Source organism: Musa acuminata, chromosome BXJ2-10, assembly GCF_036884655.1.
Source record: "Musa acuminata AAA Group cultivar baxijiao chromosome BXJ2-10, Cavendish_Baxijiao_AAA, whole genome shotgun sequence".
In the NCBI taxonomy this organism is placed as follows: domain Eukaryota; kingdom Viridiplantae; phylum Streptophyta; class Magnoliopsida; order Zingiberales; family Musaceae; genus Musa; species Musa acuminata.
This window is the reverse complement of record NC_088347.1, coordinates 12,364,300-12,436,388: the sequence shown is the minus strand read 5'-3', so window position 1 is coordinate 12,436,388 and position 72,089 is coordinate 12,364,300. Positions and strand designations below refer to the sequence as shown.

Here is a 72,089-nt window from a genome sequence, read left to right as displayed (position 1 = left end):
CAAGTTGAGCTTATGATATCTTAACATAATGAAAGACATTTATCAAGTATTCATGAGACATTTATCAAGTATTCATGAGACATTTATCAAGCATCTACAATGCAATACATTTTACATATTTATCAAGCATTCATGAGACATTTATCAAGCATCTACAAAATGCAATACACATTGTTTCAAATGTCAAGTTGTCATTAATTTACCATATTTCTCTCCCTTTGTCATCAACAAAAAGGAGAATGATTCAATAATGCAAGTGTGGTAAAAATTCAAGCAAGTTTCACAATGAATATATCCAAGCAATAAATGAAGGCAAGCAAAATTTTGCATGATAATTTCTCTTTGAATAAGCTAACATTTTTACTTAAGGGCTTATTGGTTCTTCTTTAGTTATGCAAGTCTCTTTCTTCTTTTGTCATAAGGACAAGAAAAGGAAGAAGGGTAAGGAAAGAATCCATGAAGACCCAAATTCATGAAAGAATTCGAACCAAGTCAAATTCAAAACAATAAATGAGTTTTATTAAATCATGCTTCAACTTTAACAATGAAAAGGATCAAGAGTATCAAACATAAATCAAATCCGTTATAAACTCAATCAAATCGCCATTCTTGCAAGTCATCATTATACACTAAAAATTCATAAAACTTCTTCTTTCATGAGAATAGTAAGGAAGAGTTCATGAGAAAAAAAAAATCCATGAATAAAACTTCATAAAATCCGTTTCTCAATAAGAATTCATAATAGTGAAATCCGTGAAAGATGCAATTACCAATAAGTTCAATGGGTGAAGGGACTAAATGTATCAAACATCATTACGTGATGGAGCAAGGGTATGGAGTTAACTTGATATGACATAAATTCATGAAAGCTCCATTTATGAAACACATAAAGATGGTCCGAAAAAGAAATACAATAATTCATGCATTCAGACAATTTAACATACCTATCTCTCATATAATGAAATTAAATTATTCTTCATTTAAAGGATTTATAAAGATATCGGCCAATTGATGTTTCATATCAATGAATTCTAAGATTACATTATGATTATTAACATGATCTCGGATAAAGTGATGCCTGATGTCAATATGTTTGGTTCTAGAGTGTTGAATATGATTTTTTGTTAAACATATTGCACTAGAGTTATTATATTTTATAAGAATATTTTTAAAATATATTTTATAATCTTCTAATGTATTTTTCATCCATACGACTTGTGCATAACATGCACTAGCTAGTATATATTCGGCTTCGGTCGCAGATAATGCAATCGAGCTTTGTTTCTTGGAAAACCAAGAGACAAGTGCATGACCTAAGAATTGACATGTTCTGAAAGTGCTTTTTCTATCTAATCTACATCCACCAAAATTTGCATCAGAATAAGCAATTAATTCAAAGGTTTTAGATTTTGGGTTCCATAATCCTAGATTAGTAGTTCCTTTAAGATATCTAAAGATTCTTTTAATTGCTTTAAGATGAGATAGCTTAGGATTAGATTGAAACCTAGCATAAAGTCCTACGCTAAAAATGATATCCGGTCTTATTGCGGTGAGGTATAGTAAACTACCTATCATACCTCTATAAGCTTTTTGATCAAAGCTTTCTCCACTTTCGTCAATATCTAACTTAGTGGATTAGTTTGAATTTGGAGCTCAAAAATGTCATCTCCCGGATTTCCGGGGTCCTTGCGGTACTACCGCCATAACTGGGTGGTACTACCTCTTGGAGACCGAGCTCAGGTGGTACCACCACCCAGTCTCACTCGGAGATTGAGCCAAGGCGGTACCACCGCTTGATAGGGGCGGTACCACCGCCTAGTCTCGCTTAGAGATTGAACCCAAGCGGTACCACCGCTTGACTTGGGCGGTTACACCGCCCAGCTTTCCTGAGCTCTTGGGCGGTGCCACCGCCGACCTAAGCGATGCCACCATCGGCCAGGAAATCTAGGTCCGAATGGGCTGATCCATTCAACCCAATTTGGGTCTGTCGAGGGCCCAATTGCCCCCAGATTAAGTTAATAGGATTTCCTCCCATTCCTAGCTTAATCTACATGCTAGCTATGATATTTCTTAAGACATTTACTGCAACTTGCTCCAGTGCATCAATCGCTTCTTCCGGTGAGCTTCCAACGAACTTCCGGCGAACATCCGACGAACCCTCGGCGATGCTCCGACGGACTTCAGGCAAACTCCTGGACTTGCGACAATCCACTTGGCAAGTTTCGACGAGCTTCTTTGGCAAACTCCTGGAGTTCTCGGATTTGTTCCCGCAGAACCTTCGACGACCGTCCGGACTTCCATCGAACTCTCGAACCCCCAACGTGATCATGGTCTTGACTCCGACGCAACTCCTGCTGCATGTCTTACTTCTATCATAGTTAATCCTGCACACTTATCTCAATATATAGATTAGATAACAAATGATAATTGACTTCATTATCAAAATCCGAGATTCAACAATCTCCCCCCTTTTGATGATAACAATCAATTGAAAATGGAGTTAACCTTAACTCCCCCTATCTATATACCATACTTGAGATAAGTCATTCTTGAATTCAAAGCTTTTGAATTCAAGAGACATATTGATAAGTTAAGATCATTTAACCTTATCAATGTTGGGAAATCATCGGGGGTGACATCATATGCACAACGGAAGAACAAGAAAACAAAAATCCCCGATTCCCAAAAAGATGTTCGTCGTCGTGCGAAGATTGGTGCGTAAAAATCCGCAAAACACAAAACTGCGTATAGAGATTGTGTTACCTAGGGAGATCGTATATCCCTGTTTCCTTGCAGATCCTTAGGAGAGGGTGAAGGAGGTCAAGCGTCCTCCTCTCTAACGGTGATCCACACAGTAGGGTTGCGACGATGCTCCTCAAAACTCCAGGCCTACTCTGAGGTGGAGAGGGAGAGGAGAATAGGAAGGGCAAGCAAAGACTCTAGCCTATGAGGCTGTGAATCCCTCCTATTTATAGAGATCCCGTGTCTAACCCTAATGGGTCCTTCCCTAGTGGGTATTGGATCTGCATCCAATAAGACAAGGGCTCCGTCGGGTATCTCATATCCGAACCTCTACTCATCGCAATGCCTACCATATGTGTGTGACCCTCTAGGCCCAATATCGAGCTGGCCGTGAGTCATACCTGTCAGAACTCCTTCTAACTCAGTGAATTATTATCTCTGTAATAATTCACTCGACTCATCGACTACGGACGTACTAGGCCACTACGCCGTAGTCCCCAGACGATACAGGGGAATCCAATCCATTGGACCTGTCTGTCCTCAGTTACCATGTACCTATAATCCCTCATCCATCTAATATCCTAGAGACCGTATATCTAGCATGGTGTTGTCAGACCCATACGGTTTCTACTCGAGTCTCGCTCTAATCAGATTCTCCCGGAGAACTCTTTCTCTCTCAACCCGAATGACCCTGGCCAGGGATTTGTCTGAGCAAGAACACATGGGATATTCCTCTCATGACGCCGAGAGTGGATGATCCTCTATCGACACTCAATAGCCCTCGTAAGGTCGACTACCACTCCCAATGACCAGCTATACTAGATCTGGGACAGCCAAACCTATAAGTCTGGTATCAAAGAGTGGAGCACTCATACAGGACATCCTTGGTGTCTCAAGTCTAAGGACCAGATACACCACTAGGACTACGGAATCGCTGTCTGACAATAAGGCATCATCAACCATCCAGCATTCCGTAAGCGGATCTATCAGTGAACTCATTCTCCAATGAGCACCTGTACTGTATCCCTAGTGTCCCAACACGAGCAGCTATGAGACCAGCTGCATCCATCATATGGACGGGTATACAGCACACCAGTCTATCCGGTTATCACGATGTCCCTCTCGAGTAACCTATGACTGGGATTATTTAGGATATGTGTTTGACGGTGAATCGATCTCATTATCGTGATCTCATCACGATCCGATTCCCATTGCACAAATCAAAGGACATCACAATATATATATGCATTTATGCACTAGTTATAAAGTGATATACGCCAAAATATAATAAGTAAAAAGATTCTGTATCAAGTCACACGTGCCATCACTCACGTGATTGGCTTGCTGGGCACATATGACTAGCAATCTCCCACTTGACCTAAAGCCAATCACCTATGTGTCTGATCCCCATCAGACCCCTGTGACGCTCAAAGATAATCTGAGACAACGGCTTTGTCAGTGGATCTACAATGTTATCTTCGGATGGAACTCTTTCCACTACAACATCTCCTCGGGTTACGATCTCTCTTATAAGCTGGAACCTCCTCAGAACACTTCTGATGAGACCCGGGTTCCCTTATTTGAGTAATCACCCCATAGTTGTCGCAATATAAGGAAGTCGACTTGTCGCTATCTGTATCGACTCCCAAATCTGTGATGAACTTCTTCACCCAGACTCCCTCCTTTGCTGCATCTGATGCAGCAATGTACTCCGCCTCTGTGGTTGAGTCAGCAGTGGTATCTTGCTTGGAACTCTTCCAGCACACTGCTCCTCCATTCAAGGTGTACACATACCCTGAATTCGACTTGCTATCATCGACATCAGACTGAAAGCTTGAGTCAGTGAAGCCTTCAACCTTAAGGCTATTACCTCCATATACTAGTAAAAGATCCTTAGTCCTTCTCAAGTACTTAAGGATACACTTTACTGCTTTCCAGTGCTCCAAGCCTGGATCCGCCTGACACCTGCTCGTGACACTCAATGCATGCGCTATATCAGGCCTAGTACATAGTATGGCATACATGATATACCATATTGCTGAGGCATAAGGTATCATATCCATGTTCGCCCTTTCTTAGAATTTTCAATGCCAAACCTTTTGACAATGGTTTCTATGTACCTGGACTGGGACAAGCCAAGCATCCTCTTGGATCTATCTCTATAGATTCTAATCCCCAAGATATAGGATGCTTCCCCTAAGTCCTTTATGGAGAAGTGTCTAGATAACCAAGTCTTTACTATGGATAGCATTCCTACGTCATTCCCAATGATGAGGATGTCATCCACATATAACACCAAAAAGGTGATAGCGCTCCCACTTACCTTCCTGTATACACAAGGCTCATCTTCGTTCTTAACGAAGTCATAAGATCTGATTGCCTCATCAAATCTTATGTTCCAACTTCGGGAAGCTTGCTTTAGTCCATAAATGGATCTAAGCAACCTACACACCTTATCTGGGCAGTTCTTGGACACGAATCCCTCAGGTTGCATCATATACACCTCCTCCTCGAGGTTCCCGTTGAGGAATGCGGTTTTCACATCCATCTGCCAGATCTTATAATCATAGTGTGCTGCAATAGCCAATAGAATTCTGATGGATTTTAGCATTGCTACGGGTGAGAAAGTTTCATCGTAGTCAACACCTTGCCTTTGACGATACCCCTTAGCCACTAGCCTTGCTTTATAGGTCTCTACCTTTCCATCTACTCCGATCTTTTTCTTAAAGATCCACTTGCAACCGATGGGTACAATACCTTCGGGCGCATCAACTAGGTTCCAAACCTTATTGGAGTACATAGAATCCATCTCAGAATTCATGGCTTCTTGCCATTTCCCGGAGTCTATACTCATAATAGCCTCCTCGTAGGTCTGAGGATCAATATCCTCTACATCCTCTGCTCTAATATGTCCCATATATCTCTCAGGAGGATGGGATACTCTATCAGACCTGCGTAAAGTTGATACTTGTGTATTAGTTACCTGAACAGACTCGGGCTGTAGAGTGGTGCTTGAGCTTGGTTCTCCAACCTCGCTCAATTCTATCATTCTCCCACTGTCTCCATCAAGAATGTGTTCCTTCTCAAGGAACACTGCTCTCTTAGCTACAAAGACCTTTTGGTCCACGGGATGATAGAAGTAATACCCACAAGTTTCCTTGGGGTACCCCACAAATATGCATCGCTCTGTCCTTGATTCTAACTTATCGGGGTTGTGTCTTTTAATGTGGGCTGGGTAGCCCCAAATCTTAACAACCTTAAGATCAGGCTTCTTCCCTTTCCATATCTCATATGGTGTAGACACTACCGACTTAGTTGGAACTCTGTTTAGAAGGTAAGTTGCGGTTTCTAGGGCATATCCCCAGAATGAGATGGGTAGGTCAGCGAAACTCATCATAGACCGTACCATATCTAATAACGTACGATTCTTCCTTCCAGAGACATCATTGAGCTAAGGTGTATAAGGAGGTGTCCATTAGGATAATATCCCATGGTCCTTGAGGCACTGAGTAAACTCTGTACTTAAGTACTCACCTCCTCGATCTGATCGAAGAGTTTTGATACTCTTTCTAGTCTGGTTCCCCACCTCATTCTTATACTCTCTGAATTTCTCAAAGGCCTCGGACTTGTACTTCATTAAGTACACATATCCATACCTTGAGAAATCATCAGTAAATGTAATGAAGTAGGAGTAACCTCCAATGGCATGAGTTGACATGGGTCCACATACATCACTATGTATGAGTTCCAACAACTCATTGGCTCTCTCTCCAGTTCTACTAAATGGAGATTTGGTTAGTTTTCCACGAATGCAAGGCTCACAAGTTGTATATGACACATAGTCGAATGGATCTAGATATCCATCATTTAGTAACTTTTGAAACCTTCTTTCATGGATGTGACCTAGCCTACAATGCCACAGGTATGCACTGTTCAACTCATCTCGTTTCCTTTTGGACACATTTACATTCATGATATGTGGAGTGGTGTCTAACATAAATAAACAATTATGCAATGTTCCTTTTGTGATGATCTTATCATCTAATAATATCGAACAACCATTGTTCTCAAAAACAAATTTATATCCACTAACTGTTAAACATGAAATGGAGATAATGTTTTTGATAATAGAAGGAACAAAATAACATGCATCTAATGCAATAAAAGCTCCACTAGGCAGATGTAGGGCGACCTCGCCAACAGCTAATACAGCAACTTTTGCTCCATTACCCATCTTGAGGTCCATCTCGCCTCTCTCTAGTCTCCTAGGCCTTGCCAAAACCTACAACGAATTGCATATATAATAAGCACTACCGGTATCCAATACCCATGTGTTATCATAAGAGTCTGACAAATGGAGACTGATCATGAATGTACCTGAAGCTTCATCAAGCTTTTGTTTTGCCCTTTCTGCAAGGTACTCTTTACAGTTTCTCTTCCAATGCCCATCTTTACCACAGTGGAAGCACTGGCCTTTGTCCTTTGCTGGGTCTTTCTTAGCAACCTTTGTTTTACCTTGTTTGCCCTTGCCCTTTCCCTTCTTAAGGGACCTTTCTGCTTTCCTTTTCTTTCTGGTCTCACTAGTGTAGAGAACTGGCTTCTCTTTCTTAATAGTACTCTCTGCCTCCCTCAACATATTGAGGAGCTCTGGGAGAGTCACCTCAAGCTTGTTCATATTAAAATTCATTATGAACTGTGAAAAGGAATCTGGTAGGGACTGAAGCACAATGTCCACACACAAGTTATCCTCTAGGACCATTCCTAGACCTGTGAGTTTCTCTATCCACTCAATCATCTTTAGGACATGGTTCTGAACCGGTGTCCCCTCAGTCATCCTAGTGCGGAAAAGGCTCTTGGATATCTCATATCATTGAGTCCTTCCCTATTCCTCAAACAATTTGCGGACATGTAGGAGAATGGATTTGGCATCCATCTTTTCATGTTGTCTCTGTAACTCTAGAGTCATAGAGCCCAACATATAGCACTGAGCAAGAGTGGAGTCATCAATGTACTTCACGTAGCGAGCGATCTCATCCTCGCTTGCCCCTTCTTCGGGCGTAAGCATCACTATATCAAGGACGTACACAATTTTCTCTGCTGTGAGAACAATTCTCAAGTTACGGAGCTAATCCGTATAATTTGGACCAGTAAGGCGGTTGACATCAAGTATGCCACGTAAGGGATTTGAAAGCGACATTTTCTGAAAATAAAGATGTAGCAGAAATGAATAACATGCAGATTTTGCAAGAAATAAACTATCAAGATATGAACTTCTATCTTAATATGCTCCTACTATTTTACTAACGAGTCACGCGACACCCTCAGCACGTGAAACGGAAGTCTCCGGCAGACTTCTAGTGGGGATCAGGATCCAATCAGCGTCTTAGTGTAACCTCGAGTGACTCGACCAATCACACTAAGCCTAAAAGGTAGGCAACTCTTGCCGATCACAACTCCTTGTGATTCCCGTCCTGTTCGGCCTCCGAATCACCATGGCCTCGAGGGACTCGACCAACCATGATGCTCGGTTAAGTCAACACCTTCGTTACAAGATGAGTCTGATTTGATGATATACCCTCGAGGGACTTGACCAAGCATACCATGCCCTCAGGTCACCGGTGACATCTCTATGTCGTAAGCAAGATAGCGAATCGCGATATAGGTGAGTCTCGAGGGACTCGACCAACTCAACCTCCACCGGGAATCGGTTCCTACTCATAACGATGGAAGGCCACGTGGGTCAATCTAATTGCCTCATGTTTACCGACTTAATATTATCGAGAGATGTTTCTATAATTTAGTCTCCTAATATGACATGTCACATATATACATATTTAATATATATCTACATCGCATGCAAATATATATACATATCTAGTATGTGTATAAGCAATCACATCAGATGATCATGGACCACAACCTAATATGATTAGGCCCGAGCTAGTAGGCCTAATTACTCACATCAAGATCTATGTGTGCAACGGTGCATCTCCATGCCCTATGATCGTCCATCTCGTCCTCGTCGGTTCCGTCGACATCTTGATGCATCTTCATGCATCACGATCGTCCGTCTCGTGGGTCCCGCTATCGCATCCACGCTCCCGCTGCGCCTCCTCATGTGATTACAACTTAATCATAGGCACGCAGGCCTGACAATAAACGAGAAATATAATGGAAGTTCGCAAACCTCAATAATAATAATCACAAGTACACACATCACACGGTCCATGATCATCCGTCCACACATCATACATCACATGTATAAATAATCATCATCATGTAGGACTACTAGATAATAATAAAAATAATAATCAACTAAACCTTTTAATTAATTAATATTTTTTCTGAAATCAGGGACATGTAGGGAATTTCTCAATTCCTAAGGGTATTTTCGTTATTTGGACAAATGACAGAAACTGGAATTTCTCAAATTCCGAGGGGCAAAACTATCTTTTGCCTAGAAAACCCAAATACCCTTTCCCCTTTTCGCTGCTGCCGCCGCCGCCACCCTGCCGGTGGCGGCCTGTGCGGCGGGGCGAGGGCACTGCTCTCGCCTGCAGGCGGCACACCCGCTGGCGACGATGCCACTACGGATGGGTGCCCCCTTCGGGCGCCACTGCCTCCGCAGACAGTGCTGTACCGCAGGGCGGCCGCCCTTGTGGGGGGGGTTTCGCCCGCGGGAGCAGCGGCGGTAGGCGCCGCTACCCTGCGGCGTCTCTACCCGTGGGCTGCCAGCCCCGCCAACAGCAACCCTGCTGCAAGCAGACCGCCGGTCGGCTGCTACAGACGTAGCCCCTGCGCTACTCGCCTTCGGCTGCGCTGCATGCACGCAGATCGAGGGCAGCAACTATTGCTGCCCTTTCTCGCTTTTGCGTCAATGATTTTGACATCAATATTCTTCCTAAACACAAAACACGCAGTTCAAAACCAATCATTCGCACGAACAACCTGGCTCTGATACCACTGTTGGGAAATCATCAGGGGTGACATCATATGCGCAGTGGAAGAACAAGAAAACAAAAATCCCCGATTCCCAAAAAGATGTTCGTCGTCGTGCGAAGATTGGTGCGCAAAAATCCGCAAAACACAAAACTGCGTATAGAGATTGTGTTACCTAGGGAGATCGTATATCCCTGTTTCCTTACAGATCCTTAAGGGAGGGTGAAGGAGGTCATGCGTCCTCCTCTCTAGCGGTGATCCACACAGCAGGGTTGCGACGACGCTCCTCAAAACTCCAGGCCTACTCTGAGGTGGAGAGGGAGAGGAGAATAGGAAGGGCAAGCAAAGACTCTAGCCTATGAGGCTGTGAATCCCTCCTATTTATAGAGATCCCGTGTCTAACCCTAATGGGTCCTTCCCTAGTGGGTATTGGATCTGCATCCAATAAGACAAGGGCTCCGTCGGGTATCTCATATCCGAACCTCTACTCATCGCAATGCCTACCATATGTGTGTGACCCTCTAGGCCCAATATCGAGCTGGCCGTGAGTCATACCTATCAGAACTCCTTCTAACTCAGTGAATTATTATCTCTGTAATAATTCACTCGACTCATCGACTACGGATGTACTAGGCCACTACGCCGTAGTCCCCAGACGATACAGGGGAATCCAATCCATTGGACCTGTTTGTCCTCAGTTACCATGTACCTATAATCCCTCATCCATCTAATATCCTAGAGACCATATATCTAGCATGGTGTTGTCAGACCCATACGGTTTCTACTCGAGTCTCGCTCTAATCAGATTCTCCCGGAGAACTCTTTCTCTCTCAACCCGAATGACCCTGGCCAGGGATTTGTCTGAGCAAGAACACATGGGATATTCCTCTCATGACGCCGAGAGTGGATGATCCTCTATCGACACTCAATAGCCCTCGTAAGGTCGACTACCACTCCCAATGACCAGCTATACTAGATCTGGGACAGCCAAACCTATAAGTCTGGTATCAAAGAGTGGAGCACTCATACAGGACATCCTTGGTGTCCTAAGTCTAAGGACCAGATACACCACTAGGACTACGGAATCGCTGTCTGACAATAAGGCATCATCAACCATCCAGCATTCCGTAAGCGGATCTATCAGTGAACTCATTCTCCAATGAGCACCTGTACTGTATCCCTAGTGTCCCTACACGAGCAGCTATGAGACCAGCTGCATCCATCATATGGATGGGTATACAGCACACCAGTCTATCCGGTTATCATAATGTCCCTCTCGAGTAACCTATGACCGGGATTATTTAGGATATGTGTTTGATGGTGAATCGATCTCATTATCGTGATCTCATCACGATCCGATTCCCATTGCACAAATCCAAGGACATCATAATATATATATGCATTTATGCAATAGTTATAAAGTGATATACGCCAAAATATAATAAGCAAAAAGATTCTGTATCAAGTCACACGTGCCATTACTCACGTGATTGGCTTGCTGGGCACCTATGACTAGCAATCAATACTCCCATGATTCCTATCATGTTGTATTTATCTGAAAATGATGTCAAGGCTTGACATCCATTTTTAGGATTTACATTTCAAATATGAAAGATAGCAATCGTAGCAATTCATCATATGGTAAGATATCAACATGTAAAATTATGATATAAATTCTTGATATCTTAACATAATACAAATATTTCAAGTGTTTAGCAATCATAGCATTTCATTACATGACAAGATATCAATTTGTAGAATTGCGATGTAAGCTCTAGATATCTTAACATAGTTCAAATATGGGAATAACATAGTGCAAATATGGCATAGCGCAAATATGACAATCATAGCAATTCTATCACCAATTTATCATATATTTCGATGCAAGCTTTTGATATCTCAACATAATACAAATTTAAGTATTGCACTCATAGCATCAATTCATATAGCATTAAATTCAAATATGACACTCATAGCATCAATTCATATATTTCTCATTCAAATATGGCACTCATAGTATCAATTAATATATTTATCCCCCTTTGTCATCACAAAAAGGAGAACGATATAAGCAAATTTGAACTTGGTTTATGTCATTTTTCAACAATGAGGAATAGGATACCAATTATACAAATATCTCAAGGAAAACATGACATGGAGTTAACTTTCATTACTTCTTCCTCTTTATTTGTTATTATCTTTTTGCATGAAAGAGGAAAGTTATTTGTGAACTTACCCGAACTTAAAATTGATAAGATATTAAAGCACGCTTCATTTTTACAAGGATAAAGATATGTGTGTAATCAAATCCTTGCACGTAAAACTATTTCTCAAAAGATATAAGAAGGAATCATCAAATCCATTTCTCGAAAGATATTTTTCACATGATAAGTCTACGAGAGATGTATTTGCTAGTTGATTCCATATGTCAAAAATCAATAATGTGAATCAAACTCGATATACCATATGTTTATTAAGTCCGGAAGAGAATAATGTTTTAAGAAAATCTGATTGTTAGAATCAAGAAGATCCGAAAATGAAATTTAACACTTTCATGCATTCAGACAAGGTTTTGCTATAGATTTTCAAATTCAATCATGAAGATAAAACATGCTTATTATCATGAAAATTTTTGTATCCAAAACACATAATTTCCAACATGTAATTAAGGCATGCAATTGTGTAAAATCATAATGGCAATTAAGTGATTTAATTACTAAATAAAAAAAGTCTGAAAAATAATCTTAACAAGTTCATGCATCAGACATATTAACATTCATAATTCTCTTCTAATGAAATCAAATTATTCTTCACTTAGAGGTTTTGTAAAAATATCAGCTAGATGATGCTTAGTATCAATAAACTCTATGATTGCATCATGATTAGTGACATGATCTCGTATAAAGTGATGTCTAATATCAATATGTTTTGTTCTTGAGTGTTGAATGAGATTCTTTGTTAAACATATTACACTTATATTATCACATTTAATGAGAATGTTTTTAAGATGGACTTTATAATCTTCTAAGGTATTTTTCATCCATACAACTTGTACACAGCATGCACTAACTGCAATATACTTAGCTTCGGTTGTTGATAGTGCAACCGAGTTTTGTTTCTTAAATGGCCAGGAAACAAGGGAATGTCTCAAAAATTGATATGTTCCTGATGTACTTTTTCTATCTAGTCTACACCCAGCAAAATCTGCATCAACATAAGCAATTAACTCAAAATTGTCGATTTTTGGATACCATAATCCTAGATTTGTGGTACATTTAAGATATCTAGGTATTCTTTTAACTGCTTTGAGATAAGATATCTTAGGGTTCTATTGAAACCTGGCATAGAGTACTACACTGAACATGATATCTAGTCTAGTTGTAGTGAGGTAAAGTAAACTTCCTATCATACCCCTATAAGTTTTTTGATCGAAGCTTTCTCCACTTTCATCAACTTCTAACTTAGTGGAGGTGCTCATAGGAGTGTTAATAGCTTTTGAGCTATCCATATTAAATCTTTTTAGCAAATATAAAGCATATTTAGTTTGGCTAATAAAGATGTCATTGCTTAGTTGCTTAATTTGTAAGCCTAAGAAAAAGGTTAATTCTCCTATCAAACTAATTTCAAATTCGAGACTCATGGTTTTAGCAAAAGATTCACAAAGAGATTCATTTGTAGAACCAAAATTAATATCATCAACATAAATCTGAATAATGAGAAAATTATTTTTAAAAATCTTGATAAACAATGTAGTATCAACCTTGCCTTTTGTGAAATTATTTTCAATAAGAAAAGTACTAAGTCTCTCATACCAAGCCCTTGGGGCTTGTTTTAAACCATAAAGAGCTTTAGTTAATTTAAATACATGATTAGGGAGGCTATTATTTTCAAATCCGGGAGGTTGTTCAACGTAAACTTCTTCAGAAATAAAGCCATTAAGAAAAGCACTTTTAACATCCATTTGAAACAACTTAAAATTATTATTACTAGCATAGGCAAGGAACATCCTTATGGCTTCTAATCTAGCAACAGGAGCGAAGGTTCATAATTGATACCTTCTTCTTTGTTGAAACCTTTGGCCACTAATCTAGCCTTGTTTCTAACCATGATACCATATTCATCTTGCTTGTTTCTAAAGACCCATTTAGTACCAATAACTAAATGGACATTTGGCCTAGGAACAAGCTTCCACACCTCATTTCTCTCAAATTGATTTAACTCATCTTGCATTGCGATAATCCATGAATCATCTTTCATGGCTTCGTCAATACATTTAGGTTCAATTTGGGAGAGAAAAGCGGCATTGGCACAAATATTTTTAAGAGAAGAACATGTTTGAACCCCCTTAGAGGTGTCTCCTAGAATTAGTTCCTTAGGATGAGCATCTACATACTTCCAGTCCTTGGGTAAGGATGTTTCGGAAGTGGATGCATCCAAGTTGCTAGTTGGAGAAGGCGTTTCATTTAAATTCAAAAAATCAAAATTAACATCATCATCAAAATCATTTTTCTTAATTTCGGAAATCTCATTGAAAACAACATGAATGGATTCTTCTATAAGTAAAGTTATTTTATTGAAGATACGAAAAGCTTTACAAACCAAAGAATAACTAAGAAAAATTCCTTCATCGGATTTAGCATCAAATTTTCCTAAGGCATCTTTTTCATTCAAGATAAAACACTTACACCCAAAAACTTTAAAATATGAAACATTGAGTTTTTTATTGTTCCACAACTCATAGGGAGTTTTGGTGAGTATGGGTCTTACTAGAACTCTATTCAATATATAGCATGTAGTGTTTATGGTTTTGGCCCAAAAATATTTGGGTATGCTATATTCATTCAGCATGGTTCTTGTCATTTCTTGTAAATTTCTATTCTTTCCTTCTACTACTCCATTTTGTTGAGGATTTCTTAGAGTAGAGAAGTTGTGGTTGTATCCATTAGATTCACACAATTCTTGGAAATCACGGTTTTGAAATTCACCACCGTGATCACTTCGAATTGATGAAATCATAAAACCCTATTCATTTTGAACAAGTTTACAAAACTTGGTGAAATATCTAAAGCATTCATTTTTGTGTTTTAAGAAATAAGTCCATGTGTATCTACTATAGTCATCTACAATGACGAAGGCGTATTTCCTACCTCCTAGGCTTGATTTAGAGATTGGTCCGAACAAATCCATATGGATCAATTGTAAGGGCCTAGAGGTGCTTATTTGATTCTTAGATTTGAAACTACCCTTAATTTGTTTTCCTAATTGACAAGTATCACACACATTATCTTTGATGAATTTGATACGAGGAATTCCTCGTACAAGTTCTTTGGATGATATTTGGGTGATTAGTTTTATGCTAGCATGACTTAATCTCCTATGCCAAAGCCAAGCATCCTCATTCAAAATCGAGAAACACATTTCATTGCAAAGATCATTGATGTCAATAGTGTATATGTTATTCTGTTTTAATGCAATCATAGATGTGTTTTTGTGTGGTTTTTCTATGATGCAAGCATTAGATTCGAATTTGACGATATATCCTTTATCACATAGTTGACTAATGCTCAAGAGGTTATGTTTTAAATCATCAATTAACAAAACATCTTCAATAAAGAAGTTGGATTTGTTACCTATGGTTCATTTGCCAATGATTTTACCCTTGTTATTGTCTCTGAAGGTGACATAGCCTTCATCTATGCTAGTGAGCTTAGAGAATTGAGATGGATCTCCGGTCATACGCCTTGAGCATCCACTATTAAGGTACCATCTCTTGCTCCTAGATTGTGACGGTGTGTGTCTCTATAAGAAAGAATAATTTTTAGGTACCCATTTACTTTTGGGTGCCTTAAAAACTGATCTACATTGTTTATTATGTTGCATAGAGTTTATCATGGTTCCTTTAGGAACCCAAATCAGTTTGTTCGGGCTAATTTTCTTGAATGGATAATGATACGTTTTATGTCTATGTTTGCAACAAAAGTTACATTTGCTTTGGTGCCGAACACGTAAGATAGGGCCTTTTATGAAGGTGGTTGGATTTTGGTGATGACTTCTCACAAATCCAATTCCACTTCTTTTGGGAACGTGACCATTATTTGTAAGGATCATGTTCAAAGACTTGCTACCAACCTCGAATTTCTTCAAGGTGTCCTTAAGTAACAAGTTCTCTTTTTTGAGAGTTTCTATATCATGACATTTTATATATAGAGCTAAACTATCATGATATTCAGTTTTTAATTTATTGAAATTACTAATAATACTATCATGCTTCTTTTTTAACAATTTATATTTTCTACTAATTGTTTTACATTCATCAAATAAGTTATGGAAGGCATTTAATAATTCATCAAATGATAAATCTACATCAATTAAATTTGTTACCCCCTCTCCGATGGCCATTAGGGCATAATGAGCAACTTGCTCGGTGTTGGACTCCTCTTCTTCGGACGCACTTGAGTTATCCCACGTTGCTTTGAGCGCCTTTTTCTTTGATGTTCTCTTCTTTGCTTGGGGATAATCACTTTTGTAGTGTCCCAACTTTTTGCAATCGTAGCAAATAACTTGGTCCTTTTTGGGTTCAAATTTATTTTATGTGTCATTTTTAAACTTGTTTCTCTTAATGAATTTTTTGAATTTCCTTGTTAGAAATGCCAAGTCACCGTCATAGTCCTCATCACTTGAATTTTCTCTTAAGTGATCATCTAAAGTTCTAAGTGCCATATCCTTCCTGTTTTTTGGAAGGATATCTTCTTACTCTTCATGAGCCTTGCAAGTCATTTCATAGGTCATTAATGACCCGATTAGTTCTTCAAGAGGGAAATTGTTTAAATCTTTAGCCTCTTGAATAGTAGTGACTTTAGGGTCCCAACTCTTAGGAAGAGATCTTAGAATCTTATTTACGAGCTCAAAATCCAAAAAACTTTTACCGAATCCTTTTAGACCATTGATGACATCCGTGAAACGTGTGTACATGTCGTCAATAGTCTCGCTCGGTTTTATTTGGAAAAGTTTAAAAGAATATATCAAAAGATTGATTTTTGACTCTTTTACTCTACTTGTGCCTTTGTGAGTCACTTCGAGTGTACGCCAAATGTCATACGCGGTTTCACAAACCGAAACACGATTGAACTCATTTTTATCAAGCGCACAAAATAAGGCATTCATAGCTTTTGCATTAAGAGCGAAAGTATTCTTCTCCAATTCTTTCCAATTGATCATTGGAAGAGAAGATTTCAAAAATCCATTTTTGATAAGATTCTAAAGTTCAAAATGCATTGAAATAAGGAAGATCCTCATTCGGGTCTTCCAATAGGTGTAGTCCATCCCATTGAACATGGGTGGACATGTAATAGAGTGACCTTCTTGGTTTCCGACGTATGCCATCTCTCTTGGGTTTTAATCCATTTGAGAGTTAACCCCGCTCTGATACCAATTGTTTGGATCAAGAGTACTAAGAAGGGGGGGGGGTGAATTAGTACATCGAAAAAACTTTTGACGATTAAAACTGTATTCGTACGATGAAATCGTTTCCGACATAAAACCATTTTTAGAAACTTAACTTGAAAGCGAGTTTATAAGGGAGTGCAGCAAAAGTAATAAGGAAGTAAAGTACATATGGAGGTTTGTAGTAGGTAAGCAACAAGAAGAAATGCAAACTAAAGAGCACCACAATTTTAGAGTGGTTCGGTCAATCTTGACGTGCATCCACTTTTGGCTTCCTCCTCCGATAAGGTCACTAACGTCCACTTGAGGCCTTTATTCAATAGGCGAAGGCCAACCACCCTTTTACAGTTTCACTCCTTTTGACGGGCTTAGGAGACAATCCTTACAAAATTTTCACTCCTCTCTTGAATGATCGAAACTTGGAAGAAAAGAGGGACGAGAACTTTTAGCTTATACAACACTTTTGAGCTCTAAAAATCATAGAGTAAGATTGGATTTTTGGTGCCATTTCATGAGGGAAAGGGTGAGGTTTATATAGGCCCCAAACTGGTTTGAATTTGGAGCTCAAAAATGTCATCTCCCGGATTTTCGGGGTCCTGGCGGTACTACTGCCATAACTAGGCGATACTACCTCTCAGAGACCGAGCTCAGGTGGTACCATCGCCTGACAGGGGCGGTACCACCGCCCAGTCTCACTCTGAGATTGAGCCCAAGCGGTACCACCGCCTAACAGGGGTGGGACCACTACCTAGTCTCGCTCGGAGACTGAACCCAGGCGGTACCACCGCCTGACCTAGGCGGTTGCACCGCCTAGCTTTCCTGAGCTCTTGGGCGGTGCCACCGCCGACCCAAGCGGTGCAACCGCCTGCCAGGAAATCTGGGTCCGAATGGGCTGATCCATTCGGCCCAATTTGGGTCTGTCAAGGGCCCAATTGCCCCCAGATTAAGTTAATGGGACCACCTCCCATTCCTAGCTTAATCTACATGCTAACTATGATATTTCTTAAGACATTTATTGGAACTTGCTCCGGTGCGTCAATCGCTTCTTCCGGCGAACTTTCGGCGAACATCCGACGAACCCTCGGCGATGCTCCGACGGACTTCCGGCATACTCCTGGACTTGCGACGATCCACTTAGCGAGTTCTGACGAGCTTCTTTGGTAAACTCCTGGACATCTCGGATTTGTTCTCGTAGAACCTCCGACGACCGTCCGGACTTCCGTCGAACTCTCGAAACCCCAACGTGATCATGATCTTGACTCCGGCGCAACTCTTGTTGTATGTCTTATTACCATCGTAGTTAATCCTACACACTTATCTCAACATATGAATTAGATAACAAATGATAATTGACTTCATCATCAAAATCTGAGGTTCAACAGTTTTAGCAAGTCTAATGCATATTTTGTTTGACTAAGAAAAGTACAATTACTAAGCTGTTTAATTTGTAAGCCTAAAAAGAAGGTTAGTTCCCCCATTAGGCCCAGTTCAAATTCTAGGCTCATACTCTTGGCAAACGATTCGCATAAAGATTCATTTATAGAACCAAAGATAATATCATCAAAATATGTTTGAACAATAAGAAAATTATTTTTAAAATTTTTAATAAATAATATGGTATCGACCTTGCCTTTAGAGAAATTATTTTGGATAAGAAATGAGCTAAGTCTCTCATACCAAGCCCTTGGGGCTTATTTCAATCCATAGAGAGCTTTAGTCAATTTAAACACATGATTAGGAAGATTATTATTCTCAAATTCGGGAGGTTGTTCAACATAAATTCTTCGGAAATAAAGCCATTAAGAAAAGCACTTTTAACATCCATTTAAAATAACTCAAAATTATTACTACTAGCATAGGCAAGGAGCAAAGGTTTCTTCATAATCGATACCTTCTTCTTGGTTGAAACCCTTGACCACTAATCTAGCTTTGTTTCTAACCACGATACCAAATTCATCTTACTTGTTTCTAAAGACCCATTTAGTACCAATAACTAAATGGTAATTTAGCCTCGGAACAAGCTTCCATACCTCATTTCTCTCAAATTAGTTCAACTCTTCTAGCATTGCAATAACCCATGAATCATCTTTCAAGGCCTTGTCAATACATCTAGGCTAAATTTGAGAAAGAAATACGGCATTTGCACAAAAATTCTTTAGGGAAGACAGAGTTTGAACCCCTTTTGATATTTCTCCTATGATTAGCTCCTTAGGATGAGCATCTACATACTTCAAATCCTTGGGTAAGGATTGTTCGGAAGAAGATGCATCCAAGTTGCTAGATGGAGAAAGGGTTTCATTTAAATTCAAAGCATCAAAATTAAGATCATCATCAAAATTAATTTTCTTAACTCCAGAAACTTCATTAAAAACAACATGAATAGACTCTTCTATAACCAAAGTTATTTTGTTAAAGATATGAAAGACCTTAGAAATAGAAGAATAGCCAAGAAAAATCCCTTCATCGAAATTTGCATCAAACTTTTCTAAAGTATCTTTTTTATTCAAGATAAAATATTTACACCCGAAAATTTTAAAATATGAAACGATGGGTTTTTTGTTATTTCACAACTCATAAGGAGTTTTGGAAAGTAATGGTCTTACTAGAACCCTATTCATGACATAGCCTGTCGTATTTATGGCTTCGACCCAAAAATATTTAGGTAGGCTATGTTCATTTAACATAATTCTAGCCATTTCTTATAAGTTTCTATTTTTTCTTTCTACTACTCTAGTTTGTTAAGGATTTCTCAAAGTAGAGAAATTATGGTTTTATCCATTAGATTCATAAAATTCTTGGAAATCACAGTTTTGAAATTCATCATCGTGATCACTTCGAATTGATGAAACCAGAAAACCCTTTTCATTTTGAACAAGTTTATAAAATTTAGAAAAATACCTAAAGCAATCACTTTTATATGCTAAGAAGTAATTCCAAGTGTATCTACTATAATCGTCCACGATGATAAAGGCGTATTTCCTACCTCCTATGCTTGATGTTGCAATTGGTCCAAACAAATCTATATGGATCAACTGCAATGGTCTAGAGATGCTTATTCGATTCTTTGGTTTGAAATTACCTTTTATTTGTTTTCCTAATTGACATGCATCACACATATTGTCTTTAACGAATTTAATATGAGGAATTTCTCTTACAAGTTCTTTAGATGAGATTTGATTTGAGAGATTAGTTTCATGCTAGCATGACCTAATCTCCTATGCTAAAGCCAAGCATCGTCATTCAAAACCAAAAACCACATTTCATTACAAAGATCATCAATGTCGATAGTGTATACATTATTTTTTTTAGAGCAATCATAGATATGTTTTTGTGTGGTTTTTCAATAATGCAAGCATTAGATTCAAATCTAATGATGTATCTTTTATCACTCAAGTGATTAATGCTCAAAAGGTTATGCTTTAAGCCATCAACCGACAACACATCTTCAATAAAAAAGTTAGATTTGTTATCTATAGTTCCTTTGCCAATGATTTTACCCTTGTTATTGTCTCTGAAGGTGACATATTCTTCGTCCAGGCTAGTGAGCTTAAAGAATTGAGATGGATCTCTAGTCATATGCCTTAAGCATCCATTATCAAGGAACCATCTCTTACCTCTAGCTTGTGATGGTAAATATTTCTACAAAAAAAGATGATTTTTAGGTACCTATTTGATCTTGGGTGCCTAAAAAATTGATCGACTTTAATTATCATTTTGCATGGAGTTCTTTACGGTTCCTTTAGGAACCCAAATCAAATTGTGTGAACTACATTTCTTAAATGAAAATTGATAAGCAATATGTCGAAATTTATAACAAATGTTGCATTTGTTTCGAGGTGAAACAAGCAAGGTTGGACCTTTAACAAAGATAGTTGGATTTTGGTGAGAGATACTCACAAATCCGATTCTGCCTTTTCAATGAACGTAACCCTTATTGGCAAGGATCATGTTCAAGGATTTACTACCAACCTCAAATTTTTCTAAGGTTTATTTGAGTAGCAAGTTTTCCATTCTAAGCGTTTCTAATTCATCACATTTTATGCAAAGAGCTAGACTTTCATCATGCTCAATTTTTAGTCTATCAAAATCACTAACAAGAGAAGCATACTCCTTTTTTAACAATTTATATTTTTTACTAACTAATTTATATTCATCAAATAAATCATGAAAAGCACTATGTAATTCATCAAAAGTTAAATTTGCATCTAATGAACTGCTTACCTCATCTCCGATGGCCATTAGTGTATAGTGGAGCAACTTGCTCAGTGTTGGTTGGCTTCTCTTCTTCGGATGCACTTGAGTCGTCCCATGTTGCTTTAAGAGCCTTCTTCTTCTTTGGTTGTTTTTTCTTTGCTTAGGGACATTCACTTTTGAAATGTCCCAGCTTCTTATATTCATAGTATATAACTTGTTCTTTCTTGGGTTCAAATTTATTTTTAGAGTCATTTTTAAATTTATTTCTTTTTATCAATTTTTTAAACATTCTTATTAAGAGTGCCAAGTCATCATCATAATCCTCATCACTTAAATTTTCTTTCAAGTGGTCTTCTTGAGTTCTTGGTACCATATCCTTCCTATTCTTTGGAAGGCTGTTCTCAAGCTCTTTATGAGCATTGCAAGTCATTTCGTAGATCATTAGTGACCTGATAAGTTCTTCGAGAGAAAAATTATTTAAATCCTTGGCCTCTTGAATGACCATTACTTTAGGGTCCCAACTCTTTAGAAAGATTTTATAAACAAGTTCAAAATCCGAGAAATTTTTACCAAGTTCTTTTAGACCATTAACGACATCCGTAAATTGAGTGTACATGTCTCCAATGGTCTTAATCAGTTTCTTCCGAAACAACTCATAAGTATCGACTAAAAGATTAATTTTTGACTCCTTTACTCTACTAGTGCCTTTTGTGAGTAACTTCGAGTGTGTTGCAAATATCAAAAGCCATTTCACAAAAAGACACTCGATTGAACTCGTTTTTATCTAAAGTGCAAAACAAGGCATTCATAGCCTTGGCTTATAAAGCAAAATCTTTTTCTCCAACTCATTCCAATCACTCATTGGAAGAGAGGACTTTTTCAAGCCATTTTCTACAAGATTCCATAGCTCAAAATATATTAAAATTAAAAAGATACTCATTCTAGTCTTTTAATATGTGTAATATGTCCCATTCAACATGGGTGGATGTATAATTGAATGACCCTCTTGGTAGCCGGTAATTGCCATCTCTCTTGGGTTTCAAACCAAATGAGAGTGACCTTTTTCTGATATCAATTATTAGGATCAAGAGCGGCACTAAGAGGGGGGGGAGGTGAATTAGTGCAGCAAAAAAATTACCGATTTCAAAAGTCTTCATTTCGATTAAACCCGATTCTGACGTAAATCATTTCAGTCGTTGTGACCTACATCCACTTTCGGATTCCTCCTCCGTTGAGGTCACCAGCGTCCACTAATGGCCTTCATTCAATAGGCGAAGACCAACCGTCTTTTATAGCTCTTTCTCCTTTTATCGGGTTTAAGAGATAACCCTTATAAGCCTCACTCATCTTTCTTGGATGTTTATAAAGCTAAGAGAGGGAGGGGAGGACTCTTTCTTAATTTTACAATACTTTAACACCCCAAAAATTCAAGAATAATTTAACACTTTCATGCCTTTTCATGCAAAAAAGGGTGGGGTATTTATAGGCCCCAATAGCTTCAAAATTGGATTAAAAAAGTGTCATATCTTTATATTTCGAGGTACTAGCGATACCACCGCTTGACACCTAACATTGGGCGGTACCACCGCACAGTTTAGGTGGTACCACCGATTGACAAGGGCGGTACCACGGTTGGTAGCATTAACTGTCGATGGTACCATCACCCAATCTGAGTGGTACCACCACTTATACCACTTAGGAGACTAGGTCACCAGGCAGTGCCACCGCCGACCATGTTTTCAAGTGCTGAATGGGCTGTTCAATCAGACCCAATTCAGCCCTGTTAAGGGCCTAGTTGGCCCCTAACTAAGTTAGTGGGATTATGTCTCAATCCTAACTTAATTTATAGTCTAACTATAATAATTAAGATATTTGACAAAGTATTCTTGTTTTGGTATGTCAACTATTTTTCCGTCGAGCTTCCGGTGATCTTTTGGCAAACTTCCGATGATCTCTCGGTAATGTTCCGACGAACTCTCGACAATCTCCTGGACTTTACGATGATCTTCTTTGCAAGTTCCGACGGGCTTCCTTGGCAAGCTCCTAGACTTCTCGGTCAATTCCAATAGAGCTACTGACGAACGCCCAGACTTCCGACGAACTCTTGAACTCCCAATGAAGTCTCGATCTTGACTCCAGCACAACACCTGCTTTATGTATTACTACTATCATAGTTAATCCTATATACTTTTCTCAACATATAGATTAGATCAAATAATTTACTAATTGATTTCATCATCAAAATCCGAGATTTAACTAATAGGAGGGAACCAAAGACCTATAGGCCAGAGGTTTTTTGGTTGCCACCTCCTTTTCTCCTCTCCCCTTCTCCTTCTCAAATAGAAGGTATGGAGATTTGGGCAAGGATTTGAGGAGTGTCGTCGTAGCCCTACTGTATGGATCACCACTAGAAAGGAGGACGCTTGAGCTCCTTCATCCTCTCCTACAAATATGTAGGGATGCAGAGATATACGATCTCCCTAGGTAAAACACAACTATCTTTCTAATATGTAGTTTATGATTTTTGTGGATTTCGTGCACCAATCTTCACACAATGACGAAGACCTTTTTGGGAAATCTTGGAAGTTTGTTTTATGTTCTTCTAATGTGCACGTTATGTCGCCCCTAGACTTCCCTATAGTTTCTATTTCGTTGTCAATAATGGCAAGTCCAATTCTTCATATTTGTCCACCTTGAATAGAGGAGCAATATGTAGGGAAATCCAGGGGTGACAGCACATGCACAGTGAAAGAACATAAAATAAAAAATACCAAATTTTTTAAAAAGGTGTTCGTCGTCATGCCAAGATCGGTGCTAAAAAACCCACGAAACTTAAATCCACGTATGAGATAATATATCCCTGAATCCTAGGGAGATCGTATATCCCTAGGATTTAGGGAGATCGTATATCTCTGAATCCTTGCAAATATGTAGGAGAGGATGAAGGAGGTCAAGCGCCCTCCTCTTTAGCGATGATCCACACAGTAGGGTTGCGATGACACTCCTCAAACTACTACCCAAATCTCCACACCTGCTATCTAAGGAGGAGAAGGAGAGAGCAGAAAAGGAGGTGGCAACCAAAAACCTCTAGCCTATGGGTGTTTGGTTTCCTCCTATTTATAGAGGTCCCTTGTCTACTTATCACTAATGAATCCTGCCATATTGAGTATTAGATCTTCATCAAACTATCCAGGCCTCTTAGATTGTTATCCAATAATCTCTCATTGGCTCTTATTGGATCTCATCCATATGATCCAATAATTTAGGGGTTTGTTTGATATCCAATAAGATAGGGGCTCCGATCGATATCTCATATCCGAACCTCTACTTATTGCAATGCCTACCATATATTTGTGACCCTCTAGGCTCAATATCGTGCTGGCCATGAGTCATACCTATTAGAACTTCTTCTGGCTTAGTGAATTATTATTTCTATAATAATTCACTCGACTCATCGACTATAGACATACTAGCCCACTATGCCGTAGCCCCTAGACGATATAGGAAAATCTAATCCTTTGGACCATCTATCCTTAGTTATCATATACCTATAGTCTGTCATCCATCAAATATTCTATAGACCATATACCGGGTATGTTATTGTCAAACCCATATGGATTCTACTCGAGTCTCGCCCTAATAGGATTCTCTCATAAAACTCTTTCTCTCTCAATCCGAATAACCTTAGCTAGGGATTTATATGAACAAGAACACGAGATATTCCTCTCATAATCCTAAAACCAAATGATCCTCTATCGTCACTTAATAGCCCTCGTAAGATGTTACGGTAAATAACTTTCTGGCCGCGACTTTGGGGTTGACGCGGCTGGTTCAGGGCTCCAAATGTCTGGGATCAGCCATGTTTCCCTTTATAGGGCTTGAGAGCTCCGCCTTGACGAACCGGGTTGACGGTGGTCGGGTACCTGCACACAGGTCGGGTCGGTATCTCGGCCCGACCCCTCCGATGATCAAGTTAGTGGGAAGGAGTCTTGTATATGGTCCCCTTCTGGCGCTGGGAGCCGGGGGGGTATTTATAAGGGGGGCTGATGTTACCTGATGGGCCATCCTGCCAGAGCATGACCGTACCTCTAACGGCGTCTGTCGCCGCCGTGGGCGTTGCGTGGAGAGCCGAGCTGCCGCAGGGTATGGGGGGTGTCAACTGGCGCCTTTGCCTGCCTCGACCGGCCGTGATGGGTCAGCCGAGGAGGACGTTCGGGTACGGTGGGTATGGGTGCGTGTCGTGTCGTCGTTAATGCTATTTCTAGGGCAGCGCATCGTACTGAGCGTCCGACGTGGGGGGATGTATTACGTCAAATCCGGGGGTTATGTCAAGTCAGTTTTGTACCCCTATCATATGCCCCACCCGAAAGGAGCTATGCATCGGCTTTACGCGTAAGGAGTTCGATGCATGGTTCCCTACTTCAACGTGCTGTTCAGGTGGGTCTGAGAGGCATGCCGTAGTTGGATCGGTCGCGCGAATACTTCCCGAGCAGAGCTTAGCCGGGATATGCAACTTGGTGGGGAGGCTGAGCGAGGTCGGCCTAGGGGCCATCAGGGCCGATGAGGGTCGAGAGGCACTATGCGGGTGGTGCGACCGCGCAGGTGTCACTCGGGGCGATGCAGAGCCGAGGAGCACAACGCAGGCGGGGTGACCGCGCAGGTGTGACTCGGGGCGGTGCAGAGCTGGAGAGCCGAGGAGCACAACAGGCGGGGTGACCGCGTAGGTGTGACTCGGGGCGGTGCAGAGCCGGAGAGCCGAGGAGCACAACAGGCGGGGTGACCGCGTAGGTGTGGCTCGGGGAGGCACAGAGCTGGAGAGCCGAGGAGCACAGCGCAGGCGGGATGACCGCGCAGGTGTGACTCGGGGTGGTACAGAGCCGGAGAGTCGAGGAGCACAACAGGCGGGGTGACCGCGCAGGTGTGACTCGGGGTGGCGCGAAGCCAGAGAGCCGAGGAGCACAACAGGCGGGGTGACCGCACAGGTGTGACTCGGGGTGGCGCAAAGCTGGAGAGCCGAGGAGCACAGCGCAGGCGGGGTGACTGCGCAGGTGTGACTCGGGGTGGTGCAGAGCCGGAGAGCCGAGGAGCACAACAGGTGGGGTGACCGCGCAGGTGTGACTCGGGGTGGCGCAAAGCCGGGGAGCCGAGGAGCACAACAGGCGGGGTGACCGCGCAGGTGTGACTCGGGGTGGCGCAAAGCCGGAGAGCCGAGGAGCACAACGCAGGCGGGGTGACCGCGCAGGTATGACTCGAGGTGGCGTAAAGCCGGAGAGCCGAGGAGCATAACACAGGCGGGGTGACCGCGCAGGTGTGACTCGGGGTAGATTGACCGAGGAGCACAACGCAGGCGGGGTGACCGCGCAGGTGTGACTCGGGGTGGCGCAAAGCCGGAGAGCCGAGCAGCACAACGCAGGCGGGGTGACCGCGCAGGTGTGACTCGGGGTGGTGCAAAGCCGAAGAGCCGAGGAGCACAACAAGCGGGGTGATCGCGCAGGTGTGACTCGGGGTGGCGCAAAGTCGGAGAGCCGAGGAGCACAACGCAGGTGGGGTGACCGCGCAGGTGTGACTCGGGGTGGCACAAAGCCGGAGAGCCGAGGAGCATAACGCAGGCGGGGTGACCGCTCAGGTGTGACTCGGGGTAGATTGACCGAGGCGCTTGGTGCAGGTGGGCCGCGGCCGAGGTGATGGGTTCGGGCGTAACGTGACCAAAGCGATACTTGACTTTCGATTAGCGTTAGGTCGTTTTGACCGTTGCGCGGGCGCGGGCAGCCGGGTCGCCTTTCGCCTGGGAAAGGTCAAAGGGCCGTGCTTTTCGGGCGTCGTCGGTTTTCGAGGTTGATATGATTAGGGGCTCCGTACTTCGTACCGTGTCGCAATTAAGAGCCGCACCGGCCGAAGTTATGGCGATGCGACTTTTGCATATTCGTAGCGTGGCTCAGGAGAGGAAAGGTCGCCGTTTCGGCGGGAAACAGGCTATAAGTAGCGGTCCGTCGGTCCCTTTCACTTCTTGGTACCTGCTTCTGGTTCAATCCTTCCTTTGGGTGTCCTAGTCCGACACTTCTTCAGCCGCCCTTCCTTCCCAAAAGTTCGGTAAGGATGGCTTCCCCTCCTTCGTCCCCTCCTTCTCCGCCTCCTCTTCCCGGTGCCGCCGGTGAGGAGGTGGCGTTGGCGAGCTCCCGCTCGTCGTCCGAGGAAAGGGCCACCAAAGCCCTCGAATCGCTTATGTGGCCGCACGACCTCGACTCCACTGTGAGCGAGTCGTCGCTCGGCCTCCTCCGGGACCGTTACGGTATCACGGCGGAGTTCACGCTCATTGCCCCCGAGGCGGGGCAGCGGGCGTATGACCCTATACCCAAGGGCTTCGCCCTAACAGTAGACGCCTTTGAGGCCGGGCTGCGCCTTCCGTTCCACCCCGTCATTACCACCTGCGTCTCGTGGTGGCGCATTTCCCCTTCCCAGATGGCGCCGAATTCTTGGCGCTATCTGGTGGCGTTCCTAGGGGAATGCTATTATGCCCAGATCACCCCGAGCCGGTCCCTTTTCCTTTCCTGTTTCCGTCTATCCAAAGGGTCGGGGGGCTATTATTTGTCCACCCGACCGGGTTTCCGTGTTAGTGGGGCTCCTTCCAGCAACAAGGGGTGGAAGGAGCGCTTCTTCTACGTTTGCCATCCGAGGAGTTGGAGCTTCGGGCTCCGGTGGGCGGCGCGCGCAGTCGATAATACTGCCCCGGCCCTGGACGAGGGGGAGCTCCGAGCCCTTCGAAGATTGAAGGAGGTCCTCCCTTCTTCTCGAGTCATCCGAAAGATGACCGAGGCGTGGCTGGTCGAGGCGGGCTTGAGCCCAGTACCTCGAGGTATGCCCTGAGAAGGTGGCGGTGGGCCTTCTAGTTTTGCTTTTCTTCTTTTTTTTCTTTTGGGATACTAACCGAGGTCGTTGTGTTTGTGCAGAGATGGTGAACCTTGCCGTGGTGCGTGGAGGACGCATTTCGTCCGCCGCATCTCCGCGGCGCCAGATCGGCCCGAGCGTTGGCACTAGAGAGGCGCCGGTGGATCTCGAGGACGCCCGTCCTCGAAAGAAGGCAAAGGTCGTAGCTCCGAGGAAACCGACTCCCCCAAGGGCTCAGGAGAGTGCAGAGGCGGTGAAGTCGGGCTCGCGCGATAGGCGAGGAGGGCGAGGTAGGGGCGAGGCAGGCCCGAGCAACGTGGTCGCAGGAAAGGCACCTCGGGAGCCCTCGATCCGGGAATTGTGCCGTCTTCCGACGGGCTCGCCGAACGAATTCTTCCATGCACGCCTGATGGGCGAACTTTCTGAGGGCCAACCTTCTGACTGGTTGGTAGCCCGGTGGGGTGGGCTGACCCGCGGGACCCGGGTCTGGGCCGACGGGGAGACCGCGGCCGCGTTTATCCGAGGGGGGCTGCACCCTGATCTGGCCTGCGAGATGTACACTCTGCCGTCCGACATCCTGTTCGGGAAGTCGGTGAAGTCGCTGTTGTGGGTAAGTGTTTTGTGTTAGGATCGAGAGCACTAAGAGGGGGGGGGTGAATTAGTGCAGCGGAAATCTTACAGCGATTAAAAACCAAAAGCTGCGTTCGTTCAAAAACTGTTATGATGCAAAAGCAAATTCTCAGTTTGTATCAAAGTGCAGTTTGCGTCAAAGCGCAGATTGCGTCTAAACGCTGTTTTACGTCTAAACGCAGATTTACGTCTAAACGCAGATTTACGTCTAAACGCAGACTTACGTCTAAACGCAGTTTTACGTCTAAACGCAGATTTACGTCTAAACTCAGATTTACGTCTTAAACTCAGATTTACGTCTAAACGCAGATTTACGTCTAGACACAATTTTACGTCTAGACGCAGATTTACGTCTAAACTTTGAAACTTGTTTGTATACTCGCAGAAGGCAGTATGCAGTTGGAATCAAGACGTAAACGTGAACTGAGATTTAATGATTGAGCAAGGAAAGCCGATTTACGTCTGAATGCAGTTTTACGTCTAAATGCTGAAACTCGTTCGTAAAATCGTAGAGGAAAGTTTGCAGTTATCAATAGGATCAAAATGTAAGTATAAACTGCAAAGAAGCTCGTTCGTAAAAGCACGGAAGACAGTTCTGCAGAATCAAATGTAAACGTAAACAGTAACGTATGAAAATATGAATTTACATCTGAATGCAGATTTGGAAGAACAGCACTTAGAACTTGTTCGTGAAAGCGCAGAGAGCAGTAGTAATGAGGGAGGTTTGCAGTAATGATAAAGTGCTCGAAAATAAACGCAAACCAGAGATTTAGAGTGGTTCGGTCAGCCTTGACCTACTCCACTTTTGGCTTCCTCCACCGACGAGGTTGCCGACGTCAACTAGGTGCCTTCCTTCAATGGGCGAAGGCCAAACTGCCCTTTTACAATTTCTCTCCTTTTGACAGGCTCAGGAGACAACCTTTACAGACCTTTCTCTCCTCACTTTACAACTGAAAACTTGAAGAACAGAAGGAGGAGACTTAAAGGCTTTACAACACTTTTGAGCTCTTAGAATCACAGAAAAGATCAAGATTTCGGTGTAGGTCTGTATCTTTTCAGTGCTGAATGGGTGGGGTATTTATAGGCCCCAACCCAATTCAAAATTCGAGCTCAAAACGATCAAATCGATCAAATCCCAGAATTCTGGGATCAGGCGGTTGCACCTCTTGACTGGAGAGGTGGCACCGCCTGGCAGAGCTCGAAGACTGAGCTCAGGCGATTGCTTCTCTCTGCCAGAGCTCGAAGACTGAGCTCGATGGTTCCATCACCTGGCAGAGCTCGAAGACTGAGCTTGGTGGTTGCATCACCTGGTAGAGCTCGAAACTAAGCTCGGTGGTTGCATCACCTGGCAGAGCTCGAAACTGAGCTCAGGCTGATGCACCTCTCTGCCAGAGCTCGAAGACTGAGCTTGGTGATTGCATCACCTGGCAGAGCTCGAGACTGAGCTCAGGCTGATGCACCTCTCTGCCAGAGCTCGAAGACTGAGCTCGATGGTTGCATCGCCTGGCAGAGCTCGAAACTTGAGCTCTGGCGGTGCTACCTCTTGGCAGAGGAGGTTGCACCGCCCAGTCTAGCTCGAAGACTGAGCTCTGGGCGGTTGCACCTCTCGGCTGGGGCGGTTGCACCTCCCAGCCTCGCAGCCCTGGCGGTTGCACCTCCTGGCTGGGGCGGTTGCACCTCCCAACCCCACAGCCCAGGCGGTTGCACCTCCTGGCTGGGGCGGTTGCACCTCCTGGTGCAATCAGGGTCCGAATGGTTCACTCCATTCGGCCCAATTTGAATCTTTTCAGGGGCCCAATTGCCCCAAGATTAAGCTAATGGGATCACCTCCCATTTTCATGCTTAATCATCATGCTAACTACGATTAACTCTAAGACAACTTCTGCAGCTTTGCTCCGATGCGTCAATCGCTTCTCCCGGCGAGTTTCCGACCAACTTCCGTCGATCATCCGATAACCCTCGGTGATCCTTCTGCGGACATCCGGCATACTCCTGGACTTTGCGACGATCCACTTGGCAAGCTTCTGGACTTCTCGGATCTGTTCTCGCTGAACCTCCGACGACCGTCCGAACTTCCGTCGAACTCTCGAACTCCCAACGTGATCATGATCTTGACTCCGGCGCAACACCTGCTGCTTGTCTTACTCTCATCGTAGTTAATCCTGCACACTTATCTCAACACATAGATTAGATAACAAATGACAATTGACTTCATCATCAAAATCCGAGATTCAACATTTTGCTGTCGGCTTCCTGCTTGTGGTGCTCCCGAGGGTCGTTCTGACTTTCTTCTTGCAGGGCCAGCACTACGCGATGGCACTGGCAGACCAGGTCCGCGACGCGGGTCGGGCCCTTGGAATTCTGTTCGACCGCAACGCCGAGCTGCGCAAACAGCTCGAGGAGGTGCGGGCCGGGGCGGCTCCGGAGGCGGTTGCGGCGGCCGAGCAGCGCTCCTCGGAGCTCGAGGAGGAGGCGATGCGTCTCCGAGCTGAGGCAGGGGCGGCCGACAAGCGTGCGTTGGCGCTGGAGGCCGAGGTCCTTCACTCAAGGTCCGAGGCGAAGGCGGCCGAGGAGGAGAAAGGCAATCTCCGGGGACTCCTAGAGGGGGCACAGTCAGAGGCTCGTCTAGCCCGAGACGAGGCAGCCGTCCTGACCAAGCGGCTGGAGGGCGCACTGGCTGACGTGAAGGGGGCTTCAGAAGCCCTGGCGGCCGAGCGGGAGGGGCGGCCGGAGAAAGAGAAGGAGATAATCGAGGCTTATAAACAGTCCCCGGGCTTCCAGCTCGGGCTGGCTCGGTCGGGGCAGGTTACCTACGAGTATGGGTACCAAATCGCCCTTGACCGGTTCCAGACGAGCCATCCCGGGCTGGAAGTGGAGGCGGATCTGTTTGTCTCGCATCCTGAGGATTTGGATGTGGACATGCCGGAGGAAGTTCCCTTCGATGATGGCATGGGAGGATCTGACGGTTAGGGCGGTCTAGAGGTCAGCTCAGCCGAGTAGCTTCCGTATTTTCTAATTTTCGTGACCTTCGGGTCTGGTTGCGGTTGTAGCCCCTTGCTTTGTAAAGAAAACCTCCTCCCAGTACGTCTTTCTGCTTCGAAAGTTGGGTCTTGTAATCCCATGCTTCATAAATAAAAGAGTCTTTTTCCAGTGTCTTTTAAGCTCCGAAAATTGCACAACTTCAACTTGGGGCATTGGCCTCAAACGAAGAACCTTTTAAGGTTCTGGACGTTCCATGTCCTCGGCAGGGAGGAACCGTCCATCGTTGCGAGTCGATAAGTACCTGGTCGAACTACGCTGGTAACCCGGTAAGGTCCCTCCCACTTGGGGGCCAGCTTCCCCCTCATTCGGGTCGGGTCGCTGACTTCGGCCCTTCGTAGGACTAGATCGCCTAACCTGATTGGCCTGGGTCGCACCTTTCTGTTGTAGACCCTTGCGACGGCTCTCTGGTGAGAGAGGGCCTTCAGGTGTGCATCGGCGCGTCGCTCCTCGAGCACGTCGAGGTTGGCGCGAAGTCCCTGGTTCGAGGCCTCCTGGTCATAGCTCCTTGTCCGAAGCGTAGCGACAGTCATCTCGGGCGGTAGGATGACTTCAGTTCCGAAAGTCAGGCTATAGGGGGATTCTCCGGTCGCAGCCTTGGGGGTGGTGCGCAGCGACCACAGCACGCTGGGGAGCTCGTTTGTCCAGGTCAATCGGGCCGCGGACACTCTTCTTCTGAGGCCATCCAAGATGGATCGGTTGGTTACCTCGGCCAACCCGTTCGTCTGAGGGTGGGCCACCGAACTGAACCTCAGTTGAATGCCATGACCGGCGCAGAATTCCCGGAACCTCGTGCCGGCGAACTGAGGTCCGTTGTCGGTGACAATGGCTCTGGGCAACCTAAACCGGGTCACAAGGTTTTTCCAAACGAATTTCTCCATTTGGTGTTTCGTCGTCGTGGCCAGTGGCTCGGCCTCGACCCACTTTGTGAAGTAGTCCACTCCCACGATTATATACTTTCGCTGCCCAGAGGCCGGTGGAAAGGGGCCGAGGAGGTCCAGTCCCCACTGGGCAAACGGCCATGCGCAGTCGATGGGACTGAGGGGGACCGTAGGCTATCGGGCGTGTTGCTGGCACGAGCTGCACCGCTGTACGTGAGCTTTTGCGTCTCGACACATGGTTGGCCAGTAGTAGCCTTAGCGTAGTATCTTGTGCGCCAGGGTCCGCCCGCCAATGTGTTCGCCGCAGATCCCCTCGTGAGTTTCAGCTAGGACGGTCTGGGCTTCGTCAGGCTCCAAACACCTCAGGAGGGGGTAGGTGAAGGATCGTCTGTAAAGCCGGCCACTTTCCTCGGTGTACCACGCGTGTGTGCGGTGCAGACGCCGAGCTACGACTTCGTCGAGGGGGAGGGTTCCATCTCGCTTGAAGCTCAGCAGCTCTTGCACCCACGTGGTCGGCGCGCCGCCCGGGGCCGTGGTTGCTACCTCAATGGCACGAGCGGGAAGCTCCTCTATCTCCGGCCATGCTTCGGGGGTTCGTCTTGACGCCAGCTTAGCGAGCGCGTCGGCTCGTCCGTTTTCCTCCCTCGGAACATTAGATAATGTGAAGTAAGGGAATTTCGCGGTTAGATCCCTTACCCGCGCCAGATATTTGGCCATGGTCGCGTCACGAGCTTCGTATCCACCGCTGAGCTATTCGGCCACGAGTTGCGAGTCAGTGAGGACGTGTATTGCGGCCACCTGCATCTCGAGGGCCAGCCTTAATCCGGCTAGGAGCGCTTCGTACTCCGCCTCGTTGTTGGTGGCTTTAAACCCGAAGCAGAGGGAGCATTCGAATGAGAGTCCGTCGGGAGCGAGAAGGACCAGCCCGGCTCCGGCACCCTTTGAGCTGGCCGAGCCGTCCACATGTAGGGTCGAAGCCTTAGGAGTTCACTCGAGGTCTTTGTCCATCCGAGTCAATTCCACGATGAAGTCGGCTACCGCCTGGGCCTTGATGGCGGTTCTGGGCACGTAGCTGATATCATGTTCTCCGAGCTCCACCGCCCATCTGAGGAGCCGACCTGCAACATCGAACTTTGTTAAGATCTGCCGGAGGGGCTGGTCGGTGACGACTTCCACCGAGTGCGCTTGGAAGTAGGGGCGCAACTTCCGAGCCGAGAGCACCAGGGCGAGTGCGAGTTTTTCTATCGGCGTGTAACGCTCCTCAGGTCCTTTCAGGACGTGGCTAACATAGTAGATCGGGAGTTGAGCGCCGGAGCTTTCCTTGACGAGGACGGAGCTAACTGCGTGCGGCGAGGCCGCCAGATAGAGTCCCAGCTTCTCGCCGGGAATGACGGAGGCGAGTCGAGGGAGGCTGGCCAAGTGCTGCTTCATCTGTTTGAAAACCTCCTCACATTCCGATGTCCATTGGAAATTCTTCGGGTCTTTGAGCGCCTTGAAGAAAGGGAGGCAGCGATCGCCCGATCGGGCGAGGAAGCGAGACAGGGCGACAAGTCTACCGTTGAGTCGCTGCAGGTCTTTAACTGTCCGGGGGGACTGCATATCGATTATTTCCTATACTTTCTCTGGGTTGGCGACGATTCCTCTCTGGTGTACAATGAACCCTAGGAATTTCCCGGAGGTGACGCCGAAAGCGCACTTCGTGGGGTTGAGCCGCATGCTGAATTTGCGTAGCGTGGCGAAGGTCTCGGCTAGGTTGGCAAGGTGTGTTCCGGCCTTTCTGCTTTTCACAATCATGTCGTCCACATAGATTTCCATGTTCCTCCCGATTTGGGGGGCAAACATCTTGTTTACCGTCCTCTGGTATGTGGCTCCAGCGTTTTTCAACCCGAACAGCATGACCTTGTAGAAGTATATCCCTTGATCGGTGAGGAAGGCCGTCCGTTCCCTGTCTTCGGGCGCCATCCTGATCTGGTTGTATCCTGAATAGGCATCCATGAAAGAGAGGCGCGCGTGCCCTACTGTCACGTCGACCAGCTGGTCGATCTTCGGGAGGGGGTCGCAGTCTTTAGGACACGCACCGTTGAGACTGGTGTAGTCAACGCACATCCTTCAGCTTCCATTGTGTTTTTTCACGAGAACTACATTAGACAACCACTGAGGATACTTGGCCTCTTCTATGAAGCCAGCTGCCAAGAGTTGGTCCACCTCTTCTTGTATGGCACGTTGCCGGTCAGGTGCGTGGCGCCGGGGCTTTTGCTTTACCGGACGGGCGTCAGGTGGGATATTGAGATGATGCTCCACGACCTTGGGGTCGACTCCCTTCATGTCCGATGGAGACCAGGCGAAGATGTCGGCATTTTTCCGTAGAAGACCGACGAGCTGTTCCCGTTCCTGCTCGGGCAGCTCTGATCTGACCTTGACCGTCTGATCCGGCCGTGCTTCCCGTAAGTGGACCCCCTCGGCTCAGGGTGAGGGGCCGGCTTTTTTGCCTCCCGGGGATCTTCTAGAGGCGCCTCTCCCCTGGTCCTTTTGCCCAATGAGACGGAGGTAAGGTAGCAGCGCCTGGACTCTTGGGGGCTTCCGGTGACTTCCCCGACTCCCTCCCGTGTCGGGAATTTGACGGTCCGGTAGTAGGTCGAGATGACGACTCTGACCTTGTTGAGGGTCGGCCGACCAAGTATGGCGTTATAAGCGGTGGGAAGGTCGACCACTAGAAAAGTGGTCATGACAGTCTTTGATTTCGGCGGGGTCCCCAGAGTCAGAGGTAGGGTAATGGCTCCCAGAGGTGATATTGAATCTCCCGTGAAGCCGGTGAGCGTCGAGCACATTGGGCTTAAATTTTCCGTGGCTAGGCCCAGCTTCTGGAGGGCGCCAAAGTAGAGTATGTCAGCCGAGCTCCCCGTGTCGACCATGATTCTTCTCACTTGCGCATTGGCTACCCTGGCCGATATCACCAGGGCGTCGTCGTGGTGGGGTCGCTCGGCGGCTCCGGTTGGGAAGGTGATCTCGGGTTCAGGCTCACGCCCCGAGGCTTCGTCGGGGGCAGTCCGGGCATAGGCCTTCCTGCCCGACATAGAACTTCCTCCGGATGCGGGGCCCCCGGCTATGACATCGATGTGTCACTCAACCGGGCCCTCCGGACGAGAAGACTGCTCTTTGCTCGGCCGGAGGTACTGGCCGAGATGGCCTCTGAGGATGAGCTCCTCGATTTGTCTTTTTAACTCGTAACACTACTCCGTGTCGTGCCCGTGCTGTCGATGAAATCGGCAGTACTTTGAGCGGTCTGCGAGCTCTCGCGGGTTCTTCATCGGGTGGGGGTCCCTGAGCAGCCCCTTCCCCCTTTCGTGTAGGAATATCTCCGTCCGAGAAGAGTTCAAGGCGGGAAGAGGAGGCCTTGGGTCAGGCCTGTCCAACTTTCGTCGGGAGGTGGTGGGTTGCTGGTGTCGGGGCGGCTCCGACTTGACCTTTCTGTGCTCTTCTCGCCTTCCCACCATCCAGGTTTCTGCGGCGATGAACTGGCTGGCCCGTTAGAGCATCTCAGGGACCGCGACGGGGGGCCTTTCCACGAGGGACCAGAAGAACCTGGAGGGCCGCAAGCCGGTCATGAAGGCCTGCATCAAGAGAGAGGGGTGAGCATCCGATAATCCACGGATTTGCGTCGTAAACCGGTTCACAAAGTGAGAAAGGGGCTCGTCCTCCTTCTGGTTGAGCCCCAAGAGCAACGCCATGGATGGCTTTGGTCGGGAGTACGCTAGGAAGTTAAGCTCGAAATCCTTGGCGAGCTGGTCGAAGGAGGCGATGGTCCCTGGCTTCAGGCCGCTGTACCACGTGCGGGCTGGTCCTCGCAAGGTCGTCGGGAACGCCCGGCACATCAGGGCGTCTGAAGTCCCGAATAGCGCCATCTGGGCCCGGAAAGCGGCCACATGGTCCGCGGGGTCGGTTGCGCCGTCATACGCGTCCAGGGCAGGGAGGCGGAAGTGCGGCGAGATCGCCTGATCCTGTATCTCGGGGGTGAACGGAGATCCTTGGTGTCCGTCCGTCCCGAGTTCTCCTTTTGACTTACGAACCTCCTGTTGTACCTCATCCAGCCTTTGACTGACGAGGCGCAGCTGGGCCCGTAGGGCGTTCGTCGAGTCAGCAGTCGGGGCCTCGGGCTCGGGGCGGCTCATCGTGCCCTCGGCTTCCGTGCTCCCCGGTCGGGTTGTGGGGTTTCGAGGCGAGCCCGGAAGTTCTGGGGGTGGTGCGTGGGTCCGGGCGAGAGTCTCCTGTTGCTGCGAGGGCCTCGCCGCACGCGGAGGGGTTCGTTGGGAGACAATGGTCTGCACCATGCTTGTCAGAGTTCAGACCTGGTGGGCGAGGTCATGAAAGGCCTCGGGCGACACTTGCGAGGAGTCGGCGGGTGCGCCGCTAGGGGGTGACAAGCCCGGGTCGTTGAACAGTCGCTAGTAACGTTCTGACACCGCTGCGGGGCGTTCGTCGTTGGTCTCGTCACGCCGTTCCCCTAAGGCGGGGAGCTCCGCATTTGAGGATCCGCCGGGGTAAATTTGCTGATCGCTTGACATTTGGACACCGGCCCTCCTTCTAGTGCCAATCTGTTACGGTAAATAACTTTCTGGCCGCGACTTTGGGGTTGACGCAGCTAGTTCAAGGCTCCAAATGTCTGGGATCAGCCGTGTTTCCCTTTATAGGGCTTGAGAGCTCCGCCTTGACGAACCGGGTTGACGGTGGTCGGGTACCTGCACACAGGTCGGGTCGGTGTCTCGGCCCGACCCCTCCAATGATCAAGTTAGTGGGAAGGAGTCTTGTATATGGTCCCCTTCTAGCGCTGGGAGCCGGGGGGGTATTTATAAGGGGGGTTGATGTTACTTGATGGGCCATCCTGCCAGAGCATGACCGTACCTCTGACGGCGTCTGTCGTCGCCGTGGGCGTTGCGTGGAGAGCCGAGCTGCCGTAGGGTATGGGGGGTGTCAGCTGGCGCCTTTGCCTGCCTCGGCCGGTCGTGATGGGTCAGCCGAGGAGGACGTTCGGGTACGACGGGTATGGGTGCGTGTCGTGTCGTCGTTAATGCTATTTCTGGGGCAGCGCGTCGTACTGGGCGTCCGACGTGGGGGGGTGTATTACGTCAAATCTGGGGGTTATGTCAAGTCAGTTTTGTACCCCTATCATAAGATTGACTCCCATTCCCAATAACCGATTGTGCTAGATCTGGAACATCCAAAGTTATAAATTCGGTATCAAGGAGTGGAATTGATGCAAAACCTCAAGCTAAAGCAAAGCTTATTCTTCGTTAATTCAATTCCTCTTCTCTTCTCTTATCAAGCCTATGCTAGTTGTAGCAAGTATCCCTCCTTTATTAAGTTTTCCTTTAGTTTCTTCTCTAATTGCATTAGGTATGACTAATACAAGGATTATAAGGTGGCAAGCATGCATGAAAGAGGCTTATATGTCATTCATAGAACAAACATAGGTAGCACCATACTTAGGATAACTAGTGACACATGTCCTCTATTTTTTCTTTAAAACTTAATATGAATCCTTCACAAATCATATCCAATTACTAATATTTACATTTAGGTCCCTACATTACAAACAAGCCCTTACAAAATTTTCAAAAATGAGGGATGTTACACTCTCCCCTCCTTAAAAGAAAATTTTAGTCCTCTAAATTTGTCATACCTCTTTCGACAAAAAGTTGAGATCAAGATTGCACTTAGATTAAGTGAGAAGTATCGACAAATGTGATAGAAGTTAGAAGCTTCCTAGGCATGACAGGTTATTACAAAAGATTTATGGAGAGATTCTCTCGATTTGCTTAACCTCTCACCACACTCACTCAAAAGAATGCAAAATTTGTATGGGATGATGATTGTGAGTGAAGTTATCAAAAGTTAAAAAAAAAAAAAGATTGACTAGTGTCCCTATTCTCACTAAGGGATTTGTAGTTTATACCGATATCTCAAGAAAGAGCATTCAATGTGTTTTGATGCAAGAAGGGAAAGTGATTGCTTATGCTTCTTGATAACCTAAAAGTTATGAACATAATTATCCAACTCATTATTTGGAATTGATAATAATTATTTTTGCTCTAAAGATTTGAAGGCATTACTTGTATGGGCGGACATTTGAAGTCTTTAATGACCATAAGAGTTTAAAGTATATTTTTACTTAGAAAGAGTTAAACATGAGGCAATGAAGATAGATAGAACTTCTAAAGGATTATGATTGTATCATCTGTTATCACCCGGGTTTAGCCAATGCTGTAGCTGATACACTTAGTAGAAAATCTACAAGTTTTATGGCTAGTCTGGTTGTGAAACAATAGAAGTTATTAGAAGAAAATTATAATTTGAATGTTATGAGGAAAGGGCAAGACTCAATGATATTGATGGCCTTTATCTAGGTGCAATCTTGATCTCATCTTTTCATCAAAGGAGGTATGACAAATTTAAAGGGCTAAAATTTTCTTTTAAAGAGGGGAGAGTGTAACATCTCTTATTTTTAAAAATTTTGTAAGGGCTTGTTTGTAATGTAGGGACCTAAATATAAATCAGAACAATTCGATATGATTTATGAAAGATTCATATTAAGTTTTTTTTTTTTTTAAATGAAGGACATATGTCACTAGCTAACCTAAGTATTGTGGCACTTATGTTTATTCTATGGATGACACATAAGCCTCTTTCATGCTTGCTTGCCACCTTGCAATCCTTATATTAGCCAAACCAAATACAATTAGAGGAGAAACTAAAGAAAAACTTAACAAAGGAGGGATACTTGCTGCAACTAGCATAGGCTTGACAAGAGAAAGTAAGAGGAATTGAATTGAAGATGATGAAGCTTTGCTTTGGCTTAAGGTTTTGCATCAATTCCCTAAATTTGGAAACCATATTTGTCTAAGGCAAGTGTTCTAACTCCTTCCTATAGTAATCATAATATCTGATTTCATTTTAATTCTGAAAATTTTGGAAGATTTTAGCTTCGTACATGATATTTCTGTATTTTTCTAGCCATAACCTTGTGCACTAATTTTTGATTTAGGAAAAATCAAATTTATCTGAAAATAGACTCATTGCTCTTTCTTTTGATATCAATACCGATAAATTTGAAGTACAATTACCTATCCAAATTATTATTTCAGCTAACCTTATGAAACCTGTAAAACAAAGACTGTCGGTTCTAACCTTTCAGTACTTTCTTGCTTATAACTCTCTGTTGAAAACTATAATTTATACAAAACATAATTTATTAGAAACTAAACTCCTAAATATTTATGTGCATGGTTGATTTAAAAGATTTGGAGTATAAATTCCTATTGAGGCATATGTTCTAATCAACTCTATGAATTCTACAAAATAGAGATATTGTTCTTTGACCTTTAGTTACTAAACTGTTTATAACTCCTTGTTAGAAACTCCAATTCATAAAAAACTTTATTTATCTAAAAGTAGATTGATACATTTCTTGAATGACACCTATTTGTGCAAATTAGAATATAATTGGTAATCCAAATAATTCATACAATGTGCCTCTCAAATTCTATTAGAATCGAGCTTTGGTCGATTTCACCTATTCTTGTTTCATCTATTTAGAAATTGATTTCAGCTAAAATCCTTACTTCAATTGAGCTTTACATTATTGGTTTGAATTCCTCTATACTCTTGTCCTTCAATTATTTGCATACCTGAATTTATTATGTAAAGTTCATGTTTGTATCGTAATGTTTCATATAGGCACATGCATTCCGTTATTCCGTATATGCTTTTGATATGTGCCAATCTTATTGTTCACACTATCTTTTTGTACTATAGCATTTGTGGGATAATGTGAATCTTTGCTAGAAATGGTAAAGAAAGTTATTCTTAAAGCCCGCGATGCTCTACCGGCCCCCGATGTCTTCACTTTGACGTGAGTGGATGAAGCTCCCAAACATGATAGACTTATGTTTGGTGGTTATTCAGAAATGGATAGACCATATTATATTATGATCCCACTTTACCTTCTATATGCTTGATATGATATCCAAACCTTTGGTTATGTGCTTTGGATAAGAATGAAATGAATGCAACGTCGAATGTGACATTTGAGCTTTTGTTTCATTTTTATTGATATGCTCTAAAATGTTTCACATGCCATTGATATATTCTAAAACATTTCATATGCCATTGATATACTCTGAAATATTTTCTATGACATTGATATGCCCCAAAACATTTTATATGCCATTGAAATGCTCCGAAATGCTCCTTACATTGTTGATATGCTCCAAAACATTTCAGATGCCATTGATATATTCCGAAATGTTTCATTTGTTATTGATATACTCCGAAATATTTCATATGCCATTGATATCTTTCGAAACATTTCATATGCCATTGATATGCTCCGAAATATTTTCTATGCCATTGATATGCTCCGAAACATTTCATTCACCAATGATATCTTCCAAAACATTTCATACACCATTGATATGCTTTGAAATGTTTCATATGCTATTGATATGCTTCGAAACGTCTCATACACCATTGATATACTCTGAAATATTTCATATGCCGTTGATATGCTCCGAAATAGTTTTTTTGCACCGTTGATATACTCCAAAATGTTTCATATGCTATTGATATACTCCGAAACATTTCATATACCATTGATATACTCTGAAATATTTCACATGTCATTATTATGCTTCAAAATATTATCCTTTCACCATTGATATGTTCTGAAATGCTTCTCATGCCAATTATATGCTTCAACCACCTTTCCTCAATTGTTATGAACAAAACATGTTTCGAACAAAATGATATTAAAATTTTACATTCGATAACTAGCTCCATCTATGAACTCTTGTATCATTGTCTTATATTTGGTACCTTATTTGTTTGAAACTATCCTCTTTCACTATGGATATGTTAATTGCTTGCTAAGCTCTATATGCTCACTCCAATGCTATATAAATTTTTTAGGATAGCTTGTTGCTCGCTAAAATATTTAATTTAGGTCAAGGCAATGGAAAGCTAGAAGATTTTGGGGCAAACCTTTAGTGGATGATATGTTTTTGTTATAGAAGCACACTTTGTGACTAATGAAATATTGATAGTAAATATGAACTTATGAGTTTTGTAAAAGTTGAAAGGACCTCTCATGTTTAGGATTTTTGAATGTTAAGTTTAATTTATGCAGTGATATAAACATGTGATAAATATTGGTTTTGTGATTATATAGAATCCCACACTTATGGATTTATGAGGTGGTTTTTGTCTTGGGGAGTTGGTTTCAAATTTTATGATTTATCAAGCGATGTGGTATATGATTTTAAACTATATAGGTTTTATGAATTATGAAATTATGGAGGTGAATTTTGACTGAATGTTTCTGAAATTATGGATGACACATAAGCTTCTTTCATGCATGCTTTCCACCTTACAATCTTTGTATTAGCTAAACCTAATACAATTAGAGGAGAAACTAATGAAAAACTTAATAAAGGAGCTGCAACTAGCATAGGCTTGAGAAGAGAAGGGAAGAGGAATTGAATTGAAGAAGAAGAAGCTTTGCTTTGGCTTGAGGTTTTGCATGAATTCCCCACATTTGAGAATTATATTTTTCTAAGGTTAGTGTTCTAACCCTATCCTACAGTAATCTTGATCTTTGATTTCATCTTAATTCTAAAAATTTTGAAAGATTTTAGCTTCATACATAATATTTCTATCATTTGGGAATAAAATTGTGAATCTTGAATTTTTTAAGATTTGACCTTTTTGTAATGTTCTAGCCATAACTTTCTGCACTGATTTTTTATTTAGGAAAAACTAAATGTATTCGAAAATAAACTCAAGCTCTTTCTTTTGATATTAAGATTGATAAATTTGGAGTCCAATTATTTACCCAAACTGTTATTTCAACAGACCCAATAAAATTTATAAAATAGAGACTGTCGGTTCTGACCTTTTAGTACTCTCTTTCTTATAACTCTGATTTATACAAATAATAATTTATTAAAAACTAGACTCATAAATATTTCTACGCATAGCTGATTTGAAGGATTTGGTTTATAAATGCCTATTGAAGCATCTGATCTATTCAACTCTTTGAATTCCAAAAAATAGAGATAATGTTCTCTAATATTTGGTTACTAAACTATTTGTAACTCTTTGTTGGAAACTCCAATTCATACAAAACTTGATTTATATAAACCTAGATTGATACATATTTTGAATGACAATTAGATTTTATAAATTGGAGCATAATTAGTTATCTATATAATTCATGCAATGTGCCTCTCAAATTCTTTCAGAATCGAGTTTTGGTTGATTTTGCCTATTCTTATTTCATATCTTTGGAAATTGATTTTAGTTAAAATCCTTACTTTAGTTGAGCTTTACATACCTGAATTATTTGTATACCTGAATTTATTATGTAAAGTTCATATTTGTATCGTAATGTTTTGTATAGGCACAAGCATTCCGTTGTTTCGCATATGCTTCTGATATATGCCAATCTTATTATTCACACTATCCTTTTATACTATGATATTTGTGGGATAATATGAACCTTTATTAGAAATGGTAAAGGGAGTTATGCTTAGAGCCTGTGATGGTCTTATGGCCCCCTATGACTTCACTTAGACGTGGGTGGATGGAGCTCCCAAACGTGGGAGACTTATGTTTGGTGGTCATTGAGAAATGGATGGACTATATTATGTTATGATCCTATTTCACCTTCTATGTGTTTGATATGATATCTAAAGTTTTAGTTATGCGCTTCTATATGTGCTTTGGATAACAATGAAATGAATGCAATGTCAAATGTGACATTTGAGCTTTTGTTTCATTTGTTATTGATATGCTCTGAAATGTTTCATATATCATTAATATGTTCTGAAACATTTTATATGCCACTGATATGCTCTAAAATATTTTCTATGCCGTTGATATGCTCCAAAACGTTTCATATGCCATTGATATACACCCAAACATTTTATATGTCATTGATATATTCTGAAATATTTCATTTGTTATTGATATGCTCTGAAATATTTTATATGCCATTGATATCTTTCGAAACATTTCATACACCATTCATATGCTTTGAAATATTTCATATGCCATTGATATCTTTCGAAACATTTCATACACCATTCATATGCTTTGAAATATTTCATATGCCATTGATATGCTCCAAAACATTTCACATGCCATTGATATAATCTGAAATGTTTTATATGCCGTTGATATGCTCTGAAATAGTTTCCTTTCACCATTGATATACTCCAAAATATTTTATATGCCATTGATATGCTCTAAAACATTTCATACGTAATTGATATATTTTAAAATATTTTATTTTTTATTAATAGGTTTCGAAATGTTTCATATGCCATTGATATATTCTAAATCATTTTATATGCCATTAGCATGCTCAGTAATGTCTTATATGCCATTGATATGCTCCAAAAGGTTTCATATGCTATTGATATGCTCTGAAATATTTCATATGTCATTGATATGTTTCAAAATGTTACATTTGTTATTAAAATGCTTCAAAATATTTTATATGTCATTGATATCTTCCGAAACATTTCATACACCATTAATATACTTTGAAATGTTTCCTATGCCAATGATATGCTCCAAAACATTTCATACGCCGTTGATAAACTCCAAAATATATAATATGCCATTGATATGCTCTGAAATAGTTTCCTTTTGCCATTGATATACTCCAAAATATTTCATAAGCTATTGATATACTCTGAAACATTTTATACTATTGAATCTCAGATTTTGACGATGAAATCAATTGATGGGTTAATTGATCTAATCCATATTATCGAGTTAAGTGTGTAGGATTAATTATGATAGCATGAAAACATAAAGCAAGGATACCAGAGTCAAGTTCGATGGATGTTTGAGAGTTTGAAGATTTGTCGGAGATGCTGCTGGAACCAACCAAGAAGAAATTGGGGACTTGTCGGAATTTTTGAAAGTCCGCTAAAGAGATCGTCGGAGGTTCACAGAGATCACCGAGAAGGCTCAACTACTTGGCAATTTTGCTACAAGATCGGGAGCCTATTGGGAGTCCGCCGGAAGAAATCCGAGGGTGTATCGGAAGTCCGCCGGAAGATTGCCGGAAAGCTCACCGAAACCAGACTCGACGCTTGCCATTTAAAAATTGCTTAGGACTATGTTTTTAGTTATGTAGTTTGCATGTAATTAGGGTTAGGATTAAGGGATAATCCTATATACTGGTTAGGGGCCAATTAGGCCCGAATGTGACTTGGTTTGGGCCGAACTTGAAGCCCAACCAGCGATCCGTAAGGTCGGGCGGTGGCACCGCCCAAAGCCCGAAGGGTTGGGTGGTGGCACCGCCCAGAACCCGAGAGGTCAGGCAGTGGCACCGTTGGACTGGGCAGTGGCACCGCCAGTACACTGTCAGTATCAGACATTGACAGGCGATGGCACCGCCATTGACAGGTGGTAGCACTGCTAGCTTCGGAAACCCAAGAGAATTCAAAATTTGGAGCCCAAATTTGAATCCTCTTGGGGCCTATAAATACTCCTCAATTCCCAGCTGAGAATACAACTTTAGTGAAAGTAATAGATTGAGATAAAAGTCTTAGAAAAGTCTTTAGCAAGTCTTGTTTTCAATTACTTGAGTGTTCACCTCCTTCTTTCTCTTTAAAAATTTGTAAGAGTGTGAACCACTTGTAAAAGGTTGTAAGAGGGGTATTTGTCCTTCCCTTTCAAAGAGATTTGCTAGTGGAAGTTGGGAGCCTCTTTGAAGAAGGCTTCGCAAGTGGATGTAGGTCATTTGACCAAACCATTTTAAATTGGCGTGTTCATTGAATATGTGAGTACTTACCTTTTTGCAATCATTATCTACACAGCAGCAAGTTTTCATTTTTCACTTTACTCAAGCTACTATCAAAACAATTGCATTTTATGGAATCATTTTCGAACTTGCAAGTTTTAATCCACTGCACTAATTCACCCACCCCCTCTTAGTGCTGCTCCAATCCTAACAATTGGTATCAAAGTAAGGCTCACTCTCATATTTAGTTTAATACCCAAGAGAGATGGCTTACTCTGGCATACACGAGGGTCATTCTATTACACATCCACCTATGTTTAATGGGTTGGATTATAAGTATTGGAAGACTCACATGAGGATCTTTCTTACTTCCATGGATTTCGAGCTTTGGACCATTATCGAAAATGGATTTCAAAAATCTTCTCTTCCGATGAGTGAATGGAATGAATCGGAGAAGAAGGTTTTTGCTTTAAACGCAAAGGCTATGAATGTCTTATTTTGTGCACTAGACAAAAATGAATTTAATCGCGTTTCAATTTGTGATTCTACTTTTGATATTTGGAGAACTCTTGAGGTTACTCATGAAGGCACTAGCCGAGTTAAAGAGTCCAAAATCAATATTCTTGTGCACTCTTACAAACTTTTCCGAATGAAACCAAGTGAGTCCATCGGAGACATGTATACCCATTTCACGGATGTCATCAATGGACTAAAATCTTAAAACATTCCCTCTTGAAGAATTTATTGGGTCTCTAACGACCTATGAAATGTCGTGTCAAGCTCATGACGAGCTCGAGACCCCCCTCCAAAGAATAGGAAGGATATGGCACTCACATCACAAGAAGACCACTTGAAAGGAACATCAAGTGATGAGGACAGTGACAATGACATTGCACTTTTGACTTAAAAATTTAAAAAAATTATAAGAAAGAACAAATTTAAAAATAACATAAAAAACAGACTTGAATATAAAAAAGACCAAGTGATATGCTACGAATGCAAGAAGCTGGGGCATTTAAAAAATGAATGCCCCCAAGCTAAGAAGAAGCAACTGAAGAAGAAGATAGCTCTAAAAGCAACTTAGGACGATTCAAGTGATTCCGAAAATGAAGAAGCTAGCAACAAAGAAGAGGCAAAAACTTCGCGCTAATGGATTTAGGTGAAGAGGTATGTGATTTAATTAATGAAGATTTATTTTTTGAAGAACTCTCTATCGCTTTTCATGAATTATTTGATGAATGTAGAACTATTAGTAAGAAGTTTAACATCTTAAAGAAAGAGCATATCTTACTACAAAATAAGCTTGATAGTTTTCAAACTCCTCCATGCTCTAAGTGTGAGCATTTAGAAGCAATAAAAAATAAAAATTTGCTACTTAAAGAGATCTTGAACAAGTTTAAGGTTGGTAGCAAAGGATTGGACATAATCCTTGCAAATAAGGGTCATGTCGCAAATTGAAGTGAAATTGGATTTGTAAAAGGATCACATTAAAATCCTACCACTTCCATTAAAGGACCCACATTGCATGTTTCATCTTGTATGAAATGCAACTTTTGTTACAAATCCGGACATGCTGCCTATAAATGTCCATTTAGGAAAATTAGTCCACATAAATTAATATGGGTTCCTAAAGGAACTATAAATAGTTCAATAATGAATAATAAAATTTGTGGATCAATTTTTGAGGCACCCAAAATCAAATGGGTACCTAAAAATCATCCTCTTTTGTAGACAAACCCATAAGCTAGGAGCAAGAGATGGTATCTTGATAGGTGGATGCTCAAGACATATGACTGGAGATCCATCTCATTTCTCTATGCTCATTAGTAAAGAAGGGTACGTCACCTTCAGAGACAACAACGAAGGCAAAATCAATGGCAAGGGAACCATAGGTAACAAATTAAGTTTTTCTATTGATGATGTATTACTAGTTGATGGATTGAAACATAATCTCTTGAGTATTAGTAAATTATGGGATAAAGGTTATATCGTTAGATTTGAATCAAATGTGTGTATTATTGAAAAACCAAACAATAACATGTCAATGATTGCTCTAAAGTAAAATAATGTCTACACCATCAATCTTGATGAACTAAGTAATGAAATGTGCTTCTCCACTTTAAATGATGATGCTTGGCTTTGGCATAGGAGATTAGGCCATACAAGTATGAAATTAATATCTAAGATCTCATCTAGAGAATTAGTACGAGGGATTCTAAATATGAAGTTTATTAAGGACAAAGTATGTGATGCGTGTCAACTAGGTAAACAAATAAAAACTAGTTTCAAACCAAAAAATCAAATTAGCACCACTAGACCATTACAATTGATCCATTTGTACTTATTTAGACCAATTGACATGACAAGTCTAGGAGGAAGCAAATATGCTTTTGTAATTGTAGATGACTATACTAGATACACTTAGACCTATTTCTTGGCTCACAAAAGTGATTGTTTCAAGTGTTTCTCAAAATTTTGTAAACTTACTCAAAACGAAAAAGGCTTCATGATTTTATCAATTCGAAGTGATCATGGTGGCAAATTTCAAAGCCGTGATTTCCAAAGTTTTTGTGAAGTTAATGGATATAACCACAACTTCTCCGCTCCAAGAAATCCTCAACAAAATGGAGTAGTTGAAAGAAAAAAATAGAAACCTATAAGAAATGACAAGAACTATGTTGAATGAACATAGTCTACCCAAGTATATTTGGGTCGAAGCCATGAATACGGCTTGCTACATCATGGATAGGGTTCTAATAAGACCGTCTCTATCAAAAACTCCTTATGAATTATGGAATAACAAAAAACCAAATGTTTCTTATTTTAAAGTTTTCGGTTGCAAATGCTTTATTTTGAATGAAAATGATGCCTTAGGAAAATTTGATGCTAAATCCGATGAAGGTATCTTTCTTGGTTACTCTTCTATTTCTAAGGCTTTTCGTGTTTTTAATAAAAGAACCTTAGTTATAGAAGAGTCTATTCATGTGGTTTTTAATGAAATTTCTGAGTTAAAGAAAAATGATTTTGATGATGATCTTGGCTTTGATAATTTGAATTTAAAGGAACCCTCTCCTCAAAATAGCAACTTGGATGCATCTTCTTCCGAAATTTCCTTACCCAAGGAATGGAAGTATGTAGATGCTCATCCAAAATAGCAAATTATAGGAGATACATCACAAGGGGTTCAAACTCGTTCTTCTTTCAAGAATCTTTATGCTAATGTCGCCTTCCTTTCTTAAATCGAACCTAAATGCATTGACAAGGCTTTGAAAGATGATTCTTGGGTCATTGCAATGCAAGAGGAATTGAACCAATTTGAGAGGAATGAGGTATGAAAGCTTGTTCCTAGACCTAGTGACCATTTAGTCATTAGTACTAAATGGGTTTTTAGAAACAAGTAAGACGAATGCGGTATTGTGGTTAGAAACAAGGCTAGATTAGTAGCCAAAGGTTTCAACCAAGAAGAAGGTATCGACTACGAAGAAACCTTCGCTCCTGTGGCAAGATTAGAAGTCATTAGGATGCTCTTTGCCTATGCTAGTAGTAATGACTTTAAACTATTTCAAATGGATGTCAAAAGTGCCTTCTTGAATGGTTTTATTTCCGAAGAAGTATATGTCGAACAACCTCCCGAATTTGAAAATTCTCTTCTTCCTAATCATGTATTCAAATTGACTAAGGCTCTCTATGGCTTAAAACAAGCTCCTAGAGCTTAGTATGAAAGGCTTAGTTTCTTTTTTATTTTAAATAATTTTACTAAAGGCAAGGTTGATACTACATTGTTTATCAAACACTTTGAAAATAATTTTCTTATTGTGCAAATTTATATTGACGATATTATTTTTTGTTCTTCGGATGAATCACTATGTGAATCATTTGCCAAATATATGAGTCATGAATTTGAAATGAGTTTAATGGGAGAATTAACTTTCTTTTTAGGATTACAAATCAAACAACTTAGTGATGGTATATTTCTTAATCAATCTAAATATACATTAGAATTATTAAAATGATTTAACATGGATAATTCAAAAGTAATAAACACCCCTATGAGTATTTCGACTAAGTTAGATACGGATGAAAATAGTAAAAATTTTGATAAAAAAACGTATAGGGGAATGATAGGTAGTCTACTCTACCTCACCGCAACTAGACCAGATATCATGTTTTTGCCTTTGTTGTTGTCTCCAAAAGACATGATTCATTTTGACACATCAAACGTATGAAATATTTTATATAAAAATCTAAGAATTTTCCGCTGCACTAATTCATCCCCCCTCTTAGTGCTACTCTTGATCCTAACAATGCATGCTAGTAAGATAGAAAGTTTCACATCAAGCAAGCTAACAAATTTTGAACCATGCAAGCTAGAAAATTTTACATCACTTTAGAATATGCAAGCTAGTTTTTTCTCCCCCTTTGTTATTGTCAAAAAAAAGGGAGGAATATAATTTTGTAATTCCTTTTCCCTTCACAACAATTTTCAAATCATGACAAAGGTAAAGTATCAATCTTATTTCAATATATTTATGCATCATTATAGTTTTAAATTAAAACTTGCACAATTTTAAAATCTTACATTTCATCCTTACTTCATGCATGATACTAAAAATAAATCATTACTATGGGAATATCATACATGATACTCAAGCATTCATGATGCATTATTTTAGCAACAAATCGTAGTATTGTATGCATCAGTCCAAATCATAAATAATTAAAATTATAATGCTATCAAAATGTCAAATTACATTACATCCTACCATGCATGATTATAACTTCTCGTTTGTATGCATCAACATAAATTCATGAGTATTTCATGCATAATTTCATATCATCACATGAAAAATATTAAGAGAATTTTGATGATCAAATATAGTTCATGAATACAAGGAATTATAAAAATCATATCATGAAAGATAAAATCAAGTGAATACCAAAAGACATGATTCATATAGAAAATTTTCTCAAAAAGCAAGAATCATATGAAAATAAAGAGTAAGAAAACTTGATTCATAAAAGAAAATCTTAAGTTAAGAAATCAAGAAAAGGTTCATGATTTGATTGGAAAAATCTCATTTAGATTCAAATCATCAAAATCATAAGTGATTCAAAATGACATTAATTGATTTATCAATCTCTTGAGATGCCAGCGGTTTTCTTTCTCTCTTTTATCACTGTAAACAAGAACGAAGATGGGAAGAAATGTATAAAAAAAACTCAAGTCATAAATTTTCAAGATGTCAAGTAGCATATCATGGTTTGTTAGGATAAGTCTCCTTTTTTGGTGAATAGCAAAAAGAAACAAGGAGAAAATGATCTTAATTCATAGAAGGATTTCAAGCATCAAATATCGAAAAATCAAGATCATGCATTGGATTATTTTCCTCTTTAATAAATAGCAAAGAGAAACATAAGATATCAAATAAGATATCTTGATTCATAAAAGATTTCATGTTATAAATCTCGAGAAATTATGATTTAAATAAAACTCATTCAAATTCATTTTCATAGTCTAAGAGATTCACAAAAGCATAATATACATGGATTCATTAATTTTTTATCAAAAAATCAATAAGATAGAAATGAAAAATGTATTCTCTTTTTGTGTATTTTATTTAAGTTATTTGTTTCATACAAGCATGTCTTCATCTTTTTATGTCAAAAATATGCATCAACATTTAGGATCGAAAAATAAATTTTGTCATAAAAACCATCAAGACCAAAAAAGTGTAACACATTAAACAGAAGGCTTCTTCAAACAAGAGATTTGATTCATCATTTTAATTCCAATAATAATTCAATTTTCTTTTTTATGTGTTTTATTTTATGTGATTGATTTCATATAAATATGCTCAAGTTCTTCATATGAAAACTATTCATCTTGTTTAAAACCAAAAGAGCAACTTTTATTACGACAAAGATTAGTAAACCATGAATCACAAAAATCATCATGCATAACTTCAAAATCTCATTCATAGAATAAAATCATCAAGCATGGTATCAAAACTTTAATCTTTTCATTACATCTTAATCATTATGTCACTAAAACATTAAGCATGATTTCATTGAGCATTTTTAATCAAAATCGAAAATCATCAATTTAGATACACATTAATTTTTCTTAAAATCATACATAGGATTAATCATTAGATTTAAATCTATCATTTTGTTCCTTTATCATAAAACATGCAATTTTTATGGTCATTTTTAAAATAAAAAGAAGCATGATATAATTTTTATTTTTTATTTTTTCTAACTAATTTCAAAATAACTCATGAAAAATCATCAAGTAATTTAAAATAAAGTAAACAAGTTTTGTTTGAGTTGTTTACCTTATTATCAAGAGTCATCAAAGCGAAGTTCGTCGTTTTGTCTTCATCGGTTTGCTCCTCGTCATCGGATGAGCTCGATTCATCCCAAGGTACTTCCTTCTTCTTACATTCACAGCAAGTAGTTACATTCTTTTTAAATTTATTTTTGTTCTTTGATTTTTATTTTAAAAACTTTTTATGCTTTATTATGAGAAGTTCAAGTTCACCATCACTTGAGCTTTCGCTTGAGTAGTCTTCTTTTGTTCTAAGTGCAAAATCCTTCCTTTTCTTTGGAATGTAGTTCTCAAGTTCATTAAGTTCATCATATGCCATTTCATAGGTCATCAAAGACCTAATAAATTCTTTAAGTGGAAAATGATTCAAGTTCTTTGATTCTTGTATTGCCGTTATTTTTAAATCCAAAATTTTAGAAAGTGATTGTAAAACTTTATTAACAAGTTCAAAATTCAAAAAACATTTGCTAAGAGCTTTTAAACTATTAACGACATCCGTAAAACAGGTGTATATGTCGATAATAGTTTCACATGGTTTCATATGAAATAATTCAAAATCACTCATTAAAAGATTTATCTTAGAATCTTTTACTCTACTTGTGCCTTCGTGTGTGATTTCAAGAGTATGTCAAACATGAAAAGTCGTTTCGCAAGTGGAAACCCAATCAAATTAATTTTTATCTAAGGTACAAAATAGAGCATTCATAGCCCTAGCATTTAAAGAAAAAATTTTCTTATCCAAATCATTCCATTCGTTCATTGGAGTAGAAGACTTTTGAAAGTCATTTTTTATAATATTTCATAAATTCAAATCCATAAAAAGCATAAAAGCTCTCATTTGAGTTTTCCAATAAGTGTAGTTCATCCCATTGAACATGGGAGGATGAAAGATGGAAAATCTCTCTTGAAAACTAAAAAGAGCCATTTCTCTTGGGTGTTAAACCAAATGAGAAATAAAGTGGCTTTGAAACCAACTGTTAGGAATAAGTCGTTCGATGAAAACCGATATCGAAATTATTTCTATTTTGAAATTTTCGTACGTTCGATGAAAAACCGATATCGAAAATACTAAACTTTGGAAGCATATGGAAGAGTGCAATGAGAAAGTAAACAAGTAAGGTAGTTTGCAATTTAAAGTAAATTGCTTAAAAGAAATGTAAACCAGATTTTATAGTGGTTCAATCGTCGTGACCTACATCCACTCCACTGATTCCTCTTCCGTTGAAGCTATCGGCATCCACTAATATTCTTTCTTCAATGGGTGAATACCAACTTGTTGGGAAATCTTGGGGGCGACATCACATGCATAGCGGAAGAACAAGAAAATAAAATCCCCGATTCCCAAAGAGATGTTCGTCGTCATGCGAAGATTGGTGCGCAAAATCTACGAAACATAAAACTGCGTATAGAGTAGATTGTGTTACCTAGGGAGATCGTATATCCTTGTTTCCTTGTAGACCTTAGGAGAGAGTGAAGAAGGTCAAGCATCCACCTCTCTAGCGGTGATCCACATAACAGGGCTGCGATGACGCTCCTCAAAACTCTAGGCCTACTCTGAGGTGGAGAGGGGGAGTATAGGAGAGGCAAGCAAAGGCTCTAGCCTATGAGGCTCTGAATCCCTCCTATTTATATAGGTCCCCTATCAAACCCTAATGGGTCCTCCCCTAGTGGGTATTGGATCTGCATCCAATAAGATAAGAGCTCTGTCGAATATCTCATATCTGAACCTCTACTTATCGCAATGCCTACCATATGTGTGTGACCCTCTAGGCCCAATATCGAGCTGGCCGTGAGTCATACCTATCAGAACTCCTTCTAACTCAGTGAATTATTATCATGTCATAGTCCCCAGACGATACAGGGGAATCCAATCCATTGGACCTGTCTATCCTCAGTTACCGTGTACCTATAATCCCTCATCCATCTAACATCCCAGAGACCATATATCGAGCATGGTGCTGTCAGACCCATATGGTTTCTACTCGAGTCTCGCTCTAATGGATTCTCTAGGAGAACACTTTCTCTCTTAACCCGAATAACACTAGCTAGGGATTTTTCTGAACAAGAACACATGGGATATTTCTCTCATGATGCCGAGAGTGGATGATCCTCTATCAACACTCAATAGCCCTCATAAGGTTGACTACCACTCCCAAAGACCAACTGTACTAGATCTGGGATAGCCAAACCTATAAGTCTAGTATCAAAGAGTGGAGCACTCATATAGGACATCCTTGATGTCTCAAGTCTAAGGACCAGATATACCACTAGAACTACGGAATCGCTGTCTGACAATAAGGCATCATCAACCATCCAATATTCCGTAAGCGGATCAATCAGTGAACTCATTCTCCAATGAGCACCTATACTGTATCCCTAGTGTCCCTACACGAGTAACTGTGAGACCAGCTGCATCCATCATATGGATGGGTATACAGCACACCAGTTTGTCTGGTTATCATGATGTCCCTCTCGAGTAACCTATGACCGGGATTATTTAGGATATGTTGTTAGGACTCTAGCTTGGTGAGTCCTAATTGAGAGGGACATTCATGTAAAACTGTTAGGACTCTAGCTAGGAGAGTCCTAATTGAGAGGGACATTCTGTTAGGACTATAGCTAGGAGAGTCCTAATTGAGAGGGGCATTCATGTAGGAGGTGTTTTCTTAGAGAAGAATTAGGAGTTGTAAGGGAATAGGAGTCTTGACTAGGAGTCATATTAGGAGTTTGTTAGAAGTAAGAGTCTTAAGTAGGAGTCATATTAGGAGTTAGGGTTTAGAAGCCCTATAAATAGCCATGTATTCCTTCTCTTTTCATAAGCAATAGATGAATCTTTTTTGCAGCCTGAGTAGCAACTTGGAGGGAGGAACCCCTATAGAGTTCCAAGGAGGCCGATCCCCTAAAGAGATCAACCCCAAGTTTAGAATCTACAAGGGTTCTAACACCTAGTATCAGAGCAGCATTCTTGGTGTCTCACTGCCCTTCCACAGCCATCCATCAACCCTCTACAACCATCCAAAGCAATTCCCACAATTGCTTAAAAGATCGTCACCGAATTCCGTCATCATCTCCACCACCACGGATCATCCTTTGATCTCCCCGTGAATTGCAACAGGTTCTGGTTTCCTACCTTACTGCTGCTGCAATTTAGTTATCCTTATTCGAAAATCCAAAAAAAAAAAAAAAATCGTTCCTATATTGCAGCATAAACTTTTCGTCACAAAGTTTTCATCTCTACGACGAAAGATACATTGCAGAATTCCAGCCGCATAGCACCATCTGTTTGATCTTGCTACCGTGTTTTTTCTATCCAAATTTCTACGAAATTTTTATGACATCTTTGACACGTCTTAATAGTAGATTTCCCTTTGGTTTCATCAAAATATTCTCAATATAAACTACTGATCTTTTATGTCCAATCTGCTAAACTTGAATTGCAGAATTCAAGCCGCATAGCACCATCTGTTTGATCTTGCTACTGTGTTTTTTCTATCCAAATTTCTACGAAATTTTTATGACATCTTTGACACTTCCTAACAGTAGATTTCCATTTGGTTTTATCGAAAAATTCTCAATATAAACTACTGATCTTTTATGTCCAATCTGCTGCACTTGAAAATCTATGCTGCAGAAAATTTCAGCTGCATATCGTTGCCTTAACCCATCTATTTGCAATCTTTTTGAATGAAATTTCTTATACACTTCATAGATCATCTTGGCTTCCATCTAAGATTTATCTATTAAGATATTCATCTCTAAAAATGATTTTATGTTGCTGCAAATTTTCATCGTAACCCGCTGAAAATTTTCGACGATAATTCTGCAATTGCAACTTGCACCAATTTCCTTGCTGTTATACTGCCGAAATTTTCTTGATTAAATTAGATATCCTTGCTGTCATATAAACTGTGATTTTGCTATCAATTCCCTCCTCAATTCTCCTAAGTTTTTGGTGGAAATTACGTCGAGAAACCGTTGTTGGTGGATTGCAACTTCCACGGATTTTTGTCAAACCTTTGCTACCATCTACCACAGATCCAAAACTTTCATCCACAGCCCTAAAACTCTACTAAACCACACCCTCAAACTGCACCCAAAAGAACCACAAAACAAGCCTAAACCGCAGCCTACATCCACCAATCCACCAACACTTTCGACCATCACTTCTCTCAACCTATACATCCCTTTAACCCAACAGCAAAAGAGAGATCTTAACATCATTGATTTGGGGCCATATACTATGGCATCTAAGGAGGCAATCAATGCTAAATTCGAAGCCTTGGAGGCGCGAATGGAGGATAAGATTCGGACGCTCTTTACCGAACTCAGATTGGGCCGACCACTAAGCCCGAAAAAATCATATCAAGGAGAGAGCTTTGCCCAATCACACCAAGCCCGAAGAGATGACTTCCAAGGGAGGAGAGGCTCTATGACTGACCCCAACTATCCATGCATGAGAGTGGACTTCCCTAGATGGGAAGAAGGAGACCCGATTGGTTGGATCTCACGCGCGGAGCGATATTTTCGGTACCACAAAATCGCAGATGCATCTATGGTGAAAATTGCAGCTATACATCTTGAAGGGGATGCTATACAATGGTTTAAACAGTTTGAACATACTTATGGAGTCCTTTCATGGCAACAATTCAAAGAAGGACTGCTGATCCGCTTCAGACCAACCGATTACGAGAATATTGACGAACAACTAGCAAAGATCTGACAAACCTCCACCATTCAAGAGTACCAAACCAGGTTTGAAAGGTTATCTAATCAAAATCATGATTGGTCTCAATAACAGCTATTGAGGACCTTCATTGAGGGCTTGAAGCCGGAGATCCGAGGAGAAGTTAAAGCACGACAACCGTACACGCTTATGGCAGCCATCTCTTTCGCATGACATCAATAGGAGCAGTTGAACCATGAAGTTCGGAGGACTAGGGTCGCTCCTCAACTAGTAATATTGAAGCCCTTAGCCCCCCCTACTGTCGACCAAGTCCCTGCACCAAAGTGGTTAACAGGAGAAGAGCTTCGGGAGCGATATGCGAAGGGGTTATGTTGGCATTGTGACGAGCCGTGGAGCCGTGAGCATCGTTGTAGTAAAGGAGGACTTCTTATGATTGAACCAGTAGAAGAAGAGGTCATTGAACATTTAGAAGAAATCCTTGAACATGAAGAAAAAGATGCAGAAGAAGAGCCACAACCGACCGAAGTTACGGTACAAACACTAGCTGGCTACTCAAACCCGCAAACGATGAAAGTTGGAGGCCTTCTCAAACAACAACCGATCACTATTCTCATCGAGATGGGCAGCACTAATAACTTCCTAAACAGTAAGGTTGCTGTCCATATGAACTTACCTATTGAGAATTGCAGCAGGTTTGTCGTTACGGTCGCCAACGGACGGATTTTGAAGTGTGATCATAGGTGCCCGCAGGTGAAACTGTTGCTGCAGGACCAAGAGATAATTGCAGATTTCTTCCTCCTCCCTCTTGATGATCATGAGGCCATACTTAGAATTAAATGGTTGTTGACATTAGGTAATATTTCTTGGAATTTTATACAACTATTTATAAAATTTTACAGTAAGGAGAAACAAGTGATACTGCATGGGAAACGTGAGGGCGACGTAACGACGATTTGCACACAACAAATGGAGAAGGTTTTGCATAAAGCATGCAGCGGCTTTTTGGTACAACTTGAGCAGCAAACTAAGGGAGAGCCAACAAAATTTGAAGATCCAAATCTACTTCCTTTGCTTGCTGAATTTTCAGATATATTTGACGAACCGCGCAACCTACCTCTTACCCGTCGGCATGATCATTGTATAACGATTCTTCCAGGCAAATCTCCAGCAAATGCTTAGCCATATCAGTATTCACATCTCCAGAAGGATGAAATAGAAAGGATTGTAAATGAGATGCTCAAAATAGGAGTTATTCGGCCATGTTGCAGCCCTTACTCTTCACTGGTGCTCCTCATACGAAAGATGGATAGAATATGGCGATTATGTGTTGATTACCGAGCTCTCAATGGCATAACCATCAAGGATAAATACCTTATTCTAGTAGTAGATGAGTTGCTAAGGGAGCACAAATCTTCACAAAGCTGGACCTTCGATCCGGGTATCATCAAATACGAGTATGCGAAGAAGACATACCGAAAACCATCTTTTGAACACACAACAACCACTATGAATTTTTGCTTTCTTCAAAAGAAGGTGGAATATCTTGGGCATATCATATCAGAGGAAGGTGTGGTAGTAGACCCCTTCAAAATTGGAGCAATGCAAAACTGGCTGACCCCAAGGAACATAAAATTGCTACATGGCTTTCTGGGTTTAACAGGCTACTACTGCAAGTTCGTGAAAAACTATGGAGAGATTAGTGCACCAATTACTTCCTTATTGAAAAAAGATGTCTTCCAATGGTCGGACAGAACCTCCGCTACTTTCGACAAACTTAAGACAGCCATGACGACGATGCCGGTGCTAACACTACCAGATTTCAACCGACCCTTCATTATTGAGGCCGACGCATCTGGAGTCAGAATTGGAGCCATTCTCATGCAAGATGGTCAACCACTCACATACACTAGCAAGGCATTATCTCCCTCCCATCGAAATAAGTCAACATATGATAAGGAGATGCTTGCCATTGTGCGCGCAACAACGAGGTGGAGACCCTACTTGATTGGTCGACGATTTCAAATTAAAACCGACCATAAAAGCCTCAAGTACTTTTTGGAGCGAAATATATCATCCCCTGAGCAGCAAAAATGGGTAATAAAACTTCTTAGATTTGATTATGAAATAACTTACAAAAAGGGGAAAGAGAATGTTCTTGCAGATGCGCTTTCGCAGTTACTCGAGCAAGCTGAAGTTTCGGCCATTTCACTTCCGACCAGCAACTTTCTTAAGGATATTAAGATGGAATGGCAGGAAGATTCAGAGACTAGTAAGATTATAAAAAAATTGTAGGAAGCACCAAGCTTCGTGGCTCATTACAATTGGGACTCAAAAGAATTACACTATAAGGGACGCATTGTGCTTATGATAAATTCTACTTGCATCTTCACGAGTAGATTTTGGACCAAGTTATTCTATATGCAGGGTACTAAATTGAAAAGGAGTATGGCATATCACCCACAAATCGACGGTGAGACAATTGTAAATAGGTGCTTGGAGACAGCCCAAGGCCACCCACCAAATATGACTACCCAAAGAGAACTCCAGACCCAGCGAAGTGCCATTATTGATCGACGGATCGTGACTCGACGACGACGACCCACTAATGAAGTTCTAATACAATGGGCGAACCTACCCATAGAAGATGCCACTTGGGAGAACTATGACGACTTGAAGATCAAATTCCCAGAATTCATGAATCATCAGCCTCGAGGACAAGGCTGATTTGAAGAGGGCGACGGGTCTGTTAGGACTCTAGCTTGGAGAGTCCTAATTGAGAGGAACATTCATGTAAAACTATTAGGACTCTAGCTAGGAGAGTCCTAATTAAGAGGGACATTCTGTTAGGACTATAGCTAAGAGAGTCCTAATTGAGAGGGGCATTCATGTAGGAGGTGTTTTCTTAGAGAAGAATTAGGAGTTGTAAGGGAATAGGAGTCTTGACTAAGAGTCATATTAGGAGTTGGTTAGAAGTAAGAGTCTTAAGTAGGAGTCCTATTAGGAGTTAGGGTTTAGAAGCCCTATAAATAGCCATGTATTCCTTTTCTTTTCATAAGCAATAGATGAATCTTTTTTGCAGCCTTTGAGCAGCAACTTGGAGGGAGGAACCCCTATAGAGTTCCAAGGAGGCCGATCCCCTAAAGAGATAAACCCCAAGTTTAGAATCTGCAAGGGTTCTAACATATGTGTTTAAAGGTGAATCGATCTCATTATCGTGATCTCATCACGATCCGATTCCAATTGCACAAATCCAAGGACATCACAATATATATATACATATATGCAATAGTTATAAAGTGATATACACCAAAATATAATAAGCAAAAGGATTATGTATCAAGTCATACGTGTCATCACTCACGTGAATGGCTTGTTGGGCACCTATGACTAGCAATCTCCCACTTGACCTAAAGCCAATCACCTCTGTATCTGATCCCCATCAAACCCCTGTGACCCTGAAAGACAATCTGAGACAATGGCTTTGTTAGTGGATCTGCAATGTTATCTTCGGATGGAATTCTTTCTACTACTACATCTCCTCTGGTTATGATCTCTTTGATAAGGTAGAACCTCCTCAGAACATGCTTAGATTTCTGATTTGACCTAGGTTCCTTCGCTTGAGCAATCGCCCCATTGTTGTCGCAATATAGGGAGATCGGATCCTCGCTACCCAGCACGACTCCCAAATCTATAATGAACTTCTTCAACCAGACTCCCTCCTTTGCTGCATCTGATGCAGCAATGTACTCCGCCTCTGTGGTCGAGTCAGCAGTGGTATCTTGCTTGGAACTCTTCCAGCATACTGCTCCTCCATTCAAAGTGTACAGATATCTTGAATTTAACTTGCTATCATCGACATCAGACTGAAAACTTGAGTCCGTGTAGCCTTCAACCTTAAGGCTATTACCTCCATATAGTAAAAGATCCTTAGTCCTTCTCAAGTACTAAAGGATACACTTTACTGCTTTCCAGTGCTCCAAGCCTGGATCCGCCTAATACCTGCTCGTGACACTCAGAGCATGCGCTATATCAGGCCTAAAACATAGCATGACATACATGATAGACCCTATTGATGAGGCATAAGGTATCATATCCATGTTCGTCCTTTCTTTTGGAATCTTTGGGGACATACTCGTAGAAAGCGATATCCCATGTCTCATCGGTATGAGACCTTTCTTGAAATTTTTCATGCCAAACCTTTTGACAATGGTTTCTATATACCTGGACTAGGACAATAACCTTAAGATCAGGCTTATTTCCTTTCCATATCTCATATGATGTAGACACTACCGACTTAGTTGGAACTCTATTTAGAAGTTAAACTGCGGTCTCTAGGGCATATCCCTAGAATAAGATGGGTAGGCCAACAAAACTCATCATGGACCGTACCATATCTAATAGCGTACGATTCCTCCTTCTAAAGACACCAATGAGCTGAGGTGTATAAGGAGGTGTCCATTGGGATAATATCCCATGGTCCTTGAGGAACTGAGTATACTTTATACTTAAGTACTCACCTCCTCGATCTGATCGAAGAGTTTTGATATTCTTTCTAGTCTGGTTCTCCACCTCATTATTATACTATCTGAATATCTCAAAAGCCTCGGACTTGTACTTCATTAAGTGTACATATCCATACCTTGAGAAATCATTAGTAAAGGTAATGAAGTAGGAGTATCCACCGATGGCATGAGTTGACATGGGTCCACATACATCGCTATGTATGAGTTCCAACAACTCAGTGGCTCTCTCTCTAATTCCACTAAATGAAGAGTTGGTCAGTTTTCCACGAAGGCAAGGCTCGTAAGTTGCATATGACACATAGTCGAATGGATCTAGATATCCATCATTTAGCAACTTTTGAATCATTCCCTCATGGATGTGACCTAGCCTATAATGTCATAGGTATACACTGTTCACCTCATCTCGTTTCCTCTTAGACACACTTACATTCATGATATGTGGAGTAGTGTCTAGTATAAACACTTTATGCAATATTCCTCTCGCTAATCTTCCCTCAACTTTGCTAGAATTTACAATAAATTGTAGATGTGATAAGCAATACTAGTATCCAATACCAATGCACTATCACAAAAATCTGACAATTGGAGATTGATTATAAATGTACTTGAAGCTTCTCCGAACTTCTATTTCACCCTCTCTGTAAGGTACTCTTTGTAGTTCCTCTTCCAATGCCCATCTTTACCATAGTGGAAGCACTAGCCTTTGTCCTTTGCTGGGTCTTTTTTAGCAACCTTTGCTTTACCTGGTCTACCCTTACCCTTTCCATTCTTAAGGGATCTTTCTGCTTTCCTTTTCTTTCTGGTCTCATGAATGTAGAGAACTGGCTTCTCTTTCTTAATAGTACTCTCTGCCTCCCTCAACATATTAAGGAGCTCTAGGAGAGTCACCTTAAGTTTGTTCATATTAAAATTTATTATGAACTATGAAAAGGAATCTGGTAGGGACTGAAGCACAATGTCCACACACAAGTTATCCTCTAGGACCATTCCTAGACCTATGAGTTTCTCTATCCACTCAATCATCTTTAGGACATGGTTCTGAACCGGTGTCCCCTTAGTCATCCTAGCGTGGAAGAGGCTCTTGGATATCTCATATCGCTGAGTCCTTCCCAGTTCTTCAAACAATTTACGGACATGTAGGAGAATGGATCTGGTATCCATCTTTTTATATTGTCTCTGTAACTCAGGAGTCATAGAGCCCAACATATAGCACTGAGCAAGAGTGGAGTCATCAATGTACTTCACGTAGCGAGCGATCTCATCCTCGCTTGCCCCTTCTTCTAGCGCAGGCATTACTATATCAAGGACGTACATGATTTTCTCCGTCGTGAAAACAATTCTCAAGTTACAGAGCTAATTCGTATAATTTGGACCAGTGAGGCGGTTGACATCAAGTATGCCACGTAAGGGATTTGAAAGTGACATTTTCTAAAAATAAAGATGCAGCAGAAATGAATAACATGCAGATTTTGCAAGAAATAAACTATCAAGATATGGACTTCTATCTTAATATGCTCCCACTATTTTACTAACGAGTCACACGACACCCTCAGCACGTGAAACGAAAGTCTCCGGCAGACCTCTAGTGGGGATCAGGATCCAATCAGTGTCTTAGTGTAACCTCGAGGGACTCGACCAATCACACTAAGCCTAAAAGGTAGGCAACTCTTGCCGATCACAACTCCTTGTGATTCCCATCCTATTCGACCTCCGAATCACCATGGCCTCGAGGGACTCGACCAACCATGATGCTCGGTTAAGTCAACACATTCATTACAAGATGTGTTTGATTTGATGATATACCCTCGAGGGACTCGACCAAGCATACCATGCCCTCAGGTCACCGATGACATCTCTATGTCGTAAGCAAGATAGCGAATCGCGATATAGGTGAGTCTCGAGGGACTCGACCAACTCAACCTACACCAAGAATCGGTTCCTACTTATAACGATAGAAGGCCACGTGGGTCAATCTAATTGCCTCACGTTTACCGACTTAATATTATCGAGAGAGATGTTTCTATGATTTGGTCTCCTAATATGACATGTCACACATATACATATTTAATATATATCTATATCGCATGTAAATATATATACATATCTAGCATGTGTATAAGCAATCACACCAGATGATCATGGACCACAACCTAATGTGATTAGGCCCGAGCCAGTAGGCCTAATCACTCAAATCAAGATCTATGTGTGCAACGGTGCATCTCCATGCCCTATGATCGTTCATCTCGTCCTCGTTGGTTCCATCAACATCTTGATGCATCTTCATGCATCATGATCATCCGTCTCGTGGGTCCCGTTATCGCATAAACGCTCCCGCTGTGCCTCCTCATGTGATTACAACTTAATCATGGGCACGCAGGCCCGACAATAAACGAGAAATATAATGGAGGCTCGCAGACCTCAATAATAATAATCACAAGTACACACATCACACAGTCCATGATCATCTGTCCACACATCATACATCACATGTATAAATAATCATCATCATGTAGGACTACTATATAATGATAAAAAATAATAATCAACTAAACCTTTTAATTAATTAGTATTTTATGAAATTAGGGACATATAGGGAATTTCTAAATTTATAGGGGTATTTTTATAATTTGGACAAAAGACAGAAATTGGAATTTCTTAAATTTCGAGGGGCAAAACTATCTTTTATCCAGAAAACCCTAATGCCCTACTCCCCTTTGTTGCTACCGCCGCCGCCACCCTGTTAGCGGCGGCCTATGCGGCGGGGCGGGGCACCGCCCCCGTAGGTGGGCACCACCGTGGGTTGGCGCCCCTACGGGTGGCGTTGTCCCCACGAGCGCTGTCCCCGCGGGTGTAGTGCCCCGCCGGGCGGCCACCCTTGCGGGGGGGTTTGCCCTCAGGAGTAGCGGTCGCAAGCGTCTGATACCGGGGAGGGTAAAAATGCAGAATGGATTACCAAATAACACCGATGGAAAATTTGTTCAGATAGAAAATGTCACAGTAGACAAGGAAGAATTGATACCAGAAGCACTAACGAAGCAGCTTAGATAAAAACGAAAACTAGCCCACCACCAAGTTTAAAATCGCAATGGGATACAGAAAGTTCACCACCCAACGGAAATTAAACGAGGATACATAACTAGAAAATAAAAGACTCACCACTCAAGGACGCATCCAAGAGATACAGAGTTTAAGGGGTTCTCTAAGAGCTTCTGCCCAGATATCATCAGTTTCTAAAATCCTTTCTAAGTCCTAAACACCAAAATAAATACTAGTGCATGAAACAACCCTTCATGCATTGGGAATTTCGAAATAAGTGTTTACAGCTACTAACCAACTATTTTAATGCACTCATTGGTAATGAAGAAATGTTCACAGCTGCCAACCAACTCCTTTAATGCATTCCTTTGTCTTGAAGAAAAGCACCTTGAAACAGCTTTAACTTTGTGCAGAGAATATGCTGATGAGCTGTCATATTTGAGTGTGCTGAGATAAAGATTATGAGGCATCATTATTGACTGAAAAAGATACTAGATCATAATCAAGGCTCATATAATCAGATTGTAGTAAATTAGACACTCCCGTGTCAATCTCCCCCGGTTGAATGAGACTTGTCCTCAAGTCTTCGTTTGATTCATCAACATGATTATAAAAAGGACTCAAATCAGCCACATTAAATGTTGGGGATACTCCATAATCTTCAGGTAGCTCTATCTCATAAGCATTTCTGCCAATTCTCTTAAGCACCTTGAATGGACAGCCTTCGGTTTCAATTTTCCAAATTTGCCCGGTGGAAACCTCTCCTTCCTTAGATGAATCCAGACCAAATCACCTGCATTAAACTCCACATGTTTTCTGTGTTTGTTGGCAGTATGCATGTACCTCTCATTTTGCTTCTCAATGGTTGCTTTCACACCCTCATGCAGCTTCTTTATCTGCTTAGCTCTTTCATCAGCATCTCCACTAAATTGCTTTGTTGTAGAATGAGGGATTAAGTCTAAAGGACTAGCAGGATTAGCACCATAAATAACCTCAAAAGGACTCTTACCGATACTATGATGCATAGAACGATTGTAGGCAAACTCAATTTGTGGAAGAATGACATCCCGTTGCTTAATATTCTTGCCAACATAGCTTCTAAGCAAATTTCCCAAGCTTCGGTTTGTTACCTCAGTTTGCCCATCGGTTTGTGGATGATGCGAGCTGCTGAAATTCAAAGAAGTACCCAGCTTCCTCCAAAGAGTTCTCCAAAAATGACTAACAAATTTTGAATCTTGATCAAACACCATAGTTCTTGGAATACCATGCAATTTAACAATCTCCTTAAAATATAAATCAGCAATATGAGATGCATCATTTCATTTATTGCATGGAACAAAGTGAGACATTTTTGAAAATCTGTCAACAACAACTATGATAGAATCCTTGTTCCTTTGAGTTCTTGGCAGTCCCAAAATGAAATCAAGACTCACATCCTCCCAGGGAGCATTTGGCACTGGCAATGGAGTGTACAAACTAGAATTTTGAGTTCTTGTTTTTGCCAAATGACACACTCGACATTGCTTTACATGTCTTTCCACATCTCTAAATATCTTAGGCCAATAGAAGTTTGATTGAATAAGAGCTAAAGTTTTATCTCTACCGAAATGTCCACCCAAAACACCACCATGAGCTTCAGCCAGAATTACTTGTCTCAAAGAACAAGATGGAACACATAAAGCATTAGCTCGAAAAAGAAAACCATCAAAGATCGAAAATTGTTGAAAGGAACCTGATTTGCAATTCTGCCATATTGAGCCGAAATCCACATCATTCTCATAGAGATCTTTGAACGTCTCAAATCCAACAACTTTGACTTCCATTGCTGATAATAAAGAATGCTTTCTACTCAATGCATCAGCAACCACATTTTGAACACCAGATTTGTGCTTAATTGTAAAGTTATAAGATTGCAAAAACTCCACCCAAGCTGCATGCCTCTTGTTTAGCTTGTGTTGGTGATTTATGAACTTTAATGCTTCATGATCTAAATATAGCACAAATAGCTTGGCAAGAAGGTACTGACTCCAATGAGATAAAGCTCGATATATGGCATAGAACTCCTTATCATAGGTAGAGTATTTTCTTTTTGTATCATTCAGCTTTTCACTAAAAAATGCAATCGGTTTTTTGTCTTGACTCAAAACAGCACCAATTCCCACATTAGATGCATCACATTCAACCTCAAACACATTGTCAAAATTTGGTAGAACTAAGATAGGAGCTTCGGTCACCTTTCTTTTTAAAAGCTCAAAAGCATCATTAGCCTCATTAGTCCATTTGAATTTATCACATTTCAGACATTCGGTGATTGGAGCGACAATAGAGATAAAACTCTTGATGAATCTTCTATAAAAAGATGTTAAGCCATGGAAACTCCTCACATCATGTAATGAAGCAGGTGTTGGCCAATTGAGAATAGCTTCAACCTTACTTTGATCCATCATGATTCCATCTTTTGAAACAACATACCCCAAAAACACTACACTAGAAGTAAAGAAATCACATTTCTTTAGATTAGCATAAAGTTTTTGCTGCCTCAAAATAAGAAAGATCTCTTTCAGATGACTCATATGCTCCTCTTCACTCTTGCTGTACACCAATATATCGTCAAAATAAACTACAACAAATATTCCAATGCATGGCTTAAGTATGTGATTCATAAATCTCATGAATGTGCTAGGAGCATTAGATAGTTCAAATGGCATAACCAACCATTCATATAAGCCTTCTCTAGTTTTAAACGCTATTTTCCACTCATCTTCGGGCCTCATTCTTATTTGGTGATAGCCACTCCTCAAATCAATTTTAGAGAAAATATAAGCACCACACAATTGATCAAGTAAATCATCTAACCTTGGAATAGGAAAGCGATAGTCTACTGTGATTTTGTTGATGGTTCGACTGTCCACGCACATTCTCCAAGAACCATCTTTCTTAGGCACCAACAAGGCTGGAACTGCACAAGGACTCATGCTCTCCCGAATTAACCCCTTTTTCACTAATTCATCAACTTGCCTTTGAAGTTCTTCATGTTCTTTAGGACTCATTCTGTACGCAGCCTTATTAGTAGAACAGCCCCCGGAATAAGATCAATGTGATGTTGAATGTCTCTCAAAGGTGGAAGGCCATGTGGAATCTCTTCCGGTATAACATCTTGAAATTCTTCTAGGGTTGGTTGCATGATTTTCGGTGTCTCCTTATGTTGTTCGTTCTCCTCTACTACCATTAGGGCCAAAACATGACCGCCCTTGTCCAATTCATATCTGCATTCTCTATAAGAAATAAAAGCACTAAGTTCCTTCTTTGGCGCACTGATTTCGGAAGGTTGTAATGGAGCTAAGATAATCTTCTTTTCATTCACTTTAAAAGAATAAGTATGTTTATAACCATCATACAACACTCTTCTATCATAATGCCAAGGTCTTCCCAATAGTAAATGACAAGCATCCAAAGGGGCAACATCACACCACACTTTATCTTTATAATACTTGCCAATAGAAAATGAAACTAAACATCTTTTAGTTACCTTGATGTCATTTCCTTTTTGCAACCAACATAATTGGTATGGATGTGGAAGAGGGATCTCGTATCCAACTTCAGCTTCTGCACCATCTCCAAAGAAACCACGTTCTCAAAACTGCCACTGTCGATGATCACCAAGCACACCTTGCCAAGAGAAGTGCATTTAGTGTGAAACTCATTTTTTCTCACCCAACTTTCATCGTCGGCCACATATGACACTTGTAAACTACGTTGCAATACAATAGACAAACCATGATCAGCATAAGTAATCTCTTCCTCATCATCATCGTATTTTGGTTCGTCGTCAGCTTCATCTTCGCCTCCATCACTATGATCTTCAACCAAAGTTACAATCCTCCTATTTGGACAATCCGAAGCAATATGCCCAAAACCATGACATTTGAAGCATTTTCGGCCACTTGGGGTAGAAGAATTAGGTGTTTTTTTGTTGCCAGCAGACTCTTCACCCTTTTCTTGCACCTTCGATATCACCTTGCTTTGGACAGTAGGTTTGGAACTTCCTTCTTTTGTGTAGCCTTCTTTTGAGCCATACCGAAAACTCTTTTCAAACTTCTGTTGCTTTTCAACTTTTAATGCCAGCTTGCTCACATCATTTAAAGACCAATATGACTGTAGCTGAACAACTTTAGCAATCTCATACTTCAGACCTCCTAAGTATCTTGCAATTGTTTGCTCTTCTGGTTCCACAAGCTCTCCTTTTAACATCAAATTATCAAATTCTGTAGTGTACTCCTCCACACTAAGATCTTTTTGCTTAAAATCATGTATTTTGAGAAAGGTCTCTTGTCTATAATTATCAGGTAAATATTTTCCCTTTAGCTCCCTTTTCATTTTCTCTCATGTAACGATCTTACTCTTCCCCTCATGTTCTCTTTGTTTCTTCATATTTTCCCATCAAAAAGATGCATTCCGCCTGAGTTTGAGTGCCACAAGTTTGACTTTCTTTTGTTCTGGTGGTTCATGAAAATCGAAGATTCTTTCTACTGTATTAAGCCAATCGATAAAGTCATCAACATTTATTTTCCCTTCAAATTATGGAATATCAAATCTGGGATTATATTTATTCTGCCACTCGTCTTGGACTTCATTTCTTCTCCGACATCTTCTTGACTCCCTTGGAAGATGAGGTGTTTCATCATCAGAAGTAAACTCTCGAGCATCATTTCCATGCTGGTTGTGTCTACTTTGAAGTTCGTCGATTATTTCATTTTTTTCTTGTAGGCTACGCAGATATTTTTGTAGCTGCAGCCTCAACGACTCAGCGTCATCTCCATGGTCGCTACCTTCACCAACTACACCTTTTCCATTCCTCCTTGTCATGATCTCTAGCCTTTAGCTCTGATACCAAATTGATACCGGGGAGGGTAAAAATGCAGAATGGATTTCCAAATAACACCGATGGAAAATTTGTTCAGATAGAAAATGTCACAATAGACAAGGAAGAACTGATACCAAAAGCACTAACGAAGCAGCTTAGATAAAAACGAAAAGTAGCTCACCACCAAGTTTAAAATCGCAATGGGATATAGAAAGTTCACCACCCAACGGAAATTAAACGAGGATATAGAACTAGAAAATAAAAGACTCACCACTCAAGGACGCATCCAAGAGATACAAAGTTTAAGGGGTTATCTAAGAGCTTATGCCTAGATAACATCAGTTTCTAAAATCCTTTCTAAGTCCTAAACACCAAAATAAATACTAGTGCATGAAACAACCCTTCATGCATAGGGAATTTTGAAATTAAGTGTTTACAGCTACTAACCAACTATTTTAATGCACTCATTGGTAATGAAGAAATGTTCACAACTGCCAACCAACTCCTTTAATGCATTCCTTTGTCTTGAAGAAAAGCACCTTGAAACAGCTTTAACTTTGTGCAGAGAATATGCTGATGAGCTGTCATATATGAGTGTGCTGAGATAAAGATTATGAGGCATCATTATTGACTGAAAAAGATACTAGATCATAATCAAGGCTCATATAATCAGATTGTAGTAAATTAGACACTCCCGTGTCAGCGTCGTTGCCCTGTGGCGCCTCAGCCCGCGGGCGCTACGGCCGCAGGCACCTCGCCCCGCGGTGCCTCTGCACGCGGGTCCAGCACCCGCAGGCGTCACCCTTGGGTACGGGCACAGTGCCTGCACGTAGGTGGCCGCCTTGCTTGTAGCCTTGCCTGCCGGCGCTGTGTGGCAACGACCGCGGGTGGGACACCCACGAGCTGCCAACCCCACCGGCTGCAAGCCTACTGCAAGCAGGCCGTCAGTTGGCTGTTGTAGGCGCAGCCCCTATGCTTCCTGCCTACGGATGCGTTGCACGTAGATCAAGGGCAGCAACTGTTGCTGCCCTTTCTCGCTTTTGCATCAACGTCTTTGACATCAAAAGTTTCTTCAAAACAAAACATATGTAGTTCAAAGCCAATCTGTCGCACAAACAACCTGGCTCTGATACCACTATTGGGAAATCTTGAGGGCGACATCACATGCGTAGCGGAAGAACAAGAAAACAAAATCCCCGATTCCCAAAGAGATGTTCATTGTCGTGCGAAGATTGGTGCGCAAAATCCGTGAAACTTAAAATTGCGTATAGAGTAGATTGTGTTACCTAGGGAGATCGTATATCTCTATTTCCTTGCATATCCTTAGGAGAGGGTGAAGAAGGTCAAGCAATCGCATCTTGAGCGGTGATCTACACAGTAGGGCTGCGATGATGCTCTTCAAAACTCCAGGCCTACTCTGAGGTAGAGAGGGGGAGGAGAATAGGAGAGGCAAGCAAAGGCTCTAGCCTATGAGGCTCTGAATCCCTCCTATTTATAGAGGTCCCCTGTCAAACCCTAATGGGTCCTCCCCTAGTGGGTATTGGATCTGCATCCAATAAGACAAGGGCTCCGTCGGATATCTCATATCCGAACCTCTACTCATCGCAATGCCTACCATATATGTGTGACCCTCTAGGCCCAATATCGAGCTGGCCGTGAGTCATACCTGTCAGAACTCCTTCTAACTTAATGAATTATTATCTCTGTAATAATTCACTTAACTCATCGACTACAGACATACTAGGCCACTACGCTATAGTCCCCAAACGATATAGGGGAATCCAATCTATTGGACCTGTCTATCCTCAATTACCGTGTACCTATAATCCCTCATCCATCTAATATCCCAGAGACCGTATATCGAGCATGGTGCTGTCGGACCCATACGATTTCTACTCGAGTCTCGCTCTAATGGATTCTCTCGGAGAACTCTTTCTCTCTCAACCCGAATGGCCTTGGCTAGGGATTTTTCTGAGCAAGAATACATGGGATATTCCTCTCATGATGCTGAGAGTGGTTGATCCTCTATCGACACTCAATAGCCCTTGTAAGGTCGACTACCACTCCCAATTACCAGCTGTACTAGATCTGGGATAACCAAACCTATAAATCTGGTATTAAAGAGTGGAGCACTCATACAGGACCTCCTTGGTGTCTCAAGTCTAAGGACCAGATATACCACTAGGACTACAGAATCGCTATCTGACAATAATGCATCATCAACCATCTAGTATTTCGTAAGCAGATCAATTAGTGAACTCATTCTCCAATGAGCACCTGTACTATATCCCTAGTGTCCCTACACGAGCAGCTATGAGACCAGCTGCATCCATCATATGGACGGGTATATAACATACCAGTCTGTCCGGTTATCATGATGTCCCTCTCGAGTAACCTATGACCGGGATTATTTAGGATATGTGTTTAAAGGTGAATCGATCTCATTATCGTGATCTCATCACGATCCAATTCCCATTGCACAAATCCAAGGACATCATAATATATATATACATATATGCAATAGTTATAAAGTGATATACGTCAAAATATAATAAGCAAAAGGATTCTGTATCAAGTCATAAGTGTCATCACTCACGTGATTGGCTTGTTGGGCACCTATGACTAGCACAACTATCCTTTTACACCCCATTTCTTCTTTTCATAAGTTTAGGAGACAACCTTTTACAACATTCTTTTACAAGGTATCCCTCACACACCTTCCTTAGAACTCTCTCTAAGTTTTAGGAGGAGAGAACTCAACTTTCTAATTAGGTTTAAAACTTTAGAATCACAGAGTTTTACTTAATATTTTTTGCTACTCCTTGCAGGAATAGCTGGGGTATTTATAGACCCCAAATGGCTTCAAAATTGAAGCCAAGAAAGGTCTCATCTCGGGTTTCCTAAGTCCTAGCAATACCATCGCTTGTGTTGGGCGGTACTACCGCCTACAGCATTGACACTGGGTGGTACCACTGCCCAGTCTAGTGGTACCACCACCTGACACACTGTCACTGGATGGTACCATCGCCTAGTCTGGAGGTACCACCGCCTGACAGCCTCGGAGACCGAGTTTTTCGAGTTTTCCAACTCACA

General features: G+C 41.5%; 1 protein-coding gene across 1 annotated transcript; it reads right to left on the bottom strand.

Annotated features, from left to right (window-relative positions):
• Positions 1-36,280: 36,280 nt before the first annotated feature.
• On the bottom strand, positions 36,281-37,081 carry LOC135626013 (uncharacterized). The gene has a single exon (XM_065131203.1). The coding sequence runs from the start codon at positions 37,079-37,081 to the stop codon at positions 36,281-36,283; it is 801 nt and encodes a 266-aa protein (XP_064987275.1).
• Positions 37,082-72,089: the final 35,008 nt, after the last annotated feature.

Coding starts and splice junctions, on each gene's coding strand:
- LOC135626013 (XM_065131203.1), bottom strand. CDS start 37,081: ATGGTGCAGACCATTGTCTCCCAACGAACCCCTCCGCGTGCGGCGAGG.